The sequence below is a fragment of the Rutidosis leptorrhynchoides genome, chromosome 2, assembly GCF_046630445.1.
Source record: "Rutidosis leptorrhynchoides isolate AG116_Rl617_1_P2 chromosome 2, CSIRO_AGI_Rlap_v1, whole genome shotgun sequence".
Lineage (NCBI taxonomy): Eukaryota > Viridiplantae > Streptophyta > Magnoliopsida > Asterales > Asteraceae > Rutidosis > Rutidosis leptorrhynchoides.
In genome coordinates this window covers 126,731,705-126,803,793 of record NC_092334.1, presented here as the reverse complement: position 1 = coordinate 126,803,793, position 72,089 = coordinate 126,731,705, and the positions used below count along the sequence as shown (strand labels likewise).

The 72,089-nt window shown below is 34.3% G+C and overlaps 4 protein-coding genes across 4 annotated transcripts; 2 read left to right on the top strand and 2 right to left on the bottom strand.

The window, feature by feature from the left end:
* The first annotated feature begins 3,558 nt into the window (after positions 1-3,558).
* Positions 3,559-4,240, top strand: LOC139888252 (uncharacterized). The gene is made up of 2 exons (XM_071871275.1): positions 3,559-3,890; positions 3,991-4,240. Exons 1-2 carry the CDS (start codon positions 3,559-3,561, stop codon positions 4,238-4,240), a joined length of 582 nt encoding a protein of 193 aa, XP_071727376.1.
* Positions 4,241-4,444: 204 nt separating this feature from the next.
* On the bottom strand, positions 4,445-10,393 carry LOC139891370 (sucrose nonfermenting 4-like protein). The gene is made up of 13 exons (XM_071874335.1): positions 10,090-10,393; positions 9,881-9,968; positions 8,096-8,278; positions 7,766-7,900; positions 7,600-7,659; positions 6,728-6,817; positions 6,398-6,532; positions 5,936-6,080; positions 5,662-5,835; positions 5,405-5,468; positions 5,247-5,316; positions 4,793-4,907; positions 4,445-4,707 (listed from the first exon to the last, which is right to left on the bottom strand). The coding sequence occupies exons 1-13, from the start codon at positions 10,209-10,211 to the stop codon at positions 4,616-4,618; spliced, it is 1,473 nt and encodes a 490-aa protein (XP_071730436.1). The 5' UTR covers positions 10,212-10,393; the 3' UTR covers positions 4,445-4,615.
* Positions 10,394-32,554: 22,161 nt separating this feature from the next.
* Positions 32,555-37,953, top strand: LOC139888251 (uncharacterized). The gene is made up of 2 exons (XM_071871274.1): positions 32,555-35,095; positions 37,827-37,953. Exon 1 carries the CDS (start codon positions 32,555-32,557, stop codon positions 35,069-35,071), a length of 2,517 nt encoding a protein of 838 aa, XP_071727375.1. The 3' UTR covers positions 35,072-35,095; positions 37,827-37,953.
* Positions 37,954-39,722: 1,769 nt separating this feature from the next.
* Positions 39,723-47,620, bottom strand: LOC139891369 (sodium/hydrogen exchanger 1-like). Its single transcript, XM_071874334.1, has 15 exons — positions 47,387-47,620; positions 46,315-46,594; positions 46,065-46,183; positions 45,369-45,466; positions 44,625-44,684; positions 44,487-44,533; positions 44,209-44,403; positions 44,044-44,090; positions 43,398-43,464; positions 42,872-42,972; positions 42,677-42,778; positions 42,224-42,362; positions 41,476-41,538; positions 41,038-41,121; positions 39,723-40,363 (listed from the first exon to the last, which is right to left on the bottom strand). Exons 2-15 carry the CDS (start codon positions 46,498-46,500, stop codon positions 40,010-40,012), a joined length of 1,662 nt encoding a protein of 553 aa, XP_071730435.1. The 5' UTR covers positions 46,501-46,594; positions 47,387-47,620; the 3' UTR covers positions 39,723-40,009.
* Positions 47,621-72,089: the final 24,469 nt, after the last annotated feature.

Genomic DNA, 72,089 nt, shown 5'->3' with positions numbered 1-72,089 from the left:
ATGGTTACAGTTACTTTCCCATTCTTTTCTTTCATCAAGAATTCTTGTCGTATTCTTACCCGTATTATACACAGCTTCAAAACGTACTTACTATGGGTATATACCAATAGGAACTAGCATGGGATTCCACTCTTGATTATGTCATGTATGACTAATCAATTTTAACTTCTACCATGAGCTAGTCAACTAACTAGAACTCCTTTTAACCCCACTCACCACTCACCAATTAACACTCATCATTCACTCCATTTCACTTCCAAATTTCTTTCTAATTCTCTCTCAACACACCCACACTATTATGAACGTATTTTTCCAGTAGTTAATCATCATCTTCATCAAAAATCACTTCAAGAATCAAGCTATAATCATCATAGGAAGAACACTTCAAGAATACTTCAAAAATCCCTTCAAGTTTACTAATTTACTTCCAAGCTTTCTAATCCATTCCAAGTAATCATCTAAGATCAAGAAACCTTTGTTATATACAGTAGGTTATCTTTCTTATTCAAGGTAATATTCATATTCAAACTTTGATTCAATTTCTATAACTATAAACTATCTTAATTCGAGCAAAAATCTTACTTGAACTTGTTTTTGTGTCATGATCCTACTTCAAGAACTTTCAAGCCATCCAAGATCCTTTGAAGCTAGATCATTTCTTGTCACTTCCAGTAGGTTTACCTACTAAACTTGAGGTAGTAATGATGTTCATAACATCATTCGATTCATATATATAAAACTATCTTATTCGAAGGTTTAAACTCGTAATTACTAGAACATAGTTTAGTTAATTCTAAACTTGTTCGCAAACAAAAGTTAATCCTTCTAACTTGACTTTTAAAATTAACTAAACACATGTTCTATATCTATATGATATGCTAACTTAATGATTTAAAACCTGGAAACACGAAAAACACCGTAAAACCGGATTTACGCCGTCGTAGTAACACCGCGGGCTGTTTTGGGTTAGTTAATTAAAAACTATGATAAACTTTGATTTAAAAGTTGTTATTCTGAGAAAATGATTTTTATTATGAACATGAAACTATATCCAAAAATTATGGTTAAACTCAAAGTGGAAGTATGTTTTCTAAAATGGTCATCTAGACGTCGTTCTTTCGACTGAAATGACTACCTTTACAAAAACGACTTGTAACTTATTTTTCCGACTATAAACCTATACTTTTTCTGTTTAGATTCATAAAATACAGTTCAATATGAAACCATAGCAATTTGATTCATTCAAAACGGATTTAAAATGAAGAAGTTATGGGTAAAACAAGATTGGATAATTTTTCTCATTTTAGCTACGTGAAAATTGGTAACAAATCTATTCCAACCATAACTTAATCAACTTGTATTGTATATTATGTAATCTTGAGATACCATAGACACGTATACAATGTTTCGACCTATCATGTCGACACATCTATATATATTTCGGAACAACCATAGACACTCTATATGTGAATGTTGGAGTTAGCTATACAGGGTTGAGGTTGATTCCAAAATATATATAGTTTGAGTTGTGATCAATACTGAGATACGTATACACTGGGTCGTGGATTGATTCAAGATAATATTTATTGATTTATTTCTGTACATCTAACTGTGGACAACTAGTTGTAGGTTACTAACGAGGACAGCTGACTTAATAAACTTAAAACATCAAAATATATTAAAAGTGTTGTAAATATATTTTGAACATACTTTAATATATATGTATATATTGTTATAGGTTCGTGAATCAACAGTGGCCAAGTCTTACTTCTCGACGAAGTAAAAATCTGTGAAAGTGAGTTATAGTCCCACTTTTAAAATCTAATATTTTTGGGATGAGAATACATGCAGGTTTTATAAATGATTTACAAAATAGACACAAGTACGTGAAACTACATTCTATGGTTGAATTATCGAAATCGAATATGCCCCTTTTTATTAAGTCTGGTAATCTAAGAATTAGGGAACAGACACCCTAATTGACGCGAATCCTAAAGATAGATCTATTGGGCTTAACAAACCCCATCCAAAGTACCGGATGCTTTAGTACTTCGAAATTTATATCATATCCGAAGGGTGTCCCGGAATGATGGGGATATTCTTATATATGCATCTTGTTAATGTCGGTTACCAGGTGTTCACCATATGAATGATTTTTATCTCTATGTATGGGATATGTATTGAAATATGAAATCTTGTGGTCTATTATTATGATTTGATATATATAGGTTAAACCTATAACTCACCAACATTTTTGTTGACGTTTTTAAAGCATGTTTATTCTCAGGTGATTATTAAGAGCTTCCGCTGTCGCATACTTAAATAAGGACGAGATTTGGAGTCCATGCTTGTATGATATTGTGTAAAAACTGCATTCAAGAAACTTATTTTGTTGTAACATATTTGTATTGTAAACCATTATGTAATGGTCGTGTGTAAACAGGATATTTTAGATTATCATTATTTGATAATCTACGTAAAACTTTTAAACCTTTATTGATGAAATAAAGGTTATGGTTTGTTTTAAAATGAATGCAGTCTTTGAAAAACGTCTCATATAGAGGTCAAAACCTCGCAACGAAATCAATTAATATGGAACGTTTTTAATCAATAAGAACGGGACATTTCACTTTTAACCTAAACTTAAATGACTATCCTATCCTCGATACTTCTCCAAATTCGGCCTCCTCTAATTCTCATGTGGAATTTTTTATTCCTTATGTTGGTGAACATTCTTTTGCTTCAAAATAAATTTCTTCAAGTCCTCTTAAAGAAGATCAATGTATTAACTTGGGGTGTATGGATTCGTGTGAAAAAAATTAAAGCAAGGTGTGATCTTGCTTCTTCCAATGATGCCACTGATTTTACTTCTAATGATTGCAAGTCAAGTAGGTAAAGGTAAAAGCCACTAAATGAATGGGTCGATCAAGTTCCAAATCTTTCTAATATTTTCGACACCGAAAGTGAGATCAACCATGTTGTTGGAAATGGTTCGTCTTTGAATCTTGACAAGAGTAACGAAATCAAGTTTGGGGAAAAAAAACTTTGTTTCAAAGAAGAAATGGCCAATTTTGGGGTGATGATGCAAAATATGGCCGATGACGACACTTCAATCAACAAATGTAAACCATGAGGATCGCCTCGTAATACCCGAGGCCTCGGTAATAAGTCAAGAGGTCGGATGGCGGGTTCTTTAGTCAATCGTTGTCTTTCGAAATCTATTATGACGTCTTCGTTTCGGTTCTCTTTTGGAAGAAATATAATGCACAATGTATCCTCTTTACATGTATCACAACTTTCGCCTATTTGGAGTTTGCAACACGATTCGTCTCTTCAAGGCATAGTTGGTCCGAACGTATGGAAATGGAAGATATGAAATGGTGCCAATATTTTATTTTGGCATGATTCTTGGATTAATGGTTGTATTCTAAAAGACAGTCTTTTCTTCTCTTTCCGACTCAAGTCTCCTCCCACTTGCTACAGTTAGTCAATGTTACTCTTTTTTCTAGTTTTCAACTGTTGCATTTAATTGAGTGGGAACTTCATTTGGTTCGCCCTATGTCCCTGTGTAATTCGATCCAACTACATGAGCTGCTGCGTTTGTTATCTGTCGTCCAAATCGACGAGTTGGATGAAGACAAGCTGGTTTGGTCAGCCTCGTCTGAAGATGTTTATTCAGTTTCCGATGCAGTTCGAATTCTTGTTCAATCTAACTTTGATACTCCTCCCTCGTGGCCAAAAGTCGTTAGGGGTAACAATGTCCCGTCTAAAGTTATGTTATTTCATTGGCTTGCTATTCGTAATAACATTTCCGTTAAAGACGTTCTCATTAAAAGGCATGTTTTGCCTTATCGAACTTGTGTATCTGGTGCTTGGAGGAAATCAAAACGGTCAATCATCTTTTGTTACATTGTAAGTGGACGTTTAAAATTTGGTCGGACCTATTTAGATGGTGGAACTTTAATTGGGTTATTCCGGGTTCAATTGTAGAGTTTCGTTCGATTGGTTCTACGGTATGGGCATTAAAGCTTCCAAATATTGGAAATTGATCGATCCCGCTACTATTTGGGAAATTTGGTTGGCAAGAAACAACTTTATTTTCAACGGGAAATTTATGTGTCATTCGGTTTTCGTTCGCAACATCAAGCTTAAGACCTTCCTTTGGGCAACGAATCTTAAGTTTTGCAACGGGCTTCACTTCTATGTTTGGGATCATAACCCGTCTTTATTATGTTATTAGTTTCTTCTTTCAATTTGTATCGCTCAATTTGACCGAGTTTGACTCCGTCATTGTAACTTACTTTATATCTTCATTGTTTGGTTGTTTTGATGAAGATCTTTCAGTTTATACAATTCATCCTTTTCGCCTTAAAAAAAAAACCACTACCATCAACAAGTTCTTTTGTAAGTCTGCTAAAAAAACACCCCAGTTTCCAGTTAAAAGTGCATTCCGCAAAGTATCAGAACTACCAGAGCACAAAAGTAAAGTCATATAATGGTGAAAAGAATGTAAAAGACAAAATTTACATAATGCCAATGCTCTAGAAACTAATACACTTTATCCAAATTGTAATTGTAAGCTTAAAAGAATAATGAAGAATTACGCCTGCAACCGTTAGCTAAGCAGAAACCTAAATACGTCTCCTAAAGAAATGATACCTTCTACCCTCTTGCTTCCGGCCTCCACAATCACAACTCGTCTTACGCCTGACCAAATATGAATACGAAATTAACAAAAATATATATACTATGTTTTGTATACATTCATACTTTCACATGTATAGGGGATTACCAGGTTTTGCTAATCGTTCCATGACTTTGTGTAAAGAATCGGAGCGTAAGCACATGTGGCATCTTTGCCCAGTTGTCCCATAAGAGGAGTATGATTCATGTCCCAGCTGCAAAGCCTGGTAATATAATAACAATATATATATATATATATATATACCAACTTAAAAAAGAAATATACTTTAAAGACTTTCAACCAGTTTGACCCATTTTCCTTTTAGTCGATTTTTCGTATTACATGCTTGAGCAATGATAGATAAAGTTATTACCCGTATTGACAAATTCATAGGTAAATGGGTCAAATTGCCTTATGAATTAAGATAAAAGACTTCACAAATCAAAATTAACTTGCTTGATGAATAGTCATTTCTTCAAGGTTAATGTGTGTAATCGAGACCCTTTTTCTATGTTGACTTGAGAAGTAAGATAAAAGACTTCAGAAATCAAAATTTACTTGCCTGATGAATAGTCATTTCGTCAAGGTTGATGTGCGTATAGATTTTGTCTTTAGCCAATGCAGTGATGTCACTGTCAAAAGCAAACCAAAGTTGTAAGAACAATGTTAAACTCCTTAGAATACAAAATTTAATTAAATGATAAACAGAGATAGATTTACCTTCGAGAGTATACATCCAATAATGAATCGTTATCATCGACAATGGGAATTGAACTAACTTCAGCTGTTAAAAAGAAAGCAGGGAATACATAAAACTGAATATGATTATATAGTTATTGATTCCGATTACTCGATTAGGGTGTTCATATACGTTACTGATTTATCATGACGACAAAATAAGACAAAAATACATATATCAAAATATAGACAGCTTTGGATATCCTTATACTTTTTGTATCTAACGAGCAATGACACACCTTGCACAAACAAAGTTAGCGCTGCACTAAGAGGGGAATTCAGTTTCAAGATCGCTAACGGTTGTTGACTAGAATCTCCGATTTTTGGTACCCATGTACCCAAAGGGAGAGAACAAATTGGCAGTTGCAATATGGGCAACGAACTTGCAGAATGTCTAAAGTATCTGCAAACAACTGGATCAACGGATGAATTCAGTTAGTAAGTCAGAATGATGAAAAAAAAAAAAAAAAAAAAAAAAAAACACTGTGTCGAAAAAATAGGTCAGAAGCTTACGTTTTAGTACTTCAGAAAGTGAAGCAAGAAATAATAGTTGTGGATATGAACCATCGTCTGAAGTTGAATGAGTAACTGGAACTGTAGCTACTCGGTTCTGAAGTATCTTTAAACTTACATCTTTCAAATTTTCATCTGGCCCCACCTTAACAATCAAAATAGATGTATATAACACATTACAATTTGGTTATTGCAATCAATGGAATTGGAGTTACATTATCGTAAAATGATAATTTATAAACAGATTTTTTAGAAGGAAAACCATGTTGCCAAAACTGTGCCAGTTAAAAATAAGTATTTGAGTAAAATGTCTTGAACTATATTTATAAAAACATTCTGCAAAACAAACGCACCTAAGAGAAATTGGTATATGTTAAAGTGGGTCGGGACATCAAAGAGTCATTAAGATTTTGAAGTTCTCATTACAAACATGAGGCATAAATTTGCAAAATAAACACTCACCTGTACCAGTCTCCTGGAATATAATTTACCATGCTCAATAGTTTGTTTAGTCAAATATAGCTTTGCTTCTTTCCAAGCAGATATAGTATGGGTCTCGAGTTCTTCTTCTGTAAGATTTGACCCGCGACTACCAAGCTACAAAAAAAATATAGTATCAAGAGGTCAACCACTGTAAAGCAAGTATTAATTAAGAATGTAGTTTTCCTCGTGAATTGCTAACTCACATATCACTAGTTACAAACCACAATTATTATATATATATATATAAACAAAAGTAGACCTGAAAACACTTAGTCTCGTTGTTCATAATTGGGTTCGCCTTAAACTTACCTCCCGCATAATCAAAATAAAATCCAATGCACTTAAAACACCAACAAACTGACCCTTGCTAAAGTCCCAAAGAGGAGCCGTAGAAATTCCCTGGAAATTGCGCAATTATAGAAATCAGACATATAAAGGAATAAATATGCACAAAACATAACACACGCAATAAAGTAAATAAAGATCTTGATTATATCATAAGATCATATAAGAGTGTTAATATGGGGTGTCAAAATAGGTGGGATGGGTAAAAGGACAAAAGGAGTAGTTAGCAGTACTGGTAAAAGTGGATCAAGTCAGGTTGACCAAGAGAAACATTTTGCCCAGAACTTATTAAGTTCTTTATAAACAAATAATGTGTTCATATGAACACAAACATTATACACATTCTATATATTTTTATCAAAATTACTCTAAATTATGAATATAGGAATTCAGGACATCTCATACATTACAGATATAGAGCGGCTTTTGACCCATTCAACCAATTTACCACATTTTCTTTTTAGATAATTCTATCCAATTTGACCCATCAGAGATCAAAACATTGCCCAAATCACACATTCTTACGAAAATGGGCGTAAAGTCCATCCTTGGTGATACTTTTGCCCCCTAGCACATGTTACATGTGCCCGACTCCAAAGGTATGAAAACTGAACGTAGATTGTAGAACATGATTTATGCAAGGAAATACATGAACTATACAGCTTGATAGACCAGAGTAACCAGCAATCGCATTCTAATTATATTAATATTCCTTGGTAAAATACCATAATCTACCACTCTAAATCTATGTTCGTCGTGACGTACGTCATACAAGGAGATTGAATAATCTGCGGAAACACACCTCAAAGTCTATATTCAAATATAAAGGTAGATACCTGCTCATAAAGGATATGAAATGCTTGCTTTACAGGTAATTCAACATCTAAAGCAAAGACCTGAGAAAATAAAACTGTGATATGAACTAAAATATGTATATGTTGTTGATATAAGATCTATGATACTAAGATATAATTTATTAGAAGAGCAGAATTTATATGAAACCTTGCCGGAATCAGGGAGCAGCTCATAAGCCATATGTGTAGACAAGAATACAGAAATCCGTTGACGGGATACCTCCAGGTCAGCTTCTGATATCCTTGGCAACGGCTCATGTGATGTACTCTCTGAAACCCGTACCTGCAATGTAATATACCAACCAAATTTATCATCACCACGAGTCTCTGGTGAAAATAGGCATCAACAATTATGAGTTCAAAATAACATAGAGTTTAACAAAGAATATGATTATAAGAGAACGGTATGGTGCATTTAAAAAAGTAGAGAAGAAGAAGAAAGTAAAGAAAATAATAATAGGATTCAGCGGCTAATTACCACTCGCTGAAAGGCATCATTGTCGACATCCATGTTTGAACCGCAAGTCATACGCGGACTCAAGACTGCAGAATTGTGGTCTGGCTCTCTTGTTAATAGAACGGTATTCACGATACCATAATTACCAGTTACGTAAGGTTGATGTTCGTCATACCGCCACTCACCATCAACAATAAATTTATACTGCACAATGGAAACAACATGAAAGTACAGTTTTACCATTCTTCACAAAAGGTGGTATTGGACATAAAAAAAGGAGGCCACCAAAGTTTATGAAAATGTGTTTGTAGGCCATCTATATATTTAAAAACGAATTTGTAGGCCACCCAAATTTATATATTGATCATTGTATGCCAAATTCGAATAAAAATCATCCGAAATATGTAAATACACATGAATTTCGTAAAATAGCAATACCTCCATTATTCAAGTTTTTTTTCATATATAAGAGTTATTGCATTCTTTTACATTTTTACGATGAATTGTTTGGACACATTTGGCATGTATGAAAAAAATACAAATTCGGGTGGCCTACAAACACAAAATGATAAACTTTAGTGGCCTCCTAGTATATAATCCCTAAAAAAAATAATTGAACTATCCAGTTCACAACATCATGAATTAACTTAAATTGAGATACCACTGGTTTAATCAATCTTTCACTCTCCATGACAAAATAACGTTCAACTTTTAAAAGTCTTTTTTATGCAAAATAGAATACTTGTACGTAACTTTATCAAAGTGAATGCCTTTCTATATCATGAACCATAGTGATACAATATGTACATAAGTAGCTTTCCACATTCTAACACTTAACTAGCTCATTAACTATCCAAAAATTGACGATAAGGAATCGGCTAATCAAAGGGTCAATAATTTATCCATTCACTTGTTCAAAAGCCAATAGCAATTATCGTAACTGGCAGGAGAAAGGGTATGCACTTTCATAGCCTTAAAAATCTATATATAGTAAATCGATTTTAATGTTTCCTTGCTCATTTTCTCTTATAGTGGATACCTTACATAAATAGGGTGCATACCTGTTCAAACTCAAACAAGTGTGCAAGTGAGTTATACAATTTACTCCAATTTATTAGGCATTTGCATTAATGATACACTGCACTCACTCTATTGTAATTTATACATAACTATTAATTGTTAATTATATTAAATGACCCAAAATGGCAGCCAATGGTTTTAAGGCATATATGTATGTAACCTTAAGTGTGTCGATTTCGATTTTAATCACATTTGTTTCCACACAGCTGATGTTATGTAATGCTATAAAGCAGATGTTTTGGAATGTTTCCAAATACATTTAAGGTGTAGAAGAGAACAAAACTTTGAAAACCAGCGATAAATATATTAGAATATGTCACGATCCCACATCGGATGAGGTACACCAAAAAGAGGTTTATAAGCTAGCTTTGAGAGTGAGTTCTACACTTGGGCTTATCACTTGGTATGAACCTAGTAGGGGATAGGTTCATAGCATAATATGTTACTGGTATTATATCTCGTATAACTAACTTAGAGATACTAAAATCAAATTTTTTTATGTATCTTTTTATATTAATGAATATGAATATTTGTACTAGTTAGTGCCTATCCTGTTTAAAATTCCCAGCTCCACCACTGATTATCGTTCGCACTATAAATAATGATATAGTTTGTCAAGACTTAAATACCGATTGCTCAATCAGGAAACTTCTGAGCCCATGATCTCAAGTTCAACATACACATTAGCCTCAAACGAAACGGAACCAAATCAAAGTAAAAACTCACCTGATGATAACCAGGTGGTAAGCTGCATATCGTCTGATACACAGTAGGACATCCCTCAACCTGCATCATCGGCCAGTGTTCGGACCACCTTTACAAAATGCACATGACAATATACCATCAAGTAAAATATAATTATTGGGTCTATTCACTTAGGCATTATCACAAACACCTGTCGTGCAACTACAAAAAATCAAAAGCTAAGATCTTACCCTGTAAAAGAACCACTTAAGTATACACTTGTTCCACCATAAGGCCACACAAATCTTGCTGGTGTTAAAACTGTACCAGTACCACCACTTTCCGTACCAGAATCCATCCCTAAACCAGACATTTACTTTCTCACTTATAATAAAAATTAAACTAAACAAATTCACAAACTTTAGTCAGATCAGAGAGCTTTAATGAAACCCTAGCCCTGAATTCAATATTAAGAGGTCGAAAAAGATCAACCTCATGCAGATAAGAGATAAATTTAGAGGAAAAAAAAATGAAGCTTGAATAAAAGTAAAAAATTGGATCTTGATACAAGCGTGGGAAATTCAAAGGAGTAAATATATAACGCTAGATATATAGAAAGCAAAAAGAAGATGGAATTTTTGTACGGGAGGTGGTAATACCTATTTGACCTTTAACTAGTCCGATCCGGCACGCGCGATACGGCGGGGGCTTTCGGCCTGCGTATTTATATTTAACGTAGCTTTCTGTATTTACAGAAGGGAAAACGGCTCATGTGTTAAGCGCTGTTATAGATGGCGTTGTCTTTAGCGTTTTTTTTTAAGTGTCCGTTTTGAACGTAGTTAGTTTCGTTTCGTTCATAAAATTATTTCGAGTCTGACTCTGACGGTGCTGTCGAAAAATTTTAACTCGCGACGAGCAGGAAGATACGAGTTGTCGTTGTGTTTAGCGTTTTTTAAAAAAGTGTCCATTTCGAAAGTAGTTAGTTTCGTTTTGTTCATAAAATTATTTCAAGTCTGACGGTGCTGTCGAAAAAATTTAATTTGTGGCGAGCAGGAATATACGGGCTGTCGTTGTGTTTAGTGTTTTTTAAAAAGTGTCCGTTTCGAACGCAGTTAGTTTCGTTTTGTTCATAAAAAAATTTCGAGTTTAACGGTGTGGTCGGTGGAATTTAACCCGCGTCAAGCAGAAAGATACGGACAGTCGAAGCGTTTGGGTGGAGTTTATGTTTTAAGTAAGAGAATTTATGTTTTACCCCCTGGAGTTTGGTGTAGTTTTTGTAAGTTGGTTATAATTGAGGGGGTTGTTTTGCTTTTTTTGGGGTTGGTTTGGTTGGGTGTCGTTTGATAAGGTGGGGGTGGCCAAAACGACCACAAACCCACCTCCTTTAGAATATAGATAATTATACTTATAATAATAGTATAATATAAGTTCAGCTTCCTAAATTAATCTAAGGACATAACTATAAATTTATGAGACAAAAATGTACATGGATCAAAAAGTGGCGTGTGAGGTATGGAGAATAACTTTTTGTTATTATTTTTTTGGAATGCCAATTTCGGCATCGAATCATCTCATTTGCCACCCACACACCCGTTAGGAAGAAACTCCTCGCATCCATCGCGCAAAGCGTACTCGGAATGCTTTAGGTTAACTGCTTGACACGCACATAGTGAAAGATACCAGAGGCACAACCTTGGAGAAAACTCCCCACACGATTTGAACATGCACCTATTTTTTCAAAGATACATGTCCATAACCAACTGAGGCTTTTTACCACTCAACTAATAGTAATCAGGTTCTGTTGTTGTTGTGTAATGGCACTCGTACGTAATTGTAAGTCGGTAATAATTTAAAAAGCATTACTACTGGTGAAATGACCCGTATAACTACGGGTTTGTTTAAATGGAAAATATAATGATATGTATTAAGTATTAAGTGAATGTAAATGCTAAAGTCATTTATTTTAGTGACTTGTGAAACCACGGATTCCGACTACGAAACTTGTCATTGTTTTTATAGAGACATGTATTTTCACATACATATGTAACGTAATTAATCTCGGAAATAGAATCTATATTTAAATATTAATAGTATAATTATTATAAATATTATAATAAAATAAATAATTAAATAATAAATAATAATAATAATAATGAAGTTTGTTCAAAGTGAAGTATTTATATTTTTAATAATAATAATAATTGTTATTATTATTAAATGTCTTTTGAATTTTTTTTAGAAAATTAAAATACAATTATTATATAAAGGTTGTAGAATATGCTTTAAAATTTGTAAATGTGTTCATTGGGTATTCTGTAGAATATTGTACAATTTGTTTTAAATTTTGTACATATGATCATGTGAGTGTTTTATTATAAGATTGTACATAATGTTTCAAATATTGTATATATGGTCACGAGGTGTTTTACCATAAAGTTGTAGATAATGTTTCAAATATTGTACATATAGTTATGATGGTGTTTTATTTCCTTTCAAATATTATACATATAGTTATGATGGTGATGCGGATAAGGTTAGATTTTTGGGATCTTTAGAAAGCCTTATGGGAGGTAATGATAATGCTTGGGTGTTTTGCGGAGATTTCAATGAGGTAAGGGAATATGAGGATAGATTGAATTGTGTATTTCATCAAAACAGGGCAAACCGTTTTAACAATTTTATTGCGAAAAGTAACTTGATTGAGATACCGATCAGTGGGAAGAAATTCACCCGCATTAGCGACGATGGCACCAAGTTTAATAAACTAGATAGATTTCTAGTATCGTATAATTTTATTCGTCTTTGGGAGGACCTCTCCATTATAGCTTTGGAGAGATTTCTTTCGGATCATTGCCCACTCATTCTCCGGGACAAAGTCATTGACTACGGTCCTAAGCCTTTCAAAGTGTTTGACGAATGGTTTAATCATAAGGATGCGGAACGTATATGTAGGAACTAGAGGGGGGTGAATAGTTCCAAAAATCGATTTGTTAAAACTTTTTCGGTTTAGGATATCCTACGTGTGACAACCCGGAAATTTCCAACCAAATTTAAACTTTAATCTTTATATGTTTCCGACACAATAAGCAATATTTGTTAAGTTAAATTTCAAGAATTTTAAACTATGTTCATACATTCATTCAACCTCAACCAAGTTCCAATGATTCACGAACCATTAAACGAATATGATTATATATGTATATGTGTATATATATTATAACTTGAAACGTAAACAAAATATTAGATTAAATACTTTATATGATTGTATCTGTTTCAAAATGTTTATCAATGGAATTAGAAGATAAGATCAAATGATTGAATTATCAGATATATTGAATTATGATTACAAGTCTCTGTTGAAAGGCCCGCGTTGATTTGAGAAATCTTTCCATTTTAACAATATTCGAAAAATGGTAAAGTGATTTATAAATAAGAACAAATTGTCAATTATTGAGAACTAGACAAAGGATAGTGGAAGATTGAATCTCATAAAGACTCGATTGATCTATTTAGTTTCAAACGTACAAAAACGTTTTCAGTTTAAAAAGAACTGTATTATTAAAACGTATATAACTTTTATAAATATATAGAACCACTTTTGACAACTCATTACTTAACTAGTATGATAAAGATAACGATATTTATATTTTATTTTATTAAATATATATAACGATTTAAATTAATATTATATATATTTATACGCGTATTATAAGTACATAGTTTTATACTTTTACTATACTTAAACTTTACCTTTACTTTATTTTTACTTTAACTTTAATAATTCATACTTTAATAATTCATGCTTTAATAATTCACTTTAATAATTCATACTTTAATAATTCACTTTAATAATTCAAAAATCTATTATAAATAGAATTCAATAGGTTTCATTATTTCATAGAAACTTGAAAATATTTTTCTCTAAACTCTCTCAATCGATTTACATATATATATTTACTCCGTATTATTTTAAGATATTATTAGTATACATAAAATATTACGACGGAATGCTGTCCGAGTGATTTCGAAATTGTTTTTCGAGTGGGACAGGATTAAGGAAATTATGGGTTATAGCTATGGAGGTGATTGAGTATGGTTCATGGGTATGCTCGTGAGGTCAATATAGTGTTTATCATTTCCGTTGCGTCTACGTACCTTTCCTACAATATTGAATCTCAATATTGATACGTGAGTACTCATAATTTAACTTTTACATACTAATAGTGTATCCCTGACTAGTGCTCTAGTATTTAGGATTATGCATGCTTGTACTTTTGATATTGCCCTTAGACAGGTTAGGTTGAATCTTGATTTAGTTACACTTGCGGTTGAGATAAGGTATAAGATATGCATGTCCTTGGAAAGCTAGCGAAAAATTAAGAAATTTTCCTTTAGATATCGAATGGTTTCGATGAACGGATTAGAAGTTATAATCAATTGAATTTTTTATATTTTTATTAAAAATGATTATTATTATCGTCGTTTTTATCGTCGTTCTAGTTTTATCTTATTATCATCATTATTATTATCTTTATCAATAAAAGGGATTTATCATTAAAAATTGTTATTTTTTTATTACTATCGTTATTATCGTTAAAGTTATAATTAGTATTATTATTATTATCCAATTATTATTATTATTATTATTATTATTATTATTATTATTATTATTGGTATTATTATTATTATTATCGTTATTAATATATATATCATTATTTAAAAATGGTTATTGTTATTGTTATTATTATTATTACTATATTATCATTAAGATAATTATTAGTATTATCGTTAATAATGTTATAGTAACTATCATTATTAATATTAGTGTAATTAAAATAAATATTTGTAACACCTAATTATTTTGATTACTATTATTATCATTATTATGAACACGATATAAAAGACGATTAAAAGCTATTAAACGAAACTATTAGGAAATAATGGGTAAGAGTATCATGATGAAATTAAAATATTATAAGATATTGATTTAGATAAAATTATCGTTCTTATTATTTTTATCATTACTATTATTATTAAAAGTATCGTTAGTATTAAAACTATCATTTTAACAAAAATTATCATTTTAATAGAAATGTCATTGTTACTATAAAATATCATTATTATTATTATTATTTTAAATAGAATTATTATTTTAAAGATAATATTAAAAATTATCGTAAATATTAAAGTTATCATAATTAGAATTATCGTTTTATCATAATGTCATCTTAGTAATTATAAATATTGATATTTTTATAATAATAATTATTATTACAAAATAATACAACTTTTACTTACTATCATTATAGATATTATTTTATCAAATAAATATGTGATACAAACATATTTTACTACGTGTAATAACTTACTTTAATAATACCTATCATATTATCTTTATAATATTAAATGAACCCTATAAAATTTTATTACTTAATATATATAAAAGTATATTTTATTATATAAATTTTATATAAAATTTTATTTATTAATAAATAAATTATATTATTTACTCTAATAAATCTTTTAAAAATATTTAAAAATGTAAAACGACGATATTTAAACTATATATTAATCATGTATAGATTTTTGGAAATTATTTTGAGTCAAATTTACTTTTGTTGACTTTTGCATATTAGTCTCGAGCATTAGGATTGTGGTACACTATGACTTGACCTAATTTGTTAGACAAATATTGACCAACACATAAATATATATAATTAATTTAGGTTCGTGAATCCGAGGCCAACCTTGCACTTGTTCAATGACGTTATATGTATTTTTACTACGAAATACAGTATGGTGAGTTTCATTTGCCTTTTTACCCTTTATATTTTTAGGACTGAGAATACATGCGCTTTTATAAATGTTTGACGAAATAGACACAAGTAATTGAAACTACATTCTATGGTTGAATTATCGAAATCGAATATGCCCCTTTTTATTAAAGTCTGGTAATCTAAGAATCAGGGAACAGACACCCTAATTGACGCGAATCCTAAAGATAGATCTATTGGGCCTAACAAACCCCGTCCAAAGTACCGGATGCTTTAGTACTTCGAAATTTATATCATGTCCGAAGGAGGATCCCGGAATGATAGGGGATATTCTTATATGTATCTAGTTAATGTTGGTTACCAGGTGTTCGCCATATGAATGATTATTTTTGTCTCTATGCATGGGACGTATATTTATGAGAACTGAAAATGAAATTCTTGTGGTCTATTAAAATGATGGAAATAAATGATTATGATAAACTAATGAACTCACCAACCTTTTGGTTGACACTTTAAAGCATGTTTATTCTCAGGTGTTAAAGAAATCTTCCGTTGTGCATTTGCTCATTTTAAAGATATTACTTGGAGTCTTTCATAGCATATTTCGAAGAACGTTGCATTCGAGTCACTGAGTTCATCAAAGATTATTATTAAATCAATTTATAGTTGGATAGTGGATATTATGAAATGGTATGCATGCCTGTCAATTTTCGATTTAAAGAAAGATTGTCTTTTAAAAACGAATGCAATGTTTGTAAAATGTATCATATAGAGGTCAAATACCACACAATGTAATCAACTATTGTGAATCGTTTATAATGTATATGAACGGGTCCTTTCACTACGGTCGACCGTAGATGCGACTGTGGATGTTGTGTTCAACAATGATCTTGTTTTCAAGTCCAAGGAACTAGTTTTAACAAAATAGTATGCTTGTGTTTGTTAGGCTATATATGAAATGAAGTAAAATGCACAAACACAAGGATTTATAGTGGTTCGGGTGGATGTTAACTAATCCACCTTAATCCACTCCCCAATTCTACGAATTGAGAGTTTTCTTCACTATGATACCCTAAACCCGGTGGAGTGTCCGGATACAACACTAACTCCTCGATAAGCCACTACTTATGAACCCTTATGTCCCTTTGAAGAATTCACAATCACCAAAAGCTCTTACCACAAGATCCTAATGCTCTAACCTAGTGAAATCACAACTACCTTCTAGATCCCTTTAAGAAGATAGCTCACAAGTAAACTTATAGCTAAGCTTACAATCACCCATAGTTCTTCAATAGGTTACACTAATCTTACTTAGATCAAACTTGTCATTACATTGGACAAGTATTAATTCCCGATGAAATTAATCAACTTCTAAGATCCCTTTAAGGAAGTTGAATCATTAAGTAAGATAGATGTTTCCTATCGCAAGAACCATTTAACTTCCTTAACCCCTCCAAGGAAGTATCTCACAATGTAAACTTAAAGATACAAATGATAAGCATAAAGTTTACATTATAATTCTACTTAATGTAAGTAGAATCTATATTTCTCTCTTATAATCTCTTCATAGATTTGTGCTTGAGGCTTGGGAGATAAGTTGATATGACTTTGAAAGTATGTTGGAAAGAGGTGGTCTTTAATTGTCTTCAAGCCTTGTTTAAATAGGCAATAGAAATGCAAAGTAGTGGGCACACATATCCGTTGATGAGTTTTCTTCTTCATCTTTTTTGTCTTGTTTCTTCATAATGTTACTTACACAAAGATTCTCTTTGACTTGGAAGTATTCATTGATTATAACCCTTCAATGCATGTGTCAACATTTGATCTTGGAAGCATGCATATGATGCTTGCCAAATAGCAATCTTCCAAAATACTTCTTGTAAGCATGCATGTGATATTCAAGTAAGTACTTGACAAGTAGCAACCTTCCAAATGCTTTGTAAGACTTATATGCATGTGTCAACATCTAATCTTGTGACAAACCATAATACTCCAAACTTCATATCCCAAGACTTCAATAATTTGTCTATATATTGATGGAAGTATCAAGCTCCATTGGTTGCTTACAAATGAGGAAAGCATCTTCTCTTGAGACTTTTGTCATTGATTATAAAAGAGGTAAATGCTGAATTTTGCTCCATGACAATTAGAAACCATCCAAACTTCATAACCCATGACTTTAACCATTTGTCTTTTCTTTGATGGAAGTATCTAGCTCTTTAGAACCTTGTTACATCTTAATTGAACTAGTTTGGATCTAGTTGAAACTTAATGATCCTTGTTACAACCTTGACTAGCTTGAACTAATTACATTTACATACATACAATGATACTTAAAACTAATGGGAGAGCACCTCTTTAATCGGGACTTCAATGACCATTATTAGTATGTTTTAATGACATTATTTAATAGGATAAAAAGGTATAACACTTGTGTGTTTAATCTTATTTCAAGTTAAATTGACATTAAGGTGTCATTATGTGTGATTAATCAAGATTAACATCTTTTGGTTCAAAACTCTTTTGAGATCAAAAAGGACAACAATTATAAGTATGTTTAAAAAGGTTTTGTAAAGTATAGATGCCTCAAAGTGGTCTAACGTAAAGTAGATGATTTTGGTAACAGAGAAAACTGCGGTCGGACTGCGATCGACCGTGTACTTGACCGCACATCATAAATTTGAAAAGGATTGCAGCCGTTGGTACAGGGCATCCACGGTCAGACCCACGGTCGACCGTGGTGCATCCGCATAGCAATTTTATCAAGTTAATTATTTATGTATTGGTCTTTTGCTAGAGATAGTGTCGGCTTATGAACTCATGTCGTCTTACATATGATTAAGCACTTATCTCTTTTGTGTCATCATCAAAACAAAGTGATTAACTTTTGAATATTATAATTGGATTCTCAACCAACAGTATCATTGAAGAATCTTGGGCTGCTCCAGTCAAGGGTAATAGGCTCGATTGCAATTTTAGGGATAGATTGAAGAATGTAAAATTTGCGCTTAAAACTTGGAGTTCAACCACTTTCGGCAGTCTAGATAAAGAAAAAGGTGAGCTGAAAAAGAAGCATCAGAGTGGGAAATTAAAGCAGAGTCGTTGTCTCTTAATGAAGTTGATCGCATGAAATGGTTAGAGTGTAGGAGGCGTTGGATTGAGAAAGAAAAAGTAAAAGCCAATATGCTAAAACAAAAAGCTCGTTTTCATTGGATTTTGGAAGGGGACGAGAACTCAAAGTTTTTTCATGCTTCCATTCGTAGAAGGTATAATAAGAGTAATATACGCGGCTTGAATATAAACGGGTTATGGTCTGAGAATCCTTGTGAAGTTAAAAGTGCTATCTTCGATCACTACAAAAATCAGTTTAGCAGTAGGATTAGAAACAGGCCGTCGATGGAAGGGTGGTCAGCAGCTGCTGACCTTGGTGGTTTCAGGCTCACTGATTCACAAAAAGTTGAGCTTGAAACTCCTTTTTCCGAATCTGAGATATGGTGTGCGATTAAAGGGTGTGGTAACAATAAAGCTCCCGGCCCTGACGGGTTCAATCTCATATTTTACAAAAAATACTGGAATATTATTAAATCCGATCTTATGGCTGCAATCCAATCATTTTGGGAGAATGGTACGATATCATCCGGATGCAATGCATCATTTATCACACTTATCCCAAAAAAATCGGAACGTTAAGTTTGAATGACTATCGCCCAATAAGCTTAATTAATAGTTTCTATAAAATTATGGCGAAGCTTCTCTCAAACCGTTTAAGAAAAGTAATTCCAACACTTTTCGGGTATGAGCAAAGTGCATTTATCAAGGGACGGAACATCGTTGATAGTGCACTAATCGCAAACGAGTCCCTAGACTTTCTTAAGTTAAAACGCCTAAAAAGTTTCGTGTTCAAAGTGGACTTCGAGAAGGCCTTTGATTGTTTAAGTTGGGAATATCTTGTGGAGATTATGGAGATTACGGGGTTTGGGTCGAGGTGGAGAAATTGGATCATCTCTTGTTTAAAATCGGCTTCTATCTCCGTATTGGTTAACGGTTCACCTACGAATGAGTTTAAACTCGAAAGGGGCGTGATACAAGGCGATCCTCTATCGCCATTTGTAACGACCCGACCAAAACCGTTATTGACGGCGTCGTTAACTTAGGTCCCGTTGCGTGGTCGTAGTCCCTATATGAGACTCGTTTGACCAAAATTATGTCGCGTTCATTTGAAAGGTACAAAGTTTAGTTTAACAAACGGATCGACAATAAGTTTAAGTTTACAAAGTTATAAAGTATGAATGAAATAACTTGCGACATAATTTGTTTGAAACCACAGTTGCTATAAATAGCGTAAGTAAGTAGACAAAAGTTTGAATCCAAAAATGCTATCCCTAGCGTATGCATGCATGGTAGACTCCAATCAAGTAATCAAAGAGTGCGGAAGCGTGTAACAAATAGCCATGTGAAAACCTGAGAAAACATAGAAGAATCTGTCAACGCAAAAACGTTGGTGAAATCATAGGTTTGAGTAAGTGAGTAAAAGTAAAGTAAGTCGAACCACAAGATTTGCAAAGTTGAAATAATAGTAGTACATTCTAAAAGTTAATATTCACGAGCACCCAATTATCAAAGCTTAACGTTCCGTCCGTTGAATACCCCATCAATTAGTGCTAGAACAACACTGTTCCCGAAAATATATTTCATCCGTAGACGGTAGCGAACCGTCAAAGATGAGGGTTGTCAAACCCATATGGCCATATAACATAAGTTCTCGCTTACACCATCTGATGTAACTAATGATAATCGGATTGAGGATTTTCGTTCTAAACTCGTATGTAGAATGTTTGTTTTCCCGTTCTTGTGTTCACTTAGTTCAAAAGAAACGTTTATGTTTTCTCATCCCAAAAGTAAGTTTAAAAGAGTAAAAGTGGGACTATGATCTCACCTCGAGTGCACGAGTATAAAGGTACTTCAACAAGTAAACGTGTGCATGAAAGTTGCTTAGCCTTGACCTAAACAAGTAAGTTATATCAATTAACCGGTTACGACACAAGGTCGGGTGAAATGTGTTCAATTAGTCCTATGGCTCGTTACGACTCGATTAAATATAGTATGTGAATCACGTTGCCAAGTTTCATGCGAGAATCAAGTATAAAAGCATGTTAGAACGATTGCATAAAAGTTTGGTTAAGTTTGACTAAAAGTCAAACTTGGTCAAAGTCAACGAAAAAGTCAACATGTTCGGGTCGGGTCCCGGACTATTTTTCTATGCTAATTATTCATATACAAGTATATTAGAACAAGTTTCATGTGAATCGGAGGTCGATAGCTAGTCAAACATTTCACGTGAAAAGGGACATAATGAGCAGAATCTGGCCAGACCCATTTGCGCGCCGCGCGGGGTGAGGTGCGCGCCGCGCACCATGCTGTTCAGCTATTTTCTGCAGTTTTCAACTTATGCACGAATCCAACTTCAAAAATTCCTAACTCACAAACCGCAAATCTCCTAAACATGTATCTTATATCGTTGGAAAGGTATTTTAACAAGGAATACAACTAAACACTTTTCATAGATCATAACCGACAATTTCCAAATCGAAAACATCATCAAAGTTCATCATTTTCAACCAAAAATCAAAGAAACGCATTTTATGATTCGGGAACTTTTAACATACAAATGATATGCCGTTTTGAAGGTAATAACGCATACATTGCAACTAGACGCATATTCCAAGTTTCAATAAACATTTACTACGTCAAAATCACTAGCCACGTTATCGTTTCAAAATCAATTTCGACACAAATGAGACTTATGATTCACTAATCAAACGCTAGCATACATCACACCATTTCGAAGCTATTTACGCATACAATTTAACTAGTTAACTAGCATACATTCAAACAAGTGTCTCAACTAGCATTCAACCGCATCAAGTTCCTACCAAAACGATAATCGATTCACCAAAAACACATTTCATGTTATTGAGCTAGTTTTTCATCATCCAACATATCAAAACGAAGCTAATGAAGTAACTAACACTTTTAACACATACACTTTATCTTATAACATCATTTGAGCAACCAAAACTCAAGATTAAGCTAGACCCATTTGGGTGTTCATGTCATATTTTCAAAACACGAAGAACGAGCATACAAATTACATACACGACATCCCTACGAGCCATAGACACTAATTAACCACTTGACAAGTCTAAAAACGAATTTAACAAGTTAGGGTTTCATGAGAAATTCTTACCCCATGCCATGAGACTAGTATCAAATCGAAGAGGATGAAACGAGGATTCCAAAAGTACAATTTGTTTTGATGTTTGCTCCATGATTCGGTTTTAGATGATGATTTTGTGATTTTGGTGTTTATGTTCATAAAAGAGAAGTAGAGAGAAAAAGAGGAAGAAATGTGGAAGGTGTTGGTGGAAATGAATGGAGGAGGTGAAGTGGTTGACTAGTTGACCTAGTCACCACTTTGCCCACTTGTCAACTTAAGTCCCTCATGTTTGTAGTCGGGTGCGGGAATTAACCAAACGAAATATTTTAAAAACGCTCGAGTAGACGAGTGATGTTATAATTAAATAACGAGAATATTATAAACGTTAGTCAATGAAAATTGGGAATTTAAATAGTGAAAGATATTATTAAAAAAAAAAGACGGTGTTAAAAATAAATTTAACGGAAAAACGCGGGATGTTACATTATCCACACCTCAAAAGAAATTTCGTCCCGAAATTTAGTTGGAAGTAGTAGTTGTTGAATCTTACTCGAGATCTTGCGTTGTAAATTCTACGAATAAGTGAAGGTACGTCCTTGAGTATTTCCACGAATTTTGACGGTCGGGATCATATGTTGTTTTAAGGTTTGGCTTCCATGATTCATGGTTTCAACCGGTCCTCCTAGGAAGTGAGGTTTATCGTCGATAGTGAGTTCATCAAAGGAGATAACAAGTTCTCGTTTCGCAAAACACGTCTTTGAGTTGATACATCGAATGTAGGATAAACGGAGACCCAAAATGAGTCGGAAAAGTCTAAACGGCTAGCGACGGGTCCAAAACGCCCCAAGAATTTAAAGGATCGAAATATCGCGGATTTAGCTTCCTACGTTTCCCGAAAAGGATTGCACCTTTCCAAGGTGCGACTCTTAACGTGACGCGGTTTCCCACGTGGAATTTGAAATGTTTACGTCTAACATCGGCGTAGCTCTTGGTGATTACGAGTCGCGTAGGGTTTTACCTGAATATGAATAAATTTTCTCGGTTGCTCATGAATAACCTCGGCCCCGGTGAATTGATCATCGTTTACTTGGTTCGACAAAGGAGAATGACGTTTCCGGTCACATGTGGTTTCAAAAGGAGTGACGTTAAAACTCGAATGAAAATCATTGTAGTACGAGGATTCGGTTAAAGGAAAATACTTTTCTCAAGTAAATTTGAAGTTGGTAATACAAACTTGTATTATGGTTTCCAAGGTTTAAATCGCATGTTTGTTCGGTCCGTCGGGTTGTGGATGGTACGCGGTACTCATGTCTAAACGCGGTCCCGAGGCTTTTTGTAAGGTACTCCAAAATCTAGAAGTGAAACGAGGATCTCGATCCGAAACGGGGTACATTTCCCTAAGGCATATTGAACAAGTTTGCTAGGAATTGAAAACGTTAGCTAGGACAAGTTTCTCAAGAAAATTCGCGTCGCGGAAGATTTATCGGTTTCCAAAAACGTTCGTCGGGGCAAGTTCTTATCGGGTTTTGAAAACGATTGTTAGGACTATCCACCCTCGCGGCGAATACTTGTATGACGTGAAGAGTCGCTCTCCATTGAGAATTTAGAATAAGGACCTCCTGAACCGGAAGTACGAGGGTGATGCAAGAGAAGTTTCCGCCCCGATGTGAGCATAACGAGTAAATTGTAGTTAGTCAATAAGACTGCGCGAGGACGAGCTAGTATACCCGTGTGACATACGGTTGAAGTCGAATGGAGTCGGTAATTCATTCGGAAGCATAAATATAATTTGACAATAATTGAAGGTGTGTCCCCGGTATGGTTGTTATAAATATTCTCGGAGTTTTCGGATGTCCAAACCTGAAAAGATGAAGTCATGTACATGGCACATGGTGGTGTTTAGGTTGATCGAGTCTAACCACCATCACGCGTCACTAGAACTTTGGTATGTCTTACCGTAATATAACCACGTTGATCGAGTGTCGTTATATTACGCTAACTCATACCTCCATTCCCACATCACTCTATAGATTCAAGTTCGTGTAATCGTGAAGTTTAAAATAAACAAAGTGTAACGACGTCTCTAACGTGACTCGTATTGAATCGAAAGAATTAGTGCAACTATAAAGAAGCGTTCCCCGAGGGAAGTGTATAAATGATTGTTCACGTCAATGTGGTTCGAGTCAGACAATAAGGTATTCAGGTATGAAAAGAGTAACGAGTCATGATAACGAGTAGCACGCAACCGTAGTGATAAATGGTGATGACGATACTCATCTAGAGTAGTGACAGTGACTTTACAATATTCATGGATAGTAAGATGAGACGGGGGGAATAACAACCAAGGAGTCAGAGTTCCCGAACTAAAGTGGCAGGATACGAGTTCGTATAATGAAGGTTGGGTACCATTAAAAAGTTTTCCTAAGAATGATTCAAGTATAATGCACAAGTAGTCAAGTAAGTGCTATCTATAGCAAATGTATGTCAGAATGCAATGATTAACTATCCGGTTGTAGTCTAGACTTACTAATGCGTCCTAACGACTCTGTTAGACACACTAATGCATCCTAGTTCTCTACAACCAACGCTCTGATACCACTTGTAACGACCCGACCAAAACCGTTATTGACGGCGTCGTTAACTTAGGTCCCGTTGCGTGGTCGTAGTCCCTATATGAGACTCGTTTGACCAAAATTATGTCGCGTTCATTTGAAAGGTACAAAGTTTAGTTTAACAAACGGATCGACAATAAGTTTAAGTTTACAAAGTTATAAAGTATGAATGAAATAACTTGCGACATAATTTGTTTGAAACCACAGTTGCTATAAATAGCGTAAGTAAGTAGACAAAAGTTTGAATCCAAAAATGCTATCCCTAGCGTATGCATGCATGGTAGACTCCAATCAAGTAATCAAAGAGTGCGGAAGCGTGTAACAAATAGCCATGTGAAAACCTAAGAAAACATAGAAGAATCTGTCAACGCAAAAACGTTGGTGAAATCATAGGTTTGAGTAAGTGAGTAAAAGTAAAGTAAGTCGAACCACAAGATTTGCAAAGTTGAAATAATAGTAGTACATTCTAAAAGTTAATATTCACGAGCACCCAATTATCAAAGCTTAACGTTCCGTCCGTTGAATACCCCATCAATTAGTGCTAGAACAACACTGTTCCCGAAAATATATTTCATCCGTAGACGGTAGCGAACCGTCAAAGATGATGGTTGTCAAACCCATATGGCCATATAACATAAGTTCTCGCTTACACCATCTGATGTAACTAATGATAATCGGATTGAGGATTTTCGTTCTAAACTCGTATGTAGAATGTTTGTTTTCCCGTTCTTGTGTTCACTTAGTTCAAAAGAAACGTTTATGTTTTCTCATCCCAAAAGTAAGTTTAAAAGAGTAAAAGTGGGACTATGATCTCACCTCGAGTGCACGAGTATAAAGGTACTTCAACAAGTAAACGTGTGCATGAAAGTTGCTTAGCCTTGACCTAAACAAGTAAGTTATATCAATTAACCGGTTACAACACAAGGTCGGGTGAAATGTGTTCAATTAGTCCTATGGCTCGTTACGACTCGATTAAATATAGCATGTGAATCACGTTGCCAAGTTTCATGCGAGAATCAAGTATAAAAGCATGTTAGAACGATTGCATAAAAGTTTGGTTAAGTTTGACTAAAAGTCAAACTTGGTCAAAGTCAACGAAAAAGTCAACATGTTCGGGTCGGGTCCCGGACTATTTTTCTATGCTAATTATTCATATACAAGTATATTAGAACAAGTTTCATGTGAATCGGAGGTCGATAGCTAGTCAAACATTTCACGTGAAAAGGGACATAATGAGCAGAATCTGGCCAGACCCATTTGCGCGCCGCGCGGGGTGAGGTGCGCGCCGCGCACCATGCTGTTCAGCTATTTTCTGCAGTTTTCAACTTATGCACGAATCCAACTTCAAAAATTCCTAACTCACAAACCGCAAATCTCCTAAACATGTATCTTATATCGTTGGAAAGGTATTTTAACAAGGAATACAACTAAACACTTTTCATAGATCATAACCGACAATTTCCAAATCGAAAACATCATCAAAGTTCATCATTTTCAACCAAAAATCAAAGAAACGCATTTTATGATTCGGGAACTTTTAACATACAAATGATATGCCGTTTTGAAGGTAATAACGCATACATTGCAACTAGACGCATATTCCAAGTTTCAATAAACATTTACTACGTCAAAATCACTAGCCACGTTATCGTTTCAAAATCAATTTCGACACAAATGAGACTTATGATTCACTAATCAAACGCTAGCATACATCACACCATTTCGAAGCTATTTACGCATACAATTTAACTAGTTAACTAGCATACATTCAAACAAGTGTCTCAACTAGCATTCAACCGCATCAAGTTCCTACCAAAACGATAATCGATTCACCAAAAACACATTTCATGTTATTGAGCTAGTTTTTCATCATCCAACATATCAAAACGAAGCTAATGAAGTAACTAACACTTTTAACACATACACTTTATCTTATAACATCATTTGAGCAACCAAAACTCAAGATTAAGCTAGACCCATTTGGGTGTTCATGTCATATTTTCAAAACACGAAGAACGAGCATACAAATTACATACACGACATCCCTACGAGCCATAGACACTAATTAACCACTTGACAAGTCTAAAAACAAATTTAACAAGTTAGGGTTTCATGAGAAATTCTTACCCCATGCCATGAGACTAGTATCAAATCGAAGAGGATGAAACGAGGATTCCAAAAGTACAATTTGTTTTGATGTTTGCTCCATGATTCGGTTTTAGATGATGATTTTGTGATTTTGGTGTTTATGTTCATAAAAGAGAAGTAGAGAGAAAAAGAGGAAGAAATGTGGAAGGTGTTGGTGGAAATGAATGGAGGAGGTGAAGTGGTTGACTAGTTGACCTAGTCACCACTTTGCCCACTTGTCAACTTAAGTCCCTCATGTTTGTAGTCGGGTGCGGGAATTAACCAAACGAAATATTTTAAAAACGCTCGAGTAGACGAGTGATGTTATAATTAAATAACGAGAATATTATAAACGTTAGTCAACGGAAATTGGGAATTTAAATAGCGAAAGATATTATTAAAAAAAAAAGACGGTGTTAAAAATAAATTTAACGGAAAAACGCGGGATGTTACACCATTCCTTTTCATTTTAGCTGCCGAGGGGCTAAATTTATTGGCTAAATCTGTTGCCCGGAGGAATATGTTCAGGGGTGTCGAAATTGGGCAAGATAAAATCCCGATCTCGCATCTCCAATACGCGGACGATACAATTTTTTTCAGATTATGGAGTGGTAGTAATTTTGATAATCTTATGAAACTACTCAACTGCTTTGAACTAGCCTCAGGCTTAAAGGTCAACTACTCTAAAAGTAACATTTTCGGGGTCAACGTTGATACGAATGAAGTTGAGTCCATGGCTAGAATATTCGGGTGCAAAGTTGGCTCCTTTCCATGGACGTACCTCGGGTTGCTAATTGGTGCGAAAATGAATAAGTTGATAAGTTGGAAACCGGTAATATACAAATTTGAAAAAAGACTCGCGAATTGGAGGGCTCGTTCGATGTCATTTGGCGGTCGTTTAACTCTTGTGAAATCGGTGCTTAATAGTTTACCATTGTACTTTTTCTCGCTCTTTCGTGCACCGCAATGTGTGTTAAGAAAGCTCGAGAGTGTGAGGCGTTCGTTTTTTTGGGCGGGTCGGGAAATGATTCGAAAATACCTTAGGTTAAATGGGATGACGTCCTTCTTCCTTTTGAGGAGGGCGGTCTAAATCTTGGTTCGCTTAAAAGTAAAAATTTGGCTCTTATCGGCAAGTGGTGGTGGAGGTTTAAATCCGAAACCACTTCCTTGTGGGTGAGAGTCATTCAAAGTATTTACGGGTCTTCGGGTGGTCTTGATTCAGGTGGGGTTAATCATTTATCCTCTAACAATACATGTTGGTACAATGTTATTAAAGCAGGGAACATTATTGAAGAGCTCGATATTCCGTTCAGAGACTCTTTCTGCCGTTCACTTGGATCGGGTGATGAAACATTATTTTGGTTCGATAATTGGCTGCCAGGGGGCCTTTAAAAGACAGATTTTGCAGGTTATTTCACTTAGAGTCCATTCCACTAGTCCGGGTCAGTGATAGATTGGGCTGGAACGGGTCAGGTTCATGGTGCTTGTCTAGGTCCCCAAGCGACAGATCCCTTGATGAATTAATGGAGCTGTGCGAGGTAATTAGAGCAGTTCGACTCTCTCCTGAATGTTGCGATTCGTGGCGATGGTCTTTGAGTACTAGAGGCGTGTACGAAACCAATGTCATGTCCGAAGCTATCAACTCTAAGATCATTGTTGCGGGTTCCAACCGTATTGAAACTCTGAAGAATAATTTAGTTCCGAAGAAGGTTGAAGTTTTCATATGGAGAGCTAGAAGGAAAAGATTAGCCGTTTTGCCCGAGCTCGATAAAAGGGGTATCGACCTCAACTCCATTAGGTGCCCTATTTGTGACAACGACATCGAGTCGGTGGATCATACACTTCTCTTTTGTAAGCAAGCGTTTGACATTTGGTCCAAGGTTTTCGAATGGTGGGGTTTAAATGCTTCATCAAGTTTTAGTGTGGCTGAGATATTTGGTGAGGGTTCTTCGGGATCTATGACGGAATTGGGTGCGAAGATTTGACAATCGGTTAAATGGGTGTGCGGATATCTTATTTGGAAAAACCGTAATCAAAAGGTTTTCAAGAACAAATGTTGGAATACTCCGGTCGCCCTAAACGAGATACAAGTTACAAGCTATAATTGGATCGCGAAAAGGTGCAAATCAAAGACCTTGGATTGGCATAGATGGCTTCATTCTCCACATGATCTTGTTATTGCATAATGTATTAATCTAGATAGGTTACTACCTTAGCATCCTATTGATTAGTATATTTTAGTGTATTTTCGTGTATTGTGCTTTAGGCATTTCGTGATTCTGAGGAGCTACTGCTCGTTTTGTTGTATGCCCCCAGCTTTGTAAATTCCTTTGTGGTTTAATTATATTGCCTTTCAAAAAAAATTAAAAATTTGTTTGCATAATTCACGTAATATGGTGCATTGTTTTTATTTTTTTACTAGTTATATTTAATTTTGTTTATTACGTAAGCATTGATGCTTAATGCACTACATCTGTTATGATCAAGAGAAAGCATTGATGCTTAATGCACTACGGGCCTGTTTACCTTTTATTCTATTAATTCGGTTATGGATAAAGATGACAGAATGAATAATTGAGGACTATATGCATTTAGTAGAGAATAAAAATTGTTGTTTACTTTTATGATGTATAAATAACCTGAATGAGATTAAATGACCATTTTAACCTCTAAGGATACAATACAAAATGAAACTCATTTGCTATCACCGTTGATTATAAAAAAAGAATAACATCTCCATCATCATTCATCATACACAATAATCAAAACGTCAAATTTCATCTCACATAAATTGGCCACCGTCCACCGCCATTAAACGTTATAAGCATAACCCCAAATTTTATACCCTTCGAATAAACAGAAATACTCTACAATAACTTCATACACATAGCCCAAAATTTCATACATCCACAAATCAATTTAAACTCCTTACACCATTTGCAATTTTTCTCCAAGATCTCACATGTTTATTAATATCTTATCTTAGGGGTATGTATCATCTTGTTTTTTTTTTTTTTTTTTCTTTTTTTCTTTTTTCTTTTTCTGTAATCAAAAAGTTTTCACATAATTAAATTAGAGATTTACACAAACTCAATTTGGGTTTTCTAATCTTGTTTGTAGTTTTATTTTATTGGGATATCTTCAACTCATGACCAATTCGAATATGCACTAAATGGTGGTTTGATTGGTGATTTACGATCTATTTAAGGTTTGAGGGTAATATGGAAAAAAAAAGAGCTATATGGGGAGGACAGTGGTTTTGAAGGTGACCCAGACAGTTGTTCCCTCAATTAAGCAAAAACAATAAGTCTCAAGTAAACAAGGGGTAATGGTGACAGAATAATTTTTGTAGACCATTAAGCCCATTAATCCAAAAGTAAACAGGCTCTACATGTGTTATGATCAAGAGAAATTTAGGGATGAATTAGTCTAATAATGATATCATCATCATTATAGAATTTTAATAGAAAATTATAGAAGATTACAGATATGCAATATATAGGGAATATATAAATATAAATGAAGAAAGTGTCATCAAACTATCTCAATTAGTACTAACTTTTATTCTTTTTAATTCGATGTAGACAAAACCTCTTAAAAACTAAAAGTAAGTTAGGTGTAAACTGGTATTCCACTTACTTAATCAAAGCTAATTTCATCATTGTTGCTATATATTCATCGTTAATATTACGTCAACATGGGTATTGCACTTACTAAAACAAGCAAATTTCAACATTGTTGTTATTTATGCATTGTTGCTATTACGTCAACGCAATTTGAATAGTAATCGATGTCAATGGACGAGAAAAAATCCGTGACCCGGTCATATCCGCACTCATGATAGGCGGGTAAAATCATGAAATGCTACCACGGGCGGGTGACGGGTAAAAAAGTGTATCTAGCGACGGGTCACAGGCGGGTGACGGGTAAAAAGTGTTGGGGAACTTTGATTCTTCTTCGTCATTTCTATTTCTCTCTAATTTTATTATTGATTTTTTATTACTATTTCTTGATTCTTTGCTTAATTTTGAATTGTTAATAAAGTAAATAACTATTGTTGATTTGGGAATCTGGATCTCCTATGATTATCTGATTATGGTGATTTTAGAACACGTGTTAAGTTTATTGTTTATGTATTAACATGGGTGTTTACCTGTTGTATCTATTTACTAGTTAACTTTTTGTTTTGATAATTTCATTGAATTGAATGTGAGTTTTTAAATGGAAGGGAAAAATGACGGAAGATGAAAAATAATAATCGGATGATGGAATATGAAAAATAATACATTGGCTTTCAAGAGAATGAGCGTGGTTGCAGTTTTTATGGAGAAAAAATTCACAAGTTAATAACAAAAATGGTGTAATGGGCATACAAAGATACGGTTTATGACGGTTATCCGAATAAGAAAAGGAAAGTCCAAATTGGAAGCTACTATAATAGTTTAAAGTTGCTGCTTATGACAACCCTAAATGTTGTCATTAGAAAATAGATTTTGCTAACGACAGCTTTAAAGGTTATCGTTAACACGCATAAAATTTTTTGTACAATCCATTAACTTCCATCACGAAAGTGACATGTAACCGCCGTATATAATAATTTACTAACGATAGTCATAAAGGTTGTCGTTAGCAAAATCCTTAGAAAATTTCATAAAGTAATCAACATTAAACATTTTTAGTGTAAACTTAATCGCGAGCCATATACAATAGTAAATGTATCAAATTTATGTGATAAAACCCATCTTATACAACTAGTTGCCAAACAGATTCTCAATCTGGTCCACATACTCGAATTGAATTTTTCTTTGTGGTGGACATCTAGCATGAATCTTTTTCTTTTCTTTGTTAAAATAGATATGAATATATGATCAAGCTATTATTGATCAAATTGAATTTTCCTTGAATCTTTTACTATTCAAATCATGCTTTAATAATTGGAGTTCATTCAGTTTTATGAAGAAACCGCCTAATCATGTTTTCATTTTGCTTACATTTTACACGCAGTTTTTAGGATAAAACTGGAAGTAAATCGACATTTTTGACAAAATTGGAAGTGACAACGGTCAATGGATTGAAATCAAAAGAAGGCGATAGTGAAAGTAAATAAAAATTAATAACTTTATTTTTTTTTTTTTTTTTTTTTTTTTTTTTTTGAAAGGCAAAATTAATAACTTTATTCTTCCACAAAGTAATATAGTTTCACTTATCAATGAAGCATTTTTTATACGCAATCCAAATGGAATATTATGTAACGTCAAATATGAAATTTGATAACAAAAAAAAAAAATATATTACGATCATAAATAAATTCGGAAAAATATCAAATACAAAAGTACTCCATCCATTCGAAGAAAAAAACTGTCATACATTTCTATTTTTATTTTTTCTAAATTATTGTCCATTTCTCTAAATAACCATAAAATATCATTAAAATTTAAATTATGTCTTTTTTAATTTTGAAAATTTAACTTTAAATATATCAATTAATTTATCTCCGGTATCTCGTCAGCTCCGGCACTCGTCGCCTCCAACACCTCGTCAGCTTCATCACCTGTTTCAGATCTCGTATTGCAGGTCATATTCTCTGTTTCTCGATTGATTATAGGTATACAATCTTCATCTCTTTCTCGATGGATTCCACCTATGTAATCGTATTCCAAAGGTGATTTATGAATTGAATTTGGATCTGGATTTGTTTTGTCTCGATCTTAATTTACCTGCTCAATTCAATTTTAGACTGTTCAAGTCCAACATATGAACCCTAAGATTTACAATCGATTGATTTGAGGTTTTCTTAGAAAAAAAAAAAAAAAAATGAAAAATGGTTTTGGTTTTGAGAAGAATTAAGGGAAAATGCGAGTTTTACCACAGAAATAATTCTTCCGCCATGGATCTCTTTCGCTCTGGTATCAAATCACTCAAAACCCCAATTTCGCCAAATTAGGTCAAATCTGTATCTCTTCTTACATAGTTATCATTATCAATCATGTCAAACATACCGACATCCCCTTTTACACCAAAAGCATCGAACAACCAATCCCAGTCGAAACAATCTTTCTTTGCTGATAACAAGCATATCCGATATCAGCCTATCAATCAGGGTATTTGGGTTAAAATTGATCATAATAAGCAAAACTCACCTTCAAAAAACCCTAACCCTAATTACAATAACCAGCAGAATCCAACCCACCTTGTCCGATCCAAATCTGGTCTCAATCATCACTCGACAAGGTTAAACTCATCCTACAATCAATTATACAACAACTTTAAAATACGGGAATCAGCCACCAACCTTATCAATCGTTATGGCAAGCCTTTTCCAGATGCGAATAATTCTAAAACAAATCAATTGCCAAAACCGATCGACAAGTCTAGAATTACTTCATACCTCTTCCACAACTTTCCCGAACACTGGTGTTCAACGGACTTATGGGATGTTTTCAAAAAATATGGCAATATCCACGAGGTTTACATCCCCAGGAAGACCTTAAAAAACGGAAGGAAGTTTGGTTTTGTTAGATTCTTAGACGTTCCAGATTACCACAAAGATTCTCTTGCGAGGAGACTAAGTCTCATTGTTGCGGGTGACAATTTACTCAAAGTATACAAGGCCCGTGATCCCGAAGGAAAGAAACAAGCTCCACAGCCTAACAATGCAAAATCGGGTTCTAGGAACAATGTTAAGGTTGCATTTAACTCACCTGTAGACGAAAGGAATTTCAAAGAAGTGGTCCTAAACAAGCAGGCTACAAACTACGGCATCCCCTCGATTAAGGTAAATTCTAATGATGATCTTATCCAAATACTTGGTCAAGCGGTTATTGCCAAAGTTAAAGATCTTGAATTCCTTGAATATTTTAATGAAATATGTGAAAGTGAAAACCTTGGTGGGTTTACTATCAAATACCTGGGCGGGCATGATCTAATGCTTATATTTGAGGAACCCAACCCGGCCCTAGACTTGATTAACAATTCGGAACACCCATTATGGAAATGGCTTGAAGATATAAACCCATGGGATCCCGAAATTTACAAAACCTCTGGTAGACTTGTTTATGTTAACATATTCGGGGTACCTATTACTTGTTGGTTAGAATCCACATTCATTGACATAGCAAAAAATTGGGGCGAGGTAATTGAAACGTTTAATTGCTCTATAACCAATGAGAACAACCAAGATTTATCGCATGGCTCGGTAATTATCAAAACAAACAATTTCTCACCGATAAACGGCCAAGTTATTATCAACCCCGGTGACGTCAATCAATCTAAGGCTTACATCATTGAAGTTCAAAACTTTTCTATGTTTAACACTTATGGTGATATCGATAATTCGTCGAATTGGGATGATGAAATTCTTTCGGACGATCACATTTCTGACGAAGAGTCCCACTTGGATTGTGAAAATCGAGTTGAAGGAAACGCTGAAAAGACCACCCGTAACAACAACCACGATCCCACGCCTCCTCACCAAACCTCCTCTAATTCCTCTAAACGAATGGATACTCGTCCCTTTAATAATAATGCCGATAACCAATCTCTCCAATCTCCTAGCATATCGAAACCCATCAACCACTTTGACACCACAAACCCTCACACCCATAATCCTTCCAATCCCGAAACTGTTTTAAATAATACTAGCTCTACAAAAGAAACTAGCCCATCGAATGAAACTGATCCAATTGAACCACCTCCTATTCCTGATTTTAATACAGCAAAGCCATATAATACCACCTCATATCAACCAAAACCAAAAACCATCCCTTTGGAGTCCACTGTAATCACGCAGCCCATTACCACCAATACCCCCCCAAGCCCACCAAGAGAGGATACCCTTGCAATCCCGCAGCCCAACACTGTTATTAACGGCCCATCGAATCATGTAAATGATACCCCTGTTACACCTAGCCACATCTCGGGTAAATCTAATATGGACAGCTCACCTCAACACATTCTAACAAATGATTTATGCTCACCAATAGTGACACAAGAACATGCAGATTCTGTTCCCGAAACCCTCCCTCACCATACCACAAACGACACCCCCTGTACTACCCCTTTAAACCCTCAATCCAACTCTCCATTAAATTTTATGCCTGCCCCAAACGCTACACAACAAACAAATTCCGATCCTTTCAACCTCGAACCTTTACTTTATACGGGTAAAGAAATTTCTAAAAAGAGAAAAATTTCTAGCACCATCGCCAAACCTATCATTAAGTCAAAAAACACCTCTCAAAACCCAGATTTTAAAAGACCTAGATCCAATATGCTTTACATCAAACATCTAGCTAGAAGTGGCCAAAAGCTTAGAATCTCTCAACTGGCTAAACGTTGTAAGTCCTCGTCTAACGGTGGTGGTAGCACATCCTACTTCTCGAAGGGATCTCATATGGACATGGTACATAACAAAAAGACTAAAAAGACAGGTTCTACCTCTAGCAAAAGCTTGGATACGTTCGAATTCGGGAAAAGCATCGGGATTCGTCGCAACAACCCATGAATCCACCTCCGTCACATCGATTCTGTAAGTTTTTTCTCATGTGTACGATTTCTCTTAATATTCGGGGTATTGGACAAACGAGTAAAATAAGCTGGCTTAAACGTATTTGCTATAAAGAAAAACCATCAATTCTAGGCCTCCAGGAAACCAAATGCGGCCAAACACGTGACAACACCATTGAATCTTTCTGGGGTAATTCTGATTTTAAATTCGTCCAAAAGGATTCGGATGGTGCTTCCGGAGGTATCCTAACTATTTGGGATACTAATATCTTTTCGTTCAACTATGCTATTGAGGGTGAATTCTTTCTTGCAATTTGTGGCACGTGGGCGGGTCATGACTCTGAAATTGCCTTCATTAATGTTTATGGCCCCCATTCCCATTCAAAAAAACTTAGACTTTGGAGCGAACTCTCATCCCTTACTAACTCCCTTAATATCCCACACATTGTTTTTGGCGACTTCAACGAAGTAAGAAACAAAACAGAACGCATGAACACAGAGTATAATCAAAATTGGGCAGATAATTTTAATAACTTTATAAATAACTCTGGATTAATTGATCTTCCTTTAGGCGGTAAAAGGTTCACAAGGATTTGTGAAAAAACAATGAAGTTTAGTAAACTTGACCGATTCCTCATTTCCGATGGCATCTTCACTATCTGGCCCAACACATCCTCCAAAACTCTTGATCGGGACCTTTCTGACCACTGTCCCATTATCCTAAGAAATAACCTCCTCGATTCTGGCCCTAAGCCAATACGTGTCTTTGACACATGGCTAGATTTAAAAGATGCCGACACCATCATAGAAAAGGCTTGGTTGATCCCAATTAGTGGGAATAGGCCTGACTGCATTTTCCGTAACAAACTAAAAAACGTTAAATTAGAACTTAAAAAACATAGTAATCAACTTGATAACTTAGACTCCCAAATACGTGATCATCTTACTGAATGTAATAATTGGGAACAAACCGCCGAAACTAGACCTTTATCCGAAACTGAAAAACAAAAATGGATCGATGAAAAAATGCATCACATCGTCAAAGAAAAAAAGAAAACAAACATGCTTAAACAAAAATCTAGAATCAAATGGGCGCTTGAGGGTGATGAAAATTCGAAATACTTTCATAACTATATCAAAAGAAGAACAAGTAAAAACAACATCCACGGGCTTTCAATTAATGGTACATGGACTGAAGATCCTAATCTAATAAAACAAGAAGCTTATTCCTATTTTAACAACATCTTCCGATCGAAACACTTACGTGACGAATGCCCTTTCGATCATGTTTCACATCTTGAATACATTTCTTCCTTGGACAATCAACTCCTAGAAGCTAAATTTAACGAAAAAGAAATATGGGAAGCCATATGTAATTGCGATAGCTCTAAAGCTCCTGGGCCGGACGGTTTCAACATGAGATTCTTTAAAAAACATTGGGAACTGATTAAAATCGACCTCATTAAATCTCTAGATTGGTTCTGGGAAAACTCAGAAATCTCCAAAGGATGTAATGCATCTTTCTTCACATTAGTCCCGAAAAAACCCAACCCAATCGGATTAAATGAATATCGCCCAATCTGTCTAATAGGTAGCTACTATAAAATTCTCACCAAAATACTCTCCATTCGCCTTGCCATGGTCATTCATAAAATCATTGGTAGTGAACAAACAGCTTTCCTCAAAGGTCGAAATATCCTAGATAGTGTCCTAATTGCAAACGAAATAATTGATGAATTAAAACGTAAAAAACAAAAAGGTTTAATCTTTAAAGTTGACTTCGAAAAGGCATTTGACTGCATTGAGTGGGACTTTCTATTTAAAACCATGCACTTCATGGGTTTTGGTCCAAAATGGATTGGTTTCATTCGGGCATGCCTTTGGTCATCATCTATTTCTGTACTAATCAATGGCTCTCCCACCAAAGAATTTTCCCCTGAAAGGGGAATTCGACAAGGTGACCCCATTTCGCCTTTCCTGTTCATCATTGTTGCTGAAGGTCTTAACATACTTGTCAAAAGAGCATTAGCCAATGGTCATTTGCAAGGATTAAAGATCGGACATGACAATCTCAATATTACACACCTCCAATATGCTGATGATACAATCTTCTTCGGCGAATGGAATAAAAGAAACGCCAAATATATCTCCAAACTACTAAAATGTTTTGAAAATATTTCAGGCCTCAAAGTTAACTTCCGTAAAAGCAAACTTTACGGTATAGGTACATCTACGACCGAAACCGAACAAATGGCTTGCTACATGAACTGCTCTGCGGGTCATACCCCGTTCTCCTATCTTGGACTTCCTATTGGTGTACCCACATCTCACGCCTCCTCGTGGCAGCCGATCGTTGAGAAATTCGACAAAAGGCTTTCAGATTGGGCTGCTAAATCTATTTCTTTCGGAGGTCGACTTACGACCATCAAATCAATTCTTAGTAGTATCCCATTATACTACTTCTCCTTATTTCATGCACCATCCGCTATCCTTAAGGTACTTGAATCTAAAAGACGGAAATTCTTCTGGGGAGGATCTTCAAACGATAATAAAATTAATTGGATCAAATGGGACCAAATAATTTTGCCATACGATTGTGGGGGTTTAAACGTGGGGTCCCTCTTTGCTAAAAACATATCATTACTTTGTAAATGGTGGTGGCGTTTTAAAAACGAAGATAATGCATTATGGGTAAAAATAATCAAAAGCATTTATGGGCAGGGGGGAGGGTTGGATACTAACTTTTTATGCAGGAACATTTCAGGTCGCACCATTTGGAAAGAGATTATTAAAGCTGGAAAAGTTGCTGACAATATAGGCACAACCTTCACATCCTCGATTTCAAAGCGCATAGGAAATGGCACATCAATAAGCTTCTGGCATGATATATGGATCGGATCTGAGTGCTTAAAAGATACATTTCATAGACTATTCATGTTGGAATCCCGCAAAGAAGCAACTGTTGCTGATAGAATAATGAACGTTAACTCTACCTCGATCGGTAATTGGGATTGGTCCCGCCCTCCTAGTGGTCGTGCAAAGGATTATCTCACGGAGCTCAACAACCTAATAACATCTGTTATTATTTCAGATCGCCCCGACTCATGGAAATGTTCCCTTGACACATCCGGCATCTACACTTCAGCAGCACTGTCAAATCTGATCATTAAGCTTAAATACGGCACAAACTCTAGAAACCTTTCACTACCTCAAAACAAATTCGTTCCACAAAAGATATTCATTTTCTCATGGAGGGCCGTTCAACAAAAAATCCCGGTTAGAAGCGAACTCGATAAAAAAGGAATTGACCTTCACACCATCTTATGTCCCTTATGTGAGCACCAAATTGAAACCATTGATCACGCGTTGTTAAATTGTCAAAAAGTATCTTCAATATGGATACAATTTCTCGATTGGTGGAATCAAAACAACATAAGTATCTCTAACATCAATGATGCCATCATCTCGGATCAAGGCATATCACATAATTCCATTGGTTCTTCAATATGGCAAGCTGCTAAATGGATTGCGTGCTACATTATTTGGAAACATAGGAACTTAAAGATTTTTTCCGGAAAAATATGGAACCCCGCTGTGATAATCTCCGAGATCCAATCTCAAAGCTTTAGCTGGATCTCAAATCGTTCACAGAAGAAAACACCTATCGATTGGCATCAATGGCTACTCAACCCGTCATTTTACGTGTCACCTCCTTCAAACCGCATAGGCGTCGGTTAACATAACTTAATTCAAATCGGGATGGTTTCGTTATTCTATATAGCCTATGTGGGTTAGATTAAATGGGTTGGCTGTGTGTCAACTTTGTAGTCGCTTGATCGGCACGGTTGTCCCCTCCTTCCCCGCTTGTTGTTCTTTTACGCAAGTTCGTCCCTCGTAGTGTTATCTAGTCTACGTCTCCCCCGATCATAAGTTCAGATAATTATTCCATATTTTCTCAGCTGATCCGTTTCGTTTATAGCATTGTATAAAAGCATATAGGGACTTGTATTGTAATATTCCATATAATAATAATAATATTTTTGCTTTTCAAAAAAAAAAAAAAAAAAAAAAAAATAAATAAATTCGGAAATTAGGTCAGAATATTTATGAAAATACATACTTATATGTATACCTAACAATCAAGACCCATACATTAAAAATTGAATCTATTAGGTTAACCATTTGGATTCATTTAGTCTCGAAAAAGCAGAGAAAGAGTCCAATATGGACCCATCTTTAGTTCTTCAATATCTTAAAAGGTCCATTTAGACTCGTTTAAACATATTTCTAACCCATTTTACAAAAAAAAAAAAATTTTAAAAAAAACAAAAAAAAAAATTAAAAATTAGAAAATTATTAGATAAATTTAAAAGTTAGAAAATGTAATAAAAACAAAAAAATTAGTAAAATATTTTTTTTTTAATAAGTAAACTTTTTTTATAAAAAGTAAAAAAATTAAAAAAATTAAATTTTTTTTAAACAAATAATTTTTTTGAGAAACAATTGTATAAAAAATGGGCCTTGACCCGACCCAACCCGCTTGAACCCGACCCGTTCAAATTTTGAGATTCATTCGACCCATGACCCATTTTAACCAAAACCTATTTGGATCTCGACCCGACCGACCCGTTTGCCAGGCTTAATTATATGCAATAATAAAATACTCCTTACTAAATTTATAGTGGTACACTGGTACTTACAACAAATGAATTTTGGTACATGCAAGTATACAACATACACAGTATACACCAAGTTTCCAAGCAGACATAATCTACACTCCCACAAGTCATAGGTGATTCCTTCACCTTCACACCAAAACTGAACATACCAACAAACCTGGTCTGCAACAGCATAAAAGCATTTATCGTTTTAAAGGGATTCGGCACTAAAGTCATCCAGTCTATTAACAAATAATCATATGATTCTAAGGCTCCATTTAGTTTTCATCCTCATGTAAGTTATGTGTACTTTGTTCCGTTGGTGAACCAGGAACGAAGGGCACAAAACCACGGCCACCAAACATAGGACGCATGAATGCATTATCGAATTTTCTCCAATAGTAATGAACATTGCGAGAAGGCGATGAAAGAAGCATGCGAAGACTTGTCGGGCGGGGCACATGCGGATGCCCTAGCTCAGCGCCTAAATCAGCATATGAATCTTGTTCATTTTCTAAAAGAGGCACGATGAATGATTTAGGGGTCGTCGGTTCAGATGAAATCATTCGGTTCAAGCCTTTGGGCATAGGAAGCAAGAGTCTCACAAGAGGCTGCGTGATCAGACCAAATACCTGCATAGTTATAACATGAGAATTCAGATCAGATGTTGACCCGTTAACATAAAAATGGGGCGAAATGGGTTGTGTTTTAGCTGGTCATATTGACTATAACGAATCAAATGGTCGGAAAGTTACCCAAGTATATTCCTGATGATTAAAAACTCTCAAGTTCAATTTATTCAAGAATTTGGATTATATTAGTAATTAAAATATTTTGTAATCACGATTGATGCAATATACATCTATATCTTTTCTCGACTGTTGGAGATAGAAAGACAACAAAAATTTACCCAACACGTTAAACAAATTGGGTCAAAATAACCACCTTTGAATAGATGGGGTTGCACAACGTAGTCAAAAAAACTTGATGGAAATCGAAGTTCATTTTCTAATGGCTATGAAAAGAGCCCAACTATCATGCTAAATAGATTATAAATGACCTTTTTAAAAACTAAATGGGCAACATAAAAATTGGGAATAACGATTGCCACAATATATTTTTTCGAAAGACAATTGTTCTAGATTGTTGAAGAATTAGGGTCGAATCAGATCTTAAGTAAATTTGATAGAAATTCTATAAATATACATAAAAATTGCATGCAAACCATCCACATAAACATCAACAAAGTATTTGGAACTGGCAGAACCTAAAAGTGTTTAGTCATACAAAGCTTGAGATATCTTACCATTGTACTGAAAAGGACAACAGTGATGGTACTTGTAATCATGAATGCATTTCCTTTCAATTGTGTATGACCTTCCTTTGTAAACTGCATGAAAGAAGGCATAATTTGTTACCAAACATTAAACAACTTAAAAGTGCTTACTCACCAAGTTATTTAATTTCGTGTCTAAAGTCTAAATGGGGTTCTACATATAAAGGTGATCCCCCGAAACATTTTTTGCAGATCAAAAAATAGAATACAGTATTCGTTAGGGTATACATATCCGAATTATGCTTCTGTATTGTCACTAGATAGGGAAATATGAGATTCCATCCACATGACTACACACCACTTATTATAAGAAATATAAAAGGAATTAGCAAGCGAGACAATTGCAATAAATAGATTAAGATTTTGACAGATTTTTGTATCAGATAAGTGCATCATTAAGTAACTAACCTGGTTATATGCAAGAGCCATTGACACAGCACCTCTCATAAGACCAGCCCACCATATTAACACCTTTTGAGAACACAAACAATTAGAAAGAAAAAAAATGAGAACTGAAAGGATTTGTATAATATGCCAGTCAAACCAGAGGAATGAAACCAGAAAAGAGTAGAGGTGACAAAACGAGCAGGTTGGGTAATGGATCAAAACGGGCGATTCTGAATACAGGTCAGGTCAGGTTGACCCACAAGTATTTTTTAATTGGATGAAAACCATAAATAATTAACATTTTAATACAACCACAAAAAAAAAATTATTAAAATACTGAATTTAATCAATTATCATTATCAATTAATACTATAAAAGTAACATACTTTATGTAGATTATTATTATTTTAGGTTTGGTACTTTATAAATCAGCACTTACAGGCCTATAAGGAACCCAAATAAAGTTATAAAGGTACAAACTTAACTGAAAATTGGTCCCCTCATTTGACTATAAGAACATAAAGTCCTTAAATAAAGTTTTCGAAAAAGCAAGTTCATTTTGTGAAAGTTTCCCTGTTAAAAAATACAAACAGTTATATGGTAGTATTCATAGAAGACAAACACTGGGACGACCTTTTCCGTATGACCCATTTGACCTGTTTATTTAGCTACATTTTTTCTCTAGCCCATTAAGAGATAAAAGATTACCAAGTTGACCCGTTGATAAGTAAATGGATCAAGATTGCCACCTCTATAAGTAAGAACATACCTGCTGCCGAAAATCAATCTTCTCTTGGTGAGGCTTCTTTGTTAAGTTGGATAAAAAAGATAAGGGGAAGACAAAGGCTGCTCGTCCAACCAGAATTAATCCCAATAAAATTGCACTCACTTCAACAGATGTCCCAGGGCTGACAAACAAAAGACAACCGTCAACGATATGTTAGACGTGCATTATCTACGTTTAACTAGTAATACTTCCATAAACAAAATATTTAACGATATCACTATAACTAATAACTTAATTAATTAGTATGGGTACCAATATTATGTTTACGATGTGATTATGGAGTTGGGTTGACTCATTAAGAGAGATTCTACCTCTCGAAAGCAGGATGTATTTTGTATTCCTTCACTTAAAAAAGTTTAAAAAACAACACCACCAATTATCATGACTGCCACATAACAGAATAATACGAGTTTGACGTTTTGCAATAAACCATACCTGTCTGAAATGAAGCTCCACTTCTCTATATCTAAAGCATCCATACCAACGTACAGAAAAATAAACAGCTCTGCAATAAATGACAGCGTAGCAAAGGCGTGCCTGAAAATATGGGCATGTAGATACAAATGAACCAGTTAGTTTTGGCTATTAAAAGGCTATATATGAACATCATTATTAGAAGAAGAAACATACTTGGTAGTTACTCGAGATTTCTCAGTGACATTATGCCAAGTGTAATGTGACATCACAATACCACAGAAGAAAACTGTGAGAATACCACTCAGATAAAATAACTGCAATAGAGATTGATGAACATTAGCTAAGTGCACAAGTAATTATTGTCTTAAATTTAGATTAGTAAAATATGTCGGAAGGGTAACAAGTAAAAACTGTCTAACTAAACATTTTTCTTCATTTTAATATTAGATGACACATTAAATACGATTACATAAACCATGCTATCACAATAATTATCCCTTTCTGTAATGTAGTGCTTTAGGAGGGTGTGAGCATTTTAAACACACTTTGTGAGCGACTTTCAACCCGTTTAACCCATTTCATCACTTCCCTCGTATCTAACCTTCTTTTATTTGACCCATTTGACTCTTTAGGGATAAACCAAAATGACCCATTTATACTTAACTGGGTCGAAATTGCCACTTCTAGTCCTATTACAGAAAAAAGAAGCATGCAAGTTATGCAATGATGGAGACTTTACCTCAGCCAGCATATACGAAAGATAAGCCATGAGTATCATTATAGCAACTTCTCGATCTGTTGAATGCCTAAAATCCATCAGGCCAAAGACATGTTAGCTTCTTCAATGTCAGTTCAGGGAAAGAGTAGGCAAGACATAGAAAGAGAAAAGAAAAACAAAACTACGAGTGGCAAGATGGGTAACTTGGGTAACGGATTTTATGGATCACTACTGGTATGAACCAAAAATAGTAGGGGTAGTCCCACAAACACTTCTAAAATTTCTGTAATTAATGAATTTGTTAAAAATGATTACATTAAAAACGTTACTTATTTACAATAGTAATCTAGACCTTTACTATGAATGAGTTAGGAGGTAGTCTATGGCCTATTCCCCTTTTAGTTAAATGGAAATTTTTTAATTAGACTCGTTTAGAATATAACACCACCTAGTTTGACCTATTCATAAAAAAAATGGGTCAAACTTGCCAGTATTAGAAAAAACTAAAACGTTATGGAGCCTAGTGGCTCACAAACGAACCTAGTACAGGAACAGATAATATGAAAATAACTGGTTAGCCTGCCACTATGATAGTATACCAAACCCACGCAACTCACAGTATTTTGTCATCAAAATATAGAAAACATAATACAAAAAAAATATGTACCTTCCAAAGTACAACTTCTTTATAATATAGGCACTTAGGAGACCAGCCTGAAAAATTCAAAATATAACATGACATGATCATATCTTCCTAAAAAGCACTTCATACACTCACTACACATTAACACATGCAAATAAATGAACACGAAAGAGTAGAAAGAAGACTCACTCCCACTCCTAAAAGTGTGCTTGTGATAAATAAATAGAAGAAATTTCCAATCAACTGAAAAGCAACACTAACAGTGATCTGAGATAGATCAAAGTTTTGAACTGCATTGAATATGACAACTGATGTAGCATCATTCACAACGCCTTCCCCAAACACCAGACTGTACAACAAAGGGGTCTGATCCTGATTGAGCACCTGCAATTTTAAACCAGATATATTAACAGGTGATAAGCTTATTTACTCTTGGCATATACAATTGTAAATGATGACCTATGTACCTGCAAAGTGCACACAGAATCGGTTGCAGAAAAAATGGCACCAATTGCTGGGAATAAGTTTGAAGGCTTAGCAACAAGAATATATAAAATAAATAACAAAGGGAAGTGTTTAAAATAAAAATATAGAACAAATGATACCAAGATAATCTCCCAGCTCAAGAGAGCCAATATTCATCCGCTTGAAAATATTTGTTGCACCTGCTCAGAGATATATCTGACTTCTTTAGAAGGAAAAAATAATGATGTTCTCATATATGAGCATAAACCAACATATATCAACTAATACTTTCTAACTGAATAAAAGATATTATGAAATATTTGAAGTTAAAGGGTAAATGCAACGTATTAAATGAATATTGACCAGTCTTCGCTCTAACTTCTGGTCCAGTTAGTCAATTTTATTTTTTTCTAAAGGAAAAAGAAAAACATCTAAATCTACTTAGAGAAAATGATCACCTCTTGGTAATGATCTTGTAGTTTTTGTAGTAATATAACATACAAATTATGATATTACATGCATGTTATAATTTGAAATTCTGTTTGGTATATCATATAGGACAATTATAATTAATTACTGAACATGATATGAGCCTAAGCAGTTAATTATTGAACATGATATGGGCCTAGTACAAAATATTTTTCCTTTTGAGTACCATTATTTAACGTGATATGAGCCTAGGCAATTGTACCCAGGCAACACATGGGTATCTGGCAAGTTATGTTTCATTTATTGTCTAACGTACACGGTAGACGTCTTGATTAAAAATATATATAGTATTCCTCTCAAAATAAATGTCTCGATGGACCAACTATCAGTTAATAAACAGACAATAACAAGTAGAAACGATAAACAATGGTGTGTAAGAATATTTCAGTGCGTACCAAATGATATGATGGTGAAAGATATGACGGTACCAACAGCACCAAATAACATGATGGTCATAAAGTTGCGGAAAAAGTGTTTCTTCTTAACCTGGAACCTGTTCATTTTTATAGAAACAATAAGAAGGAAAACTCAAGGTAATAAATATGCAAATATTCAAATCAGACGCTTGTTATTGAATCTTATTAAAACTTACCCAAATAGTTTACATATTGTTCTCTTAATTAGGTTGGCATACAAGATTTTTAATTATTTATTTTTTAACTTTATCAAGTTATAACAACAAATGATTGATGTTCCCATTATTGCCATCAACTAAAAAGAGAGTGTTGCTCCCCGAACTGGACCTGTTATACCTTTTTCACTCAGATTTTCACATGCGGCATCTGCCAATTATATATCAAGCAAAAGTGCAGTAACATAGAAACCAAATTTAGACACAATGTATAACAAAAACCATATATTTTGCAAACAAAATTATTGATGCTTTACCCCGAAGGCAACTAAACAGTCAAAGTTACCATATTAGAAAGTTCTAAAATACTCAAGCCAATCTTATATTATTTCAATTTTGACATCACAAGCAACAAATAGAACAATGGAAGATACTAATTTCAATACAGGTCTTTCAGTAACAAATTGTATAGACTCGTCATAATTCATAATAGGTTATCAATTTCAAAGCAAAAACATACCCAGCGTTAAAGATGATTGGTGGAAGAAGATAAATGAAGAAAAGATCTTCACTGAAGACTAGAAGACGTGAATTTGTTCCACCACTTATTAACAAAATAACAACTCCTGTGCATATACCCTGTCATCCGATTCAACACAAAACCAATTTCAAAATTCAATAAAACAGACACTATTATTGATTTTAGGTTAATTGTAAGTGACATCCACACAATACAACAAACACACACACACACACACACACGAACTTACAATTACAAGTGCGGTGATAGATTCATTCATCCATCGATTCTCTTCCAAAAGATGACCAATAACAATACAAGCGCAAAGAAGAGCAACAAACAGATTCATAGATACAATTGACGAATACTCAGATGTACCCAATGCACTGCTACTACCCATTTTCCCGAACAATAACCCCATATCAAACCCCATCATGGCCAATTAACTTGGCCTGTCCAACGACAAACTTCAGCAGCAGATACAGCTTTTTATCTTCCAATGACAACTTTCCAATCCAACTCGCAGATCACTGAAACCAAACAGAATATCAAAAACAACTTTTAATACATAATGATGATAGATTGCTCAGCGCATAGCGCATTACAGTTGAACAAAAACTTGTCACGCACATACACAAACAGAATCATCTCATTTAAAGCAAAAATTCGTCCAAGTCGATAATATTAAGCCTATAGTAAAGCAGCTTTAATAATAAACTGCATAAAACAAGATCACACACAGATGTTTGTGTGTACAGAATCATATACCATAAAGTTGAAATAACACATTAGTGGAAAAGGAAAAAAAAAAAAAAAAAGAGCTTATCAATATTATTGCAAGTGTAATGTTTATTAATAATATATAATATATTGCATCAGCACATTAGATGGAATAAAAAATGATCACACAACATACACAGATTCATATAGCATAAAGCTACTATTACCAAATATAGTGGCACAAATCAACAGAAATTAGCTAAACAACTTTAATAACACATTACATCAGCACATGATATGGCACAAAAAGAGTCACACGCATGCATATAGATATTTATTATTTATATATACAGAACTACATAATCTTACTGAGTAGAACATAAATTATCATAACAGATTGCATCAACACAATAGATCCACAAAGTATGTATACAGAATCATATAAAATACTGCTGAAATTACCAAAATATGGAAGCATAAATGACGAAAATAAACTAATGAGTATATAAATAAATTTAGTAATTCATTTCATCAGCACATTAGATGTAACAAAAAACAGGTCACACGTTCATACATGTATATATATATATAGGTGAAATTACCGAATTGTAGCAAGTTAAATCATGAAATTGAGATGTTGATCTCAAAATTGAAGCTCGGATTTGAATTACAGCAGAATAAAAGTTGAAGTTTGATGAAGATGTGTAGGTGGATTTTGTTTCGACAGATTTATAAAAAGGGGGAAATTGAAATGGAGTTGAGTTGAATTAAGCTGAAAGATTGGAAGAAGAAAAGTACGGGAAAGCACGTAAACACGCCAAGCAATTAAGCGTATAAAAAAATAAATTAATTTATACTCCGCGAATAAAATTTTACAAATTATTAAATAATTTATATTTATATATAATTATAATTATAATTTTTTATTTATATTTATGTATGTATATAATATATGGTTGTTCCAGATCGAGGGAGACATGATGGATATTTATTTTGAAGAACAGTTGCCAGATGGTAATGGACAAAATTATATTATATTTTGAAAAATTGGACTACAAATATCAAAGTGAATCAATTCAAATTTTCATTTTTCTTTTTAATATATTCTTCTACTTTATTTTATATATATATATATATATATATATATATATATATATATATATATATATATATATATATATATATAGTGGTAGGATAAGGGAGAAGTAACTAATCGGGGGAAGCAGGGTGTTAACATCTATTTCCTTATGAGGTAAAGCTTAGTGTGTTAGCACAATACTAGAAGTGACCTAGCTAAAGGTGGGGGAGTGTTGCCGATTGATTTTTACCCTCGGAAAATAATCCCTGCAGACCCGGTTCAAAAGTATAGAAACTTGTGGGGTGGCTTTATCAATCTTTTGTCCGTTGAGCGTATAGCTGTTAGCCGGATGACTTCTAGTGAGAGAAAGTACTGTGAGAGAGAGAAAGGTGAAGTCTCTGCTCACAAGTTGTCAGAATGTCTGAATGTGTAAAATGACGACCCAAGAGGTCTATTTATAGTGACAGATCCACCGGATTGTTCGGGGACACGTGTCAGATGATGATATGTTATGTTATTCGTGATCTGAAATTTACGCTAAATGGGGCGCTCTCCGGTCAGGGCTTAAGCGCTAGGCGGCCTTCAGGGCTTATGCATGACGGAAGCAGCCTGTACAGCGGAGAACGCTTGACGGATAGTTTCACAAAACTATTATTCTCAGTGTTCCTTATGCTAATTTCATGCGATCATTATGCCTTTATGCATGTATACGATAGGATACACCATTAAGTCCTCCCAGTTTAATGACTTAAGCATTTGAAAAATGGTTAAGTTGTTAAACTTTTGATAACGTATCCCAAACAAATCTTCACACTTCCCATTTACATCGGGGAGCACGCTACAGGCATTAATGGCAGGCGAAATTTACTGACTTCATGATGATTGTTTTTACATGGCTATAATACCCCACGCGCCTCCAGCTGTAAAAAGCGTTTCTGCATGTTGATCTTTTAATCGTGTCCACACACGTGGCACGATCATGTCCATAAAAAATGCATTGATCAATTTCTATATAAACCGTCACAACCTTTAACCTTCACTTTTTTACCTTTACGCCAGATCCAAAAAGCACATTCCTGCCCAAATCTTCATCACTTTCTTCAAGCTTTTCTTTCAACTTTTTAAGGTTGTTCATCTTTCAAGGTCAATTACTCTTTATCTTACTTGTTATTCCTTAGTTGTTGTTTCCTTTTTACTTTACTACCATGGCTTCTGCACCGAGTACTGGCCAAGAACATGTAGAGGTTTCTTCTTCCAAAACCACTGACCTGCCTGAGGTCAGCACAATGGCATCATCATTAACGGCGAGCCATTTGGACGGCTTGAAGACTGCTTTTCGCCATCTTAATCAATACAACCCTATTCTTCCTACTAACAGGGAAACTGCCAACGATCCTCCTACTGGAAAATTTTCTTTATATGCTTTACAACTTACTCACGGCAATCTCCGTGTTCCGCTTACTACATTTTTCCTTCGCATCCTTAGATACTATAAAGCCTACCTTAGCCAAATCCATCCCCATGGTCTTCAAAAATTTATCCTGTTTGAAATGTACTGCAATGCCATCAACATTAAGTCTCGCCTTAAAGTTTTTATCTCTCTGTTTAGAATTCGTACAATTAGGCAGTGTTGGCTTACTATTGACAATAAACGAAATGCACATTTTGTTGGTACTAATAAAGTGTCAAACTTGAAAGACTGGAAGAGTCCATTTTTCTTTGTTGACGAGATATTAATTCCGGAAGAGTATTCCGTTGTCCGAAAATGGAAGCCTTTAGATCCTGGTGTGGGAAAGGGTGTTAAGATAACCAACGCATAGAGACGAATAGTGGATCATCTGAAAGATCTCTATCTTCCGCCCAGATCATATGAAAAGTATGAGGAGATTCTTGTGTTGTGCAGAGTTAGCCAGGAATGGCCAACTACTTCTGTGCCAGTACTCCGTTAGAAAAACAAGGGTAGGATGTGACATGATCATCCTGATATACATAAATGTCTGTCTACTTTATGTTATTGTTACTTATATTGCTATTTTTGTCTTTGTTTAATTTTTGCAGCAAATTCCGAGATGCTTGTTCGTTCTGCTATCTTATCCCTCGATCTTGAGGATGATGTGGAGATCACTGCCCGTGATAAGACTCCTGCCGAGCTAGAGGCAGAGAGGGTTGCAGCTGAGGCTAAGGCTGCTGCTGCTGCTAATGCTGAGAAGGGTGAAGAAAGCAGTGGTGGCAGCTCAGATAGTGAGTCCGAGTCTGAATGGACAGATACTGAGCGGACGGCGGAGGACACCACTACCGAGCAACAAACATCAGGCTCGGTTGATATTACTGGTGAAACACTCCCCAGCTCTCCTCCAATCAAAAATACTCGCAAGAAGAGCATAGGCTCTAAAAAAGCAAAAAGTACTGAGGGAAGTCCGAAGCTGAAACGCAGAAGAAGTATGCCAACTTTGCCCTTTCTTGATATTTTATATAGTTTTGCTCATAACTGTTATGCTTGTTTATAATGCCAACTTATTTATGTCAGTGGTTTTAGCAGATTCTGATGATAGCCAAGGAAAGGCTGCTGACGGTGGTGAGCAGAGGCCAGAGGAGAATCTTGAAAGTCAAGGAGATAAAGTTCTGAAAACTCCTGAGCAAAATTTTACTCTATTTGATGAAGCTGAATTCCATGAGCAGAGGCCGGAAGACGACGCCTCCTATCATTCTCCACCTCCTAGTACCACTATCCCTCCTGTCACATCATCAAATGTTCAAGAGCCATCCATTCCTGCTTATGTGAGCGCTCTGCAGGCGTTCATTGATAACCCTGCCACTAAGGGTACAGATTTTTCAACTCTTCTTCAGGTATGAATGATAAAATATCTTGCAATTATATGTGTGCATTCTATTTACATGAATTATCAATATTGACCATAACATTTTTCTTTTACAGGGTTATGCTATCCTTGAGCTAAAACCTCATTTCAACGCTCTCCGCTCTGATCAACTTAGGGAATCAACCGCTGCAACTACTGTATTGTTAATTAATCACCTAGAGTCTTCTTTACAACTGCAGAAGCATCAGGTGTCTGTTCTTGCCATAGCCCGTACTGAGATGGTTGAAGGTGCAAATGCTCGCAAAAGAGCTATTGATGCTGAACGTGCCTTGACTGATGCTCATAGAATGCTAAAGGCTAAAGAAACTGAGCTAAAAAGTGCTCAAGATGCTGCTACCGCCTTGCAAGAGGAGAAGGACAGAGTGGTGGAGGCTGAAAAGAAGAAGGTTGAGGAGGAGCAGGTGAAGGTTAGTGAGCTGGAGAAGCAGCTAAATGCTGAGAGGGAAAAGTCTGCTGAGCTTATGCGGAGGGCGGAGGCCGGTGAGGGTAACTTTGCTGAGCTAAAGAAGGGAATATCGGGTATGATAGCGAAGGTTCTTGGATCCAAGCTTGTTGGGGAGCCTTACAATGACTATGTTGATGCTATTCGCACCCATTCTATTTATGATGTTGCAGACAAGTTAACTAAACGCCTTGCCCCAAACCAGACTCTCCCTCCTGCCATTGCTAATCTCATGCGTTCTGGAACCCTGGAGAAAGTTGAAGAAGCTAGGGACAAGCTGATAAATCTTAAAATTGACGTTTATGACGAGGTGTGCAGCAGGGAAGAGTCGTATGCCCAGGATGTTCTTGGTGTAGAGTTTTCATGATTTGTATAAAAATTTCTGAACAATGTTTGTAATAAACTTTTGCTGTTTTTGATGCCATAAATATATACTACTTTTGTGACTATGTTTGGCTTTATGTTTGTTCCAAATAATTTATGTAATGACCCGGAAATTTCTGACCAAATTTAAACCTTAATCTTTATGTTAATATATATGTTAATATATATAATTGATATAGGTTGGTGAATCCGAGGCCAACCTTATACTTGATCAATGATGTTATATGTATTTTTACTACAAAATACATTAGGTGGGTATATAGTCCCTTTTAAACTCTAAATATTTTGGGATGAGAGTACATGCATTTTATGATTTACGTTATGGACACAAGTGATCAAAAATAAATTCTATGTTGAGTTGTACCATGGCATATTTCTTTATACTTGGTAGCTAATATTTACATGAGGAACGTAAACGCGAATCCTGTTGATAGATCTATCGGGCCTGACAACCCCAACCGGGCTGGACGACCAGTTTTCAACGGTTGCACAGTACTTCGTTTCTGTATACTACACTTGGTACGGTGTAGTGATTATTTAAGAATATGCTGCGATGATTTAAATGTTAAGTATGGTTACCAAGTGCTCAACTACTTTTACATACACTTGCGAGTGTATTATGTTTAAATATATGAAATCTTGTGGTCCATAATTATAACGCTACTAGCATCAAACCTATATCTCACCAACTTTATGTTGACATTTTAAAGCATGTTATTCTCAGGTATGAATTAAGTCTTCCGCTGTGCATTTGCTCATGTTAACGACATTACTTGGAGTCGATCATCGCAATGGGACCAAATGTTGATGATTTCGTCCGGAAGGATTAGGACCGGTCGTTAAAGTTGGTATCAGAGCGGTGGTCTTAGAGAACCAGGTCTTGCATTAGTGTGTCTAGCTGATAGTTGTTTAGATGCATTAGCGGGTCTGGACTTCGACCGTGTCTGCATGTCAAAAGTTTTGCTTATCATTTCGTGTCGAAAATTACCTGTTTATCATTCTAAGTCTAGACACGTCCTACTGCCTTTATTGCATAGATAGTGTACCGACAAATTCATATCTTAGCGTATCTGCTAATTCATATCTTAGCGTATCTATTACGATAAACTTTGCCTGATATCTCCCGTAAATTTCTCCGTAATTTAAGGAATCCTGGTACTATATATATCTATGCATATTATGCATTGAGAATACCATCCAACAATCAGTTGCTGTCACTAAACGTTTCATACCAAAAATATTTTTCTGTGATCGCGAAAGATGGCCTCTACGAATCGTCCAAGTTCCTCTGACTCCGAAGACAGTGTGACGGGAGCACACCAACCAATCAACTACCGTGATTACTGGAGAAGATGGGGGTGGGTTCGCGACATACTCACCCTATGGAGAAGGGAAGAAGGTACTTCATATCATGAACCGAATCTACCACCTAACCTTGGAGTACTCGACCCGCTCACCGTCGAACCTGTTCGCAACACCGTTTATACCCTTTTTGCGAGAATTTTTCTTCTTGAGACTACCATTAACGGAACTAGAGAAGATATCCGATCTCTACCTCACACTGATAACCAACCAGGGTTAGTAGAAGAAGTTAAAGAACTTCGAGCTCGAGTGCTAACTTTGGAGAACATGGTGCAAAGGATACAAACACCAGCAGCAGCACCAGCAGCATAATCAGTATCGCCAGTAACATCAACACCGTAAGCCTCAGTACCAGCTGCATAATCAGCACCACCATCATCAACGCCGACAATACCCTTATCACCCCCAAACCACAACCGCGTCATAAACCTCAACATTACAATCTGTACCTCGGATATCAACCTCACACGCCTCAATAGCATCATCTGTACTTCGAGTATGATCTTCATTCTACATATCATTCTACATCAATTATCTTCGCTTTACGTATCGTTCTACCTCATTTATCTACGTTTGACATGACGATTATGTAATCTCTAATGTTTTAGAGATCATGTAATCTAGTAATAACGATAATTCAAATGAGTTTAATATCCTATTGACTCATTAAATCCATGATTACATCTGAAGAAAATATATTTGCAAGTATATTTTCATAAATATTGTAATTAAAAATTCTTTCGTATAAACTATTAATGATGAAAATATTTTTACGGGTAGGTAGTACCCGAGGAATATTTAGATTTTACATTAATAAGTTACACTGTACATTCTTCGAATCTGATTCAACGGTCATTTACTATCCTACTTACAACTACCGATATACGAATCCGTTCACCGAAAAATAACCATTTTTCGTTCAATTTCATATTTGGATTTTGATATATCAGAATCCAACAAGTGGCATAATGAAGAAAACAGTGGACAAATAAAATTTGTTAGAAACAAACGAACTAATTAATTGAAATATTGTTAAGATTCCACGCTAACTGTTCCCAGCTAACTGTTTCCAGCTAACTGTTAATTCCGTATTACATTTTATTTATCGCAATTTAATTTATTGTTATTTAATTTCTGTTATTTACTTTTACGCACTTTAAATCGGGACACATGTACACAATACGTCGGATTAATTCTGAGATAATACGTTGTACACGGGTCATGATATATATTTATTTATTTTACGCACTTTAAATAACGGGACACGTATACAAGGTTTCGACCTATCATATCAACCCATCTATATATATATTTCGGAACAACCATAGACACTCTATATGTGAATGTTGGAGTTGGCTATACAGGGTTGAGGTTGATTCCAAAATATATATATGGTTTGAGTTGTGATCAATATTGAGACCGGTACACGGGTCACGATACGTATTAATTAATTCAAATATTATATATTAAATTATATATGAATATATTGGACTATTGGACTGCTAACTTTGGAGAATTAAAATGAATTAAAATATTGATTATAATATATGAAACTAAACAATTCTTCAAGTTTGCCACTTGATTTCATCTTCAACCTCATTTGTATCTCGACAGTTACAATCCGCGTTCAAATCTTTTCATGATTCTTGAAAACACCTCAAACGAGAAGTTGGACCAACCGCACTTCATTTACGGAAGAAAAGATTTATGCATATAGATATGCACCTGAAAAAAAAAATTCTTGAACCCAAAGTCATAGTTTAACACGTACCGCGACGAATTCTTTAACATTTATTAGCAAAAACAACCTTACAATTTCTTTTCAAAGTAGCCAATTTTGTCACAGCTCCAGCAAGCCAACTTCGATTTTTCGTTCGAATCAACCTTATTATAACTTTGATATATACGATTAGCTTTCCTCATCGTTACCGGAGAACCTTTTATATTCCACCATATTACCATCAGCGTTTGATCATCTAAAAACACAATTCTCCTGAAACCACCTTGGTTTGATAACCAATGACCCAGATCCGTTAACTTTGAAAATGCTGACGAAGCAGCATATTGTAGATGGTCTTAATGGCCAAAAGTTGATGACAAAGGAGGAAGTGTTAGAAACACTCAATAGGAAATTTAGCACCGAAAAGTGGATTATGCGAAACTATAAAGGAAACCGTGAACAAATCACAAAGAATAAGTTTGACTTCAAAGAATCTAAATGATTCAGTGCCTGCTGAAATCCTTAGTACGTACCTTGCTCTTTACTCTAAAACCTTTGCGGATAATATTCTTCATCATCATCATTATCTTAAATATTCTAAGATATCATCACATCTTTCATTATAAATATCCTCAATATTTATGAAGATATTTTTATAACTATTCTTATCTGAAATCATTCATCTCTTCGCGCTATCTGTGTCACATCATAAAAGAAACTGTGTTAGTTTCTAAATTCTGAAACCTCCGAGTTTAAAATATGAATGTTTTGAAGTAGTGTTGGAAACTGAAGCATGAGCTAGTATAATATAATGACACTTGATCAACGTCATTATATTACAGTAATTCATGTTGAGTTTCTAATGGAATGTGATGATTCACAGTACCGTCATCATGTGTCATGTTACACGGCTCTTACATTCTATCTAATCTCTAAACATATCAAGAAAATATTTTTCTTGATGATTCGGTCTTCTCCAGGATATTCTGGTAATTTGACAAATCAAAATCGTGCAATTACCAATTCTTTCTTAGAACATTACTTATGTTCATTTCAAATTTTATATCTAAGAATTTCGTATCATTGCTCGCTTGACTTGAGGACGGGAAGAAGAAACGAAGGGACAAAGCCCCGAAATAAAAATTGGATTAAAAATCGCAGCAAATAGGAGAGAGCATTAACTGTGGATGACAATGATTATAGAAGACAGAAGCAGGGACATCGAAGTATAAGGAAAGATATAAAACCCAACAACCACTCAGAAATTACAAACCGTGTATATCAATACGTATTGCAACATAAAGACACGGGAGAACTAGAAACACTATAAACCCAAGAGTATAATAGAAGTAAATAGATTCTTCCGGCGGTAGATGAAAGAGAAGAATAACGGATGTGAAAATTAAGAGTATATCAAGGATCAGAATGGGATGGAGCATATTGACGAATGTCTGAAAGTAGGAATTAAGGAGAAAAAGTAGAAGATGTGAGTTGTGGAAAATAAGGAAACGATGGGGTAGATTTATAGTGAAATATCCGACAAAGAAATCGATACAGATTGCCGCATTAAATCAAAGAAGATCCTGATCGCCGAAGAACCAAATATTATTACGTAAGATTTTCTTTAAATCCCTTAAATTCCGGAAATCAATAGTAACTACATCATCGGTTGAAACGAAAATATATTTACACATTTCACTCTTTTGTGATAGCTTCACTCGTACGCTTCACATGATCGAATCATTTTATCTATATCCCTCAATAATGATAAAACTCCATTATTACCTCATATTCGTCATGAAAACATTCTTATTGTTATCCATGACGACCTCTATCAAATTTCGGGGACGAAATTTCTTTAACGGGTAGGTTCTGTAATGACCCGGAAATTTCTGACCAAATTTAAACCTTAATCTTTATATGTTTCCGACACGATAAGAAAAATCTGTAATATTGAGTCTAGAAAGTTTGAAATCTATATTCGGATAATCAGTTACCCTTTCACTATGCCCAACGATTCACGAGTTATGTGTATATAATATATAATTATTAATTGAAAACGTTAACAAGGTATTAGATATATAATACTTTACATAAATGAGTTTGTTAAATTTAAACTTATATGGTTTTAAAATAAACGGTGATTTGAAAAATGAGTTCTATAAATTTTAGGCTTACTAAAAATGTATTTAGGAACTATTTGATAAATTTTAAAACTTTACATATTTTACTTGGGGTTGGAAGTAAATAATTAATTAGATTTTTATCGGATAATTAATCAGCGAATTTTATACCATAATGACCAAAATAAATAAATATAATTAATTTAAAAATAGGAGATTTTTTTCTAAACACTTTTATTCGCCACTAAATATCAACGGGGTACAAAATAATATTCCGTGATAGGATGTCGGTAACATATGGACAATGGTTGTTCACGAGATACTAATTTGATTATTGTGTATTAATATTAATTAATCTTTAATTTAAATTATATACTGTATATGATTGAGATTTAAAGATTTTTGTTTTCACATTTTTTTTCTATTACTCTCTTTATATATATTTATGCATAAACGTCTGCACATAGAGATATATACCACATACATATGCTTGATCCTTTATTCAATGCTTCTTCTCCATCACCTTCTACTATCATCACCATCTACACCATAAACAACCCACCACCTTATTTTTCTTTCATCAACTAACGCGATTTCATCAAGACAACTACCATCGCCACCTTGCACTCTTTTCCACCACGAGCACCATCATGAACTATCAACCGCCACCATATGTACCTCCTGTTATTCGTTGCTACTACTACACTATAGTTTCTGTTTCTCCTTCCTGTTTCAAACGAGATCATCCATCATCTCCCAACCACCAAGGTCACCACGACACCACCACCTTGAAACCCAGTTCCATATATATATATAGGTTACCATCGAGACCCAACTATATATATTCACCACTAAAACGATCACCATCACCAGCTGTGACTATTACCTGCTGTGAACCGTCAACCACCACCTGCCATAATCAACCACCGTGAACTTCTATCTCTCTCTCTCTCTCTCGATATCTCTCTCTCTTTCGTTTGTTTCCTGCTTTCTAGTTCAAACCTTACTGCACCTGCTTCTGTCTTTTCTGTTTCTGTCTAAAACAAACCGGAGCAACACATCCACAATCACCACCTTCAACCTTGGTTCATCACCCACATAGCCACACCCATGAAACCCTCACTAACTTTTCTCTATTTCTATTTCTGTGTGTACCTTTCATCGCCAACATATTCCGTTTTATAATTCTGTTTTGAATTCACTAAACACTCTTAATACCACCTTCAACACTCTCAAACCTTCATCATTTCAAACCACCACCTATTGCTAAACCGATCTAAAAGGCTGCTGTTATTTCCTGTTCTTTGTCTAACCCACAAACACCATGGTTCTGCGTTTGAATTCTATTTTTTTTACAACGAAGATGAGAATGATAAAGTATGGAAATTATTTGGGTCGGTGGGCTCCACATGATTGGGACATCCTTGCATGAGAGATGATAGTAATAATACCATCATTGTTTTCTTTCTTTTTGGTTTCTGTGGTGGACCGATACACACATGACACACCCACTTGTGTATAATTATTTACATTTGCTCCTTGTGGCCGACACTTACCTAATTATTCAGCCCCACTTGCTTTAAAAAAAAAATTGAAACCCTTTATCTGCCAAACTGTGAAATTGATTTTCGATTGGGTTGTAGGTTTGAATTAAGTATTGGGCTGAGTTTTCCTAATTGCAATTTGGGCAGTGACCCAACTTAGTTCTTTCATGATGGGCCGATGAGCCTTGTATTTATTTTCTGTCTGTTTCTGTTTACAACGAAAGGTACTAGGCAAAAATGATGATGTATTTGCAGTGGCATGGTGATAACAGAGAAGTTATGGTGATGACTGTGATTCATGATGCTAATGATAATATGATAAACGATGATGATGTGAACAAGATGATCATGAATGATTTAAATGATGATGATGATGATAGTTGTGATCATGAATTAATATGTTGATACCGTTATAACATTAATCAATACGTTAAAAATTGTATTAATGATTGATTAAGTAAAGAAGACGATGAATAGCTTTGGGTTTAGTTTTTTTGAAGGAAATGGGAAAACTGAAAAACGGGTTAAAAAGATTTAATTCGTGAATTTAATCAGAAAAGTAAGCTACGGAGTAGTGGTCCTTGGTATTAGCGAGTATGCGAGAGGTCCCGGGTTCGAGCCCCGGCGTGGGCAGCATTTTTTTTTAAAGCTTGTGAGGTAGTTTTTTTCTCATTTTTATTATTAGTATCATTATTATTATTATTATTATTATTATTATTATTATTATTATTATTATTATTATTATTATCATTATTATTATTATTATTATCAAGATTACTATGAATATTATCATAAAAATTTGTTATTAGAATGTTTATATAAAACATATATAAAAGTATATATATATATATATATATATATATATATATATATATATATATATATATATAAATAATTGATGTAATAATAATATAAAACTTATTCGATTACAATTATATATGTTAATATATATAATTGATATAGGTTGGTGAATCCGAGGCCAACCTTATACTTGATCAATGATGTTATATGTATTTTTACTACAAAATACATTAGGTGAGTATATAGTCCCTTTTAAACTCTAAATATTTTGGGATGAGAGTACATGCATTTTATGATTTACGTTATGGACACAAGTGATCAAAAATAAATTCTATGTTGAGTTGTACCATGGCATATTTCTTTATACTTGGTAGCTAATATTTACATGAGGAACGTAAACGCGAATCCTGTTGATAGATCTATCGGGCCTGACAACCCCAACCGGGCTGGACGACCAGTTTTCAACGGTTGCACAGTACTTCGTTTCTGTATACTACACTTGGTACGGTGTAGTGATTATTTAAGAATATGCTGCGATGATTTAAATGTTAAGTATGGTTACCAAGTGCTCAACTACTTTTACATACACTTGCGAGTGTATTATGTTTAAATATATGAAATCTTGTGGTCCATAATTATAACGCTGCTAGCATCAAACCTATATCTCACCAACTTTATGTTGACATTTTAAAGCATGTTATTCTCAGGTATGAATTAAGTCTTCCGCTGTGCATTTGCTCATGTTAACGACATTACTTGGAGTCGATCATCGCAATGGGACCAAATGTTGATGATTTCGTCCGGAAGGATTAGGACCGGTCGTTAAAGTTGGTATCAGAGCGGTGGTCTTAGAGAACCAGGTCTTGCATTAGTGTGTCTAGCTGATAGTTGTTTAGATGCATTAGCGGGTCTGGACTTCGACCGTGTCTGCATGTCAAAAGTTTTGCTTATCATTTCGTGTCGAAAATTACCTGTTTATCATTCTAAGTCTAGACACGTCCTACTGCCTTTATTGCATAGATAGTGTACCGACAAATTCATATCTTAGCGTATCTGCTAATTCATATCTTAGCGTATCTATTACGATAAACTTTGCCTGATATCTCCCGTAAATTTCTCCGTAATTTAAGGAATCCTGGTACTATATATATCTATGCATATTATGCATTGAGAATACCATCCAACAATCAGTTGCTGTCACTAAACGTTTCATACCAAAAATATTTTTCTGTGATCGCGAAAGATGGCCTCTACGAATCGTCCAAGTTCCTCTGACTCCGAAGACAGTGTGACGGGAGCACACCAACCAATCAACTACCGTAATTACTGGAGAAGATGGGGGTGGGTTCGCGACATACTCACCCTATGGAGAAGGGAAGAAGGTACTTCATATCATGAACCGAATCTACCACCTAACCTTGGAGTACTCGACCCGCTCACCGGTGAACCTGTTCGCAACACCGTTTATAACCTTTTTGCGAGAATTTTTCGTCTTGAGACTACCATTAACGGAACTAGAGAAGATATCCGATCTCTACCTCACACTGATAACCAACCAGGGTTAGTAGAAGAAGTTAAAGAACTTCGAGCTCGAGTGCTAACTTTGGAGAACATGGTGCAAAGGATACAAACACCAGTTGTTTAAATAATAAAAGGTGAAGACAAAAGACAGATTCGACGAATTGAAGACGCAAACGACCAAAAAACTCAAAAGTACAAAATACAATCAAAGAGGTTCCAATTATTGATAAGAAACGTTTCGAAATTACAAGAGTACAAGATTCAAAACGCAAAGTACAAGATATTAAATTGTACGCAAGGACGTTCGAAAATCCGGAACCGGGACCAGAGTCAACTCTCAACGCTCGACGCAACGGACTAAAAATTATGAGTCAACTATGCACAAAAATATAATATAATATTTAAATAATTCTTATAATTATTTAAATATTATAATATATTAAAAATTCGTCGGCAAAGAAAGACTCCAAAGTTGGTGAGCTGGAAAATCAAACTCCGCGACTCGCGGAGTTTGAAGGCAAAAATTGCCGCGAGTCGCGGAGCCCCAAATTCTGAAACCGCCTATAAAAGCAAACGCAGTTTGATCGCAAAAATATCAATATAATTCAATCTCTCTCTCAATATATACGTAAAATATATATATATATATATATATATATATATATATATATATATATATATATATATATATATATATATTTTAATTTTAATTTTAATTATAATTCTAATAATAAGGGTATGTTAGCAAATATTGTAAGGGTGTAAGTTGAAATTCTGTCCGTGTAACGCTACGCTATTTTTAATCATTGTAAGTTATGTTCAACCTTTTTAATTTAATGTCTCGTAGCTAAGTTATTATTATGCTTATTTAATCCGAAGTAATCATGATGTTGGGCTAATTACTAAAATTGGTTAATTGAGCTTTGTACCATAATTGGGGTTTGGACAAAAGAACGACACTTGTGGAAATTAGACTATGGGCTATTAATGGGCTTTATATTTGTTTAACTAAATGATAGTTTGTTAATGTTAATATAAAGATTTATAATTGGACGTACCCATAAATTACCATATACACTCGATCGGACACGATGGGCGGGGTATTTATATGCACGAATAATCGTTCATTTAATCGGACACAGGAATGAATTAATAGCCAATAGAATAATTAAAACAGGGGTGAAATTATGTACAAGGACACTTGGTATAATTGATAACAAAATATTAAAACCTTGGGTTACACTCAGTCGACATCCTGGTGTAATTATTAAACAAAGTATTAAAATCTTGTTACAGTTTAAGTCTCCAATTAGTTGGAATATTTAACTTCGGGTATAAGGATAATTTGACGAGGACGCTCGCACTTTATATTTATGACAGATGGACTGTTATGGACAAAAACCAGATGGACATATTAAATAATCCAGTACAAAGGACAATTAACCCATGGGCATAAAACTAAAATCAACACGTCAAACATCATGATTACGGAAGTTTAAATAAGCATAATTATTTTATTTCATATTTAATTTCCTTTATTTTATATTTAATTGCACTTCTAATTATCGCATTTTTATTGTTATTGTATTTAATTGCACTTTTAATTATCGTACTTTTTAATTATCGCAAGTTTATTTTATCGCAGTTTTATTATTCGCAATTTCATTATCGTTATTTACTTTATGCTTTAAATTAAGTCTTTTTTTTATTTAATATTTTACATTTTGTTTTAACTGCGACTAAAGTTTTAAAATCGACAAACCGATCATTAAACGGTAAAAACCCCCCTTTATAATAATAATATTACTTATATATATATTTGTATTTTTATAAAAGTAAACTAATATAGCGTTAAGCTTTGTTTAAAGATTTTCCCTGTGGAACGAACCGGACTTACTAAAAACTACACTACTGTACGATTAGGTACAGTGCCTATAAGTGTTGTAGCAAGGTTTAAGTATATTCATTCTATAAATAAATAAATATCTTGTGTAAAATTGTATCGTATTTAATAGTATTTCCTTGTAAAATATAAAGCTATTTTATATACACCTCGCATAACATCAAGTATATTTTTGGCGCTGCTGCCGGGGACAATCAAACTTAAAAGCCGAAAGCGCAACGCTAAATAAAAAAAAAGATTTTTATTTTTAGTTTACTTTTATTAAAATTCACTTTTGTAAAAATACGTTTTTAATTATTCGAAAACATAAAAAGAAAACAAAAATATAAATATTTTTAAGAATTTGTTAAATATTTAAGTTTTGTAAAGTTTCTTTATTTTTATTTTATAAAAATATAAGTTTTATTTAAATATTTTGTTTTTATTAAAACATATAAAAAAAACGTCGAATTAAATCCTGTACCTGAGTTGAATTTTGGAACCCCGCGACTCGCGGAGTTTGCAGCTTCGAATACCGCAACTCGCGGAGCCTCCCTGACACACGTGACAGAAACCCTAATCAGCATTAAATACGGGGTAATTATTATTTATTTATTATTATTAACCCTAATTACTTATTTATTATTATAATTATTATTAAGTTTTTAAATTAAATTGTATTTTAGTTAAATTAGTTTAATTAAAATATAAAATTAATAGTTTAATAAAATAAATAATATAAAAATAATATTTTTATAAAAATTGTACTTTTTACAACTTTTTGTATATTTTTATATTTTGTCCCTTTTTAATTATTTTAGCGTAATATTTGTATTTTTCGCTCGTATTTAGTTTTAAGATATAATTTTTGCCATAGTTATTTTTTACTTCTAGATTTTTAGGCTTTGCCGTAAAATTCCTTAAGTGCTTTTTCTTTAGACTAAGATTTAGGTGCTTTAGAATTTTGCGACGCCTTTTTAAGTTTTAGTACCTCTTTTTAAGATATTTCCATTTGGGATATAGTTTTACTTGTAAGCTTTAATATTTTTAGACGCCTTTTACCTATGTATCAATTATCATTCCAATTAGTAATCTCAATTTGCGATTATAATTTTAAGTTAGTGATAGTAATAAGGTTGGGTTAGTCGAGTGTTTTTAAGTTCTATAAGTCACTCTTTTTCTTTCTTATTTTTATTTTTCGACCTTTTTCCGACGCACTCTTTTTCTTTCTTATTTCTCGTCATTCTAGTTTTAGGACATAGATTTTTATTCTACTTCTTATCTAAATTTCTTAAAATTACGAAAATTTATTTTAAGTGGTTAAATTGATAGACATCAAAATTTTCTGGTTCGTAGTAATAGTTGGATTTGTACGTGGACCGGGTTATTGGAGCTAAACAATCCTCAATTATATTGAGACCAAACGAATCCTGCCCCTCTGCTGCATCTTTTGGCTATTCGAAACGTGGGCAAAATCTGAAAAGTCTATTAATTGGATAATTTATATAATTTTTCTTTCTTTTTAAAAACTAATAGGATATTCAGTGAATGCACCGAGCAAGACGTTCACCACCTTTTGTACGTTCACCACCTGTAACTAGATCAAGACATTTAGCAAATATTACCGTCGTTGATTTTTCTTTAGAATCGTCATCCAGTCGACCAAGTACTCCAGTTCAAATTTTCGATAATCCATTTTTTGAACCCGACCTCACAATTGAGAATCCGGAGAATATTCAGGGACGATTCATAGATCCTGAACCACTAAAATTTCCTCCGGAACCACCAATCATTCAAACAGAGATTGTTGAGGAACGAACCATTAAATCAGAATCCTCTAGTGATTCCGATTCAACAAATTCAATTATGGAGAATCTGGAACCTTTAAGTATGGAAGACCGAATGAGAGTTAAACGCACTGGCCAAGGTCACGCAATTACTCATCCTGACATTAATGCGCCAGATTATGAAATCAAAGGACAAATTCTACACATGGTGACTAATCAATGCCAATTTAGTGGTGCGCCGAAGGAAGATCCAAATGAACATCTTCGTACCTTTAATAGGATCTGCACTCTATTTAAAATAAGAGAAGTTGAGGATGAACAGATATATCTCATGTTATTTCCCTGGACTTTAAAGGGAGAAGCCAAAGATTGGTTAGAATCGTTACCTGAACGGGCGATTGATACATGGGATGTTTTAGTTGAAAAATTTCTTAAACAATTCTTTCCTGCATCTAAAGCCGTAAGACTTCAAGGAGAAATTGTTACATTCACACAGAAGCCAAATGAAACTCTATATGAGGCGTGGACAAGATTTGGAAAGTTATTAAGAGGATGTCCGCAACATGGTTTAGATACCTGTCAAATAGTACAAATATTCTACCAAGGATGCGACATCACTACAAGGAAAGACATCGATATAGCAGCTGGTGGTTCCATTATGAAGAAAACCAAAACTGATGCTTATAAAATTATTGATAACACTGCTTCCCACTCACATGAGTGGCACCAAGAAAAAGATATCGTTAGATCATCTAAAGCAGCTAGAGCCGATTCTAGCCATGACTTAGATTCCATTTCCGCAAAGATAGATGCTGTCGAGAGACGAATGGAAAAGATGACTAAAGATATACACTCAATATGAATTAGTTGTGAGCAGTGTGGAGGACCACATTTGACAAAAGATTGTCTCAGTATTGAATTAACAATGGAACAAAGAGAGAATATTTCATACATAAACCAAAGGCCTGGAAATAATTATCAGAATAATTATCAACCGCCAAGACCTATTTACAATCAAAACCAGAATTATAACCGAAATATTCCATACAATAACCAACAAGGTCCTAGCAATCAACAAGTATCCAACAATACTTACAATCAGCAAAGACCTAATTTTCAAAACAAACCACCACAACAAACCGATGATAAAAAGCCAAATTTAGAAGATATGATGACGAAGCTAGTTGAAACTCAAATGCAGTTTTTCACATCTCAGAAACAAACAAATGAACAAAATGCTCAAGCATTTAGAAATCAACAAGCTTCTATTCAAAACTTGGAACAAGAAGTAAGTAACCTAGCAAGGTTAATAGGTGAAAGAAAACCGGGAAGTCTACCAAGTGATACAAATGCTAACCCCCGGAATGAAACAGCCAAAGCTATTACCACAAGAAGTGGTACAACACTTAAACCACCTGTAACTTCTGATGAAGCTATTCCTACTCCACAAGAAACACAACCTGAACAAGATAAGGAAACAGAACCGGTAGTTGAGAAGGTTAATGAAGATAACACAGCTAAGGATAAACCTTATGTTAAACCATACCAACCACCACTTCCTTACCCGAGTAAAATGAAAAAAGAGAAACTTGAAGCCGAGCAATCCAAATTCTTGGATATGTTTAAACAGATAAATGTAAATCTTCCTTTCATTGATGTGATTTCAGGAATGCCTAGATATGCTAAATTCTTGAAAGATCTAATCTCAAATAGAAATAAAATGGAAGAACTCTCGGATGTTACTATGAATGCTAATTGTTCAGCAGTGCTGTTGAATAAGATACCAGAAAAACTATCTGATCCAGGAAGTTTCACAATTCCATGTTTTCTGGGTAGTCTTAGTTCAATAGAAGCATTGGCAGACTTAGGTGCTAGTATAAATTTAATGCCGTATTCACTATACGCTAAACTAGACCTTGGAGAATTGAAACCAACAAGAATAAGCATACAACTAGCCGATCGATCAATAAAATATCCTAGAGGGATAATGGAGAACATGCTAGTTAAAGTTGGTACTTTAGTATTTCCAGTAGATTTTGTTGTTCTGGACATGGAAGAAGATTCTCAAGTTCCTCTCATATTAGGAAGACCATTCTTAACCACGGCTAAAGCAATGATAGACGTGTTCGGTAAGAAATTGACCCTAAGTATAGAGGACGAGAGTGTTACCTTTTCAGTTGATAGAGCAATGCAACAACCACAATCTGCAGATGATACATGTTATTATATTCAAACTATAGATGCACATGCAGAATTATTAGAAGAATTTCCAGAATTACAAGGAACAGGAGAATGTTCTTTAGGAGAAGGAACTGAACAAATTGATGAAGCTGAAATGTTAGCTACACTTATAGCTAATGGATATGAACCAACAACAGAAGAAATTCAAATGCTAAAAGAAGAAGACAGATATCGATATAAATCATCGATAGAAGAACCACCGAAATTAGAGTTAAAGCCACTTTCAAACCATTTGGAATACGCTTATTTACATGGTAAATCTGAATTACCTGTAATAATATCGTCTTCTCTTACTGAAAATGAGAAATCACAACTCATTTCTGTGTTGAAAGCTCATAAACCAGCCATTGTATGGAAGATTCATGATATTAAAGGAATAAGTCCTTCGTATTGCACACATAAAATCCTTATGGAAGAAGGTCATAAAATGTATGTGCAATGCCAACGAAGACTAAATCCGAATATGCAAGATGTAGTTAAGAAAGAAATTATTAAACTACTAGATGCAGGTTTAATATATCCAATTTCTGATAGTCCATGGGTAAGCCCAGTTCAATGCGTGCCTAAGAAGGGTGGCATGACTGTCATTACAAATGAGAAAAATGAGCTTATTCCTGCTAGGACTGTAACAGGATGGCGTGTATGTATTGATTATAGAAAATTAAATGACGCCACCAGAAAAGATCACATTCCCTTACCTTTCATTGATCAAATGTTGGAAAGATTAGCCGGAAATAGTTACTATTGTTTTCTAGATGGATTTTTCGGATATTTTCAAATTCCAATAGCACCCGAAGATCAAGAGAAAACCACATTCACGTGCCCTTATGGTACTTTTGCTTACAAACGCATGCCATTTGGACTTTGCAACGCCCCTGCAACCTTTCAAAGGTGTATGATGGTGATTTTTCACGACATGATAGAAGAATGCATGGAAGTTTTCATGGATGACTTTTCAGTCTTCGGTGATACATTTGAATCATGTCTAGTTAATCTGGAACGAATGCTTATTAGATGCGAACAATCAAATCTAGTTCTTAATTGGGAGAAATGCCATTTCATGGTTAAAGAAGGCATCGTTCTTGGACATAAAATCTCAAATGAAGGAATTGAAGTGGATAGAGCTAAAGTATATGTAATTGCTAAACTTCCACATCCCACCAATGTTAGAGGAGTTAGGAGTTTTCTAGGGCATGCCGGTTTTTACCGACGTTTCATAAAAGATTTTTCTAAAATTTCCACTCCTATGAATAAACTCCTAGAAAAGGATGCTCCATTCATCTTTTCAGATGAATGTATCAAATCTTTTAATATTCTTAAAGAGAAACTCACTAATGCACCGATCATGATAACACTAAATTGGAATCTACCATTTGAACTAATGTGCGATGCAAGTGATTTTGCAATGGGAGCCGTTTTAGGACAAAGGATTGAAAAACGATTTCAACCTATATATTATGCTAGTAAGACGTTACAAGGAGCACAAACAAATTATACAACTACTGAAAAAGAACTCCTTGCTATTGTCTTTGCTTTTGACAAATTTCGATCATATCTCGTTCTAGCTAAAACGGTGGTCTATACCGACCATTCTGCTCTTAGATACCTATTTTCGAAACAAGATACTAAACCAAGATTAATCCGTTGGATCTTACTCTTACAAGAGTTCGATATTGAAATCCGAGATAAAAAAGGAGCAGAAAATCTCGCCACTGATCATCTTTCTCGTCTTGAAAATCCCGAATTAGAAGTTCTAAATGAATCGGCCATACAAGACAACTTTCCTGAGGAATATCTATTGAAGATAGATTATAATGAAATCCCATGGTTTGCAGGCTATGCAAACTACTTAGTTTGCGGATTCCTTGAAAAAGGATTGTCGTACCAAAAACGAAAGAAATTCTTCAGTGATATAAAACACTATTTCTGGGAAGATCCACATTTGTTTAAAAGTTGTCCAGATGGAATAATATGCCGATGTGTATTCGGAGATGAAGCTAGTAAAATTTTAAACCATTGTCACACAGGACCAACAGGAGGGTATTATGGGCCTCAACTAACAGCAAGAAAAGTTTATGAAGCTGGATTCTATTGGCCTACAATTTACAAAGACGCACACCTTCTTTGCAAATCCTGTGATGCTTGTCAAAGGGCCGAAAAAATAAGTCAACGTGATGAAATGCCACAAAATGTCATCCAAGTATGTGAAGTATTTGACATTTGGGGTATTGACTTTATGGGTCCATTTCCAAAATCTCATAATAATCTCTACATTCTCGTTGTCATTGATTATGTATCTAAATGGGCGGAAGCACAAGCTCTCCCAACTAACGATGCACGAGTTGTAGTCAACTTTTTAAAACGTCTTTTTGCCAGGTTTGGAACACCGAAAGCTTTAATAAGTGATCGGGGAACTCATTTCTGTAATAATAAACTTGAAAAAGTTCTTAAAAGATATGGAGTAACTCATAAAATCTCCACCGCATATCATCCACAAACAAGTGGACAAGTTGAAAATACCAACCGAGCTTTAAAGCGTATTCTAGAGAAAATCGTAGGATCAAATCCGAAGGAATGGTCCATTAAATTGGAGGATGCACTCTGGGCTTTTAGAACAGCCTACAAAACTCCAATTGGAACCACACCTTTTAGACTTGTTTATGGAAAAGCATGTCATCTTCCAGTAGAAATTGAACACAAAGCATTTTGGGCTTTGAAGACATGTAATCTTGATATACATGAAGTTGGACGTCTACGATTAAGTCAACTAAACAAATTAAAAGAATTAAGACATGAAGCATACGAAAATTCGTTAATCTATAAAGAAAGAACGAAGAAATGGCATGATAAAAGAATCAGAAGTTTAAAAGAATTTAAAGAAGGAGACAGAGTTCTTCTTTTCAATTCACGATTCAAGCTATTTCCTGGAAAATTGAAATCAAGATGGTCTGGACCATTCATAGTCAAAAGAGTTTTCCCATACGGAACGATAGAATTAATAAATTCAAATGGGATTGTATTTAAAGTTAATGGTCACAGAGTTAAACACTACATAGATAGTCCGATGGAATTCGACAATGAAGTTAATCACAATTTCGATACCACAGCTAACTAAGTGTGGGGAGAATCAAGTCTTTAAAGGATAATATGTATTTCTGTTAGAGTTAGATTGTCTGTTTTCGTGTAGTTCTCGAAAATGGAACCCGAATGGTCTTTCCCTAGCAGACCCTAAAGAACTAGTCTTCTCCCTCCATTTTGAATTTTTATTTTTTTTAGGAAATGAAGACTGCCTGTGAACTAAACCATGGTCTAATGCTACACGCTTTGATCACTAAACGTAATAATGACACACTACCGAGTGAAATAGTATCAGTAATCAGAGAAAGATTGGACGGAGTAAGAAAAGAATCCAGATGCGAAGATAATAAGTTACAATTTGGTAAAGGAAAATCAAAATCCGCAGCGAAAAGAAGAGCACGACACCTAGAAAGATGTCACAAATGCGGAAAATGGTCACATGGAGGTAAATGTTCAAATAATAAAACCTATTCAAATACCGAATTTGTTACTTTATGCAGAGACGGACCGTTCATATGTTTAGAAGAAAAAACACTGAATGCTCGAGGTTACGCCTATGTAGCTATGGAAAACAAATTAAACCGACTATCTTATGAATGGGATAGATCATATAACTAAGAATACTATCTCACAGGTAAGTCTGTACAGTTTTTATTTTTATTTTTATTTTTAACCTTTTGATAATAAACGCTAATTAGTTCGCTATAAAGTATTAAATTGATATTAAATAAAATTAGGTTTGGCAACCGAAATTATTGATATCATACAAAAATTTATTACATCACTGCGAAATTTAACGTTTATTCTTTAGGTATAAATATCTTTAATCAATCAACCCAAAATATTTCAAAAATTCGTCATGAGTTAAATTAGGTCTTGGAACCGAAATTACTTTACCGAAAAGAGGGGCGCATATTTTTGATAATATTTGATTGATTGAAGTGGGATAAAAGCTAAAAAGATTTTTAATTTTATTTTTACCATATTTTTAAAATTAATATATAAATCTTAAATTAATATTATAAACTTTGTAAAATCAATATATTTAAAATTGTAAATATTTGAAAAATTAATATAAGTTTGGTGTGAATTTATAATATGAATTTTTAAATTAAGTTTGGTGTGAATTTTTAATTTTTAAAATATGAATTTTATTTTTATGCATTTTAAATTTTAAGTTTGGTGTGAATTTTTAATATTAATTTTGAATTTTATAATTAAGTTGTGTGAATTTAAAAACAAAAATTTACTTTATTTCACTAAGTTAAAAATATGATTTTTAAAATTCGTCATAAGTTGAAGACTAGGTCATTGAACCGAAATTGCTTTACCCAAAGGAGGGACGAGAACTTTTATTATCATTATTTTTAATCTTATTGAATTAAAGTATGACAAAAACATTAAAAAACTAAAAAATCTAAGCTTTTAAAACAATCGCTTGAAAAAGACAAATTTTAAAATTTTGTCGAAGGACGGACTAGGACATCGATCCGAAACGACCTCGCCCTAAATAACAAGGGAAACAAAATTTTAAAATTAATTACTTAATTGTTTCATAAGTTAAGGTTTATTAAAAAAAAAAAAAAGAGCACCGCGACTCGCGGAATTTGCAATGGCAAAATGCCGCGACTCGCGGAGTTCCAAAAATACAGAAAAAAAAATAAAAGGGCCGAACAGATCAGTCTGCACACTACCACACCCATTTTTCTGCGAAAATACACGAAAAATAACTCCCAAAATCGAATTTTTTCACCGAAAATCATCAAATCTTTTACTAAAATCATGTTGAGAAGGATGCTATCAAGGAATTACTCAAGAAAAACGGTAAATTTCTACACCTAAACACCATTTAATCCGAAAATTGGTGTTCTTGAGCAATTTTATACCCAATTCGATTTTGATGCTTTTTAGTGTAATTATGCTTAAATTGCTTATGTATTATGCTTATATAACCTAGATTGATGCTATTTAACATGATTAGGAGCCTTAAACTTCAAATTTTGAGTAATCTAGGGTTTGTGTTCTTGAGCAATTTGGGGCTTTTTGATATAAACAGGTTATGGCCGATTTTTGTCATGAATTGTTGGAAAATTAAGTAGTGTAATATGTTTAGGTAGTTAAATGATCCAAACTTTGAGCCTAAACATGATTTTGAGAATTAAAGTGGACTTTTTCAAGTCTAAAATTCATGAACTTGATTTTTGAGAGATAATGCCATTTGAAACTTGTTTAATTGCTAGTGATGATTATTTTGACATGTTATTTGAGTTGAATGCTTATGAACTTGATGAACATTTTCGTATATGCTTATTTGAAAAAGTGTAGATTTGATGAAAATATGAAAATTAGCTTAAGTTTGATATAAATTAAACATGTCATTGTAATTATTTTGATTGATGATTTTGCTGACACTAATGCATATTTGGATGCACAAAAATTGTGTTTGATGTGTTTTGCAGACTG

Bases quoted from the DNA above. Each gene is read 5' to 3' on its own strand.
- LOC139888252 (XM_071871275.1), top strand. From the start codon at position 3,559: ATGTCCCTGTGTAATTCGATCCAACTACATGAGCTGCTGCGTTTGTTA. The intron at 3,891-3,990 runs GTCAATCATCTT...GTTCAATTGTAG, and splicing joins GCTTGGAGGAAATCAAAACG to AGTTTCGTTCGATTGGTTCT.
- LOC139891370 (XM_071874335.1), bottom strand. From the start codon at position 10,211: ATGTCTGGTTTAGGGATGGATTCTGGTACGGAAAGTGGTGGTACTGGT. The intron at 6,081-6,397 runs GTGAGTGTTTAT...TTGATTGTTAAG, and splicing joins ATTCCAGGAGACTGGTACAG to GTGGGGCCAGATGAAAATTT. The intron at 4,708-4,792 runs GTAATCCCCTAT...ATATTTGGTCAG, and splicing joins GGAACGATTAGCAAAACCTG to GCGTAAGACGAGTTGTGATT.
- LOC139888251 (XM_071871274.1), top strand. From the start codon at position 32,555: ATGTCAAACATACCGACATCCCCTTTTACACCAAAAGCATCGAACAAC.
- LOC139891369 (XM_071874334.1), bottom strand. From the start codon at position 46,500: ATGATGGGGTTTGATATGGGGTTATTGTTCGGGAAAATGGGTAGTAGC. The intron at 42,973-43,397 runs GTAAAGTCTCCA...TCTCTATTGCAG, and splicing joins TTTCGTATATGCTGGCTGAG to TTATTTTATCTGAGTGGTAT. The intron at 41,539-42,223 runs GTATGTTCTTAC...TGTTCTCAAAAG, and splicing joins AGATTGATTTTCGGCAGCAG to GTGTTAATATGGTGGGCTGG.